At 37.0% G+C, this 72,089-nt stretch overlaps 3 protein-coding genes and 1 long non-coding RNA gene across 4 annotated transcripts; 2 read left to right on the top strand and 2 right to left on the bottom strand.

Annotated features, from left to right (window-relative positions):
- The first annotated feature begins 656 nt into the window (after nt 1-656).
- On the top strand, nt 657-5,994 carry LOC137938599 (ruBisCO large subunit-binding protein subunit alpha-like). The gene is made up of 8 exons (XM_068783559.1): nt 657-809; nt 1,830-2,007; nt 2,159-2,280; nt 2,476-2,683; nt 2,802-2,947; nt 3,052-3,358; nt 4,071-4,522; nt 5,326-5,994. Exons 1-8 carry the CDS (start codon nt 756-758, stop codon nt 5,611-5,613), a joined length of 1,755 nt encoding a protein of 584 aa, XP_068639660.1. The 5' UTR covers nt 657-755; the 3' UTR covers nt 5,614-5,994.
- Nucleotides 5,995-21,424: 15,430 nt separating this feature from the next.
- Nucleotides 21,425-25,698, bottom strand: LOC137939033 (uncharacterized Rho GTPase-activating protein At5g61530). The gene is made up of 10 exons (XM_068784196.1): nt 25,562-25,698; nt 25,091-25,189; nt 24,762-25,006; nt 24,431-24,493; nt 24,334-24,352; nt 22,772-22,870; nt 22,602-22,679; nt 22,267-22,511; nt 21,893-22,061; nt 21,425-21,815 (listed from the first exon to the last, which is right to left on the bottom strand). The coding sequence occupies exons 2-10, from the start codon at nt 25,149-25,151 to the stop codon at nt 21,670-21,672; spliced, it is 1,125 nt and encodes a 374-aa protein (XP_068640297.1). The 5' UTR covers nt 25,152-25,189; nt 25,562-25,698; the 3' UTR covers nt 21,425-21,669.
- Nucleotides 25,699-46,922: 21,224 nt separating this feature from the next.
- LOC137938630 (ABC transporter F family member 1-like) lies at nt 46,923-51,326 on the top strand. Its single transcript, XM_068783600.1, has 6 exons — nt 46,923-47,016; nt 47,142-47,367; nt 48,372-48,445; nt 48,545-48,755; nt 49,135-49,369; nt 50,008-51,326. Exons 2-6 carry the CDS (start codon nt 47,146-47,148, stop codon nt 51,063-51,065), a joined length of 1,800 nt encoding a protein of 599 aa, XP_068639701.1. The 5' UTR covers nt 46,923-47,016; nt 47,142-47,145; the 3' UTR covers nt 51,066-51,326.
- A 1,290-nt stretch (nt 51,327-52,616) lies between these two features.
- On the bottom strand, nt 52,617-54,451 carry LOC137938158 (uncharacterized). The gene is made up of 3 exons (XR_011109860.1): nt 54,237-54,451; nt 52,950-52,985; nt 52,617-52,857 (listed from the first exon to the last, which is right to left on the bottom strand). It is a non-coding gene; the product is annotated as an uncharacterized lncRNA (long non-coding RNA).
- Nucleotides 54,452-72,089: the final 17,638 nt, after the last annotated feature.

The following is a 72,089-nucleotide window of genomic DNA, read 5'->3' as shown; positions in this document are numbered from 1 at the left end:
CTTTATTTCTTTGCTTCTAGGTGTTTCTTCAAGAAGACTTGACACACAATTGAGCTCTGAGGTCATGTATTATTTTTTTGTCAATTTTTTATACGAACTTTAATCATTATGTCTCTAGTAGGAGTTGCATCTGAAATGCTCGATTACAAATATTAGTATGTATGCGATTAAATTTTGCTATCATCAAAACATAGATGGAGGTCAACTTTCTCAGTTTTTAATTAAAAATAACATATATTTAGCAACTATATGCAAGACTCAAGATAGTGTAAACATGAGTTAAGTTAAACAAGAATCCGACTAACCCCTCCCTAACCCCAACTTGATCTAATTTAGTTTTTAATTTTTAATTTTTAATTTTTTTTTTTTGGGTTTTATCAAAACTCAATCCTACCCGTGCCCACCCCTATTCGAGTCTTGGTCCAACACGAAGATCTGACCCCAAGGAACGAGACGCCGAGTCAATAATCGTTCCGAGTTAAAGCACCATAACAAACACTGGCCTCGCTGCCTTTAGAGAGATCATGTCGACTCTGCTATGGCGAGTGGACTCGGAGTCAAGAGTCGCAGAACCTGCGTTATAGTTCTGATGACGAAGGAGGAATCTTCTGGAAGCCCCAAGGCGTAAATCATGATTCATAAGCCCTAAGCTCTTATGCCTGTCTCGTCGCCTTATCCCCACAGCCGCCCACTTTAGCTCCACTGACGAAGAGTTAGCTCTGCGAATTTCTCACTTGGAAAATAATTTGCAAAATATGGCGACTGCAAATGCTATCTCAACTGCCTCGATGCTGCGTTCTCCTTCGCAGGTGGACACTAGCTCTCTCTGGCTTTCTTGATTCGCTATATTGCACTCAAACTTGTCTTTAGCTTTTGATTGTATAATAAGGTAGTGGTGGTCTTGCGAAGCTTCTTGTCATTGGATTCTGACATTATTTAGCTAAGTAATCCTCTCTTATTCAACTGAAGGAAAAGGTTTCTGTGTATTGTGATTCTGCGGTTTTTTTTTTTTGCGGTTCTTTGTGCCGTTTAGTTGTACACATTGTAGCTGTTCGGAAATCTGTTTGCCGATATGTAGAATTTTCTTTCTGCTCTCCTGAGTAGGAGTGTTCATCTAAACATATATTTTTTAAAATTTTAAATTGGAACTTTTTTTTTTTTTTTCTGAAAATGAAGTTGCAAGGTCTTATTTGCATATTTTCTCTTGGACATCTGGATTGGTTGCAAATATATCTGTTCCTTATGTTTCATTTATAAAAAAAATGGCATTGGATTTGACTCCTGGTTTGAAAATCGTTGCCCTTTGATGTCGGTATAAATATCTACTAGCTGCCGAGCCGTTTGTGTTCCGTTCTTGTGGTTAGGGAGTTATTTGTACCAACTTGTATCGTTGGACGATCACTCTCTATATCCGGTCAGCCCGATCTTGTAGCTGAGGTTGATGTGGTGGTAGCTTTAAGGGGTCAGTGGTTTACCCTGTTCATTGTGAAGACCATAGGCAAGACGTCTATTCTCATTTTATTGCAGTGCTTCTCCTCTCTTTTGACATTTACTTGATACCTGATTCTGTGTCATTTATTCTTGTAGTTTCTTTCTTCCTGATGTATCCCTTCTTCTGTGCTAGACGTTCCAGATGTGTTATATGATGGAATGCACTGTTTTTCTATTAGTGTTTTAAGTTTCTGCAATTTTTTATTTTCAGCATCACAGTGTTTTGATTTTTATACGATTCATGTATTACTGTTTTACGATTGAGGTATTGCTGATCAGTCATGTAATTAAAAATAGTTCTATATTATTAATTACCGAACTCGGCTTTTGAAGTGCAGAAAAGCCCGAGGAGGAAAGTTAGTCCTGGTCAAAAGCTAAATTACAGGCAACAAATCAGTAGATTAGTTGTGAGGGCAAAAGCAAAAGAAATTGCCTTCGACCAGAATTCAAGATCAGCACTCCAAGCTGGGATTGATAAACTTGCAGATGCTGTAGGTGTAACTTTGGGTCCCAGGGGTATGTAAATCTTTCATTTGCTAGAGTAATTTTTTCTCTTGCTGTCTTTTAGTTTTCTTGTCATGAGAAGACCTGCTGTAATACATTCTAAGCATGTTTCACTATTATTTGTTTCTCAGAATGATGATATCTTACTTTCACCTTTTTACAGGCAGGAATGTTGTACTTGATGAGTTTGGGAGTCCGAAAGTGGTTAATGATGGGGTTACAATTGCTCGAGCTATTGAGCTTCCAGATGCTATGGAGAATGCTGGTGCAGCTTTGATTAGGGAGGTATTGGCTTCCTCTCTAAAGTTATTTTCTTACTTGTGTGGGTAAATTTGTTGTCGCACTTTGCTCATAGCTCAAGTACAGCCATATGTATTGGAATTGAAGCTGTTTCTCCTGTTACATATTTGAAAGAGTTTTCCAAACTTGTAAATTTACCAACTAGTCAAGTTTTTTCAATGTATTTTTTGTGTGGTGCAGGTTGCAAGTAAAACCAATGACTCTGCTGGTGATGGGACTACAACAGCTTCAGTGCTTGCCAGGGAGATAATCAAACTTGGGTTGCTCAGTGTAACATCTGGTGCTAATCCTGTTTCTATAAAGAAAGGGATTGATAAGACTGTCCAAGGCTTGGTAGAGGAGTTGGAGAGGAAGGCCAGACCTATCAAAGGGCGTGATGATGTGAAAGGTGATAATTTTTTGTACGAATCTTGCACACTTTCTTTAGAGTCAGATATCATTATGATCTGTGTGTTCTTATTAGTTTTAGTTTATATTTGTTCTGTATTTATTGTCTATATCTTCAGCTGTTGCTACAATATCCGCTGGCAATGATGAGGTCATTGGGATCATGATAGCTGATGCCATTGACAAAGTGGGTCCTGATGGTGTACTGTCTATTGAGTCTTCGTCATCCTTTGAGACAACGGTTGACGTTGAGGAAGGAATGGAGGTTCGTTGTCATGCAAAACAAACATTGACACCTTTATCTATGCTGTGTAAGTTGTAAGTACCCGTAACAAAAACTTCACAAAAATGTTGAAATTTCTTTTGCAGATTGACAGAGGTTATATCTCCCCTCAGTTTGTTACAAACCCAGAGAAGTTAATTGCGGAATTCGAGAATGCCAGAGTTTTGGTCACTGACCAGAAGATTACAACAATTAAGGATATAATTCCTTTGCTGGAGAAAACCACCCAACTGAGGGCACCTCTACTTATTATAGCTGAAGATGTCACTGGAGAGGCTTTGGCCACACTTGTTGTTAACAAACTACGAGGTGTGTTAAATGTTGCTGCTATCAAAGCACCTGGTTTTGGAGAAAGAAGAAAAGCACTTCTTCAAGATATTGCCATTTTGACAGGTAATTAGAAAATTTAAATGCATTACTACAATTTTTTTTTTAGTTTGTGGACTACATTGCTTTTCAGTTTTGTGATAATAATTGTAAAATGTTTGAAAGTTCCAGTGCCTAAGAATGGACTGAATGGTCTGTTCCTGTTTGATCAAAGTGATGATTTAGCAAACTTGCTGATTACTAGTTCCAGCTAACAAATTTGGCATCTATTGAAAGAGAAAACCTCTCTGTAGTTTGTGCCAAGTTGGATTCTTATTTGAAGGAAGAGAATTCAATACCAATCAGATCTGAAAGGATTAAGAAATCCTAAGGTTATTTTCTTGCTGCCTTACCAGTGTAGTAAGACAAATCAATCGATAGAAAAGTAAACCTTGCTTTAAAAAAAGGATTGCTAAGGTTCATTTTTCGAAACTATCATTACTGCCTGCAATTTCTCTTTCCATTTTGGGATGCGACTGGTCAGATTTTAGGTAGTGATGATGTGAATGCTTCTGGATCTCTCTCTCTCTCTCTCTCCTTTCTCTTGCTTGTGTGCTTGGGCTTTTAGAAAGATATTGTTACACAGTGTGAGTTTGATGTGTTGGAATTTATTCTCTGTCATGGTTTTTGGTATTGAACTTTTCTCTCTTCTTCTCTAGACTGTTTCCATTGCTTGAGCTTGGCTTTTTAAAAAGGCCTTTTGTGGATACTTTCTTGATTCCTCTTTGCCCTTTTTCAGGAGCTGAGTTTCAGGCTAGTGATCTGGGATTGCTGATCAAGAATACATCTGTTGAGCAACTTGGTATTGCAAGAAAAGTTACCATTACGAAAGATTCAACAACCATTATAGCTGATGCTGCAACAAAAGATGAAATCCAGGCCAGGATTAATCAGATCAAGAAGGAGCTGGCTGAAACGGATTCTGTTTATGATACAGAAAAACTGGCGGAGAGAATTGCCAAGCTGTCTGGTGGAGTTGCTGTCATAAAGGTTGGAGCTGCAACTGAGACAGAACTCGAGGACCGAAAGCTTCGTATTGAAGATGCTAAGAATGCCACTTTTGCTGCCATCGAGGAGGGTATTGTACCTGGGGGTGGTGCTGCACTAGTCCACTTGTCTATGTATGTCCCGGCCATCAAGGACAAACTTGAAGAAGCCGATGAGCGACTAGGAGCCGACATCGTACAAAAGGTAAGAATGAGCAAGCACGTTGTTGAGGTCTAATACCTTGAAAATTTCACTTTTCCAAGTTAGTTTCAGTAAGGTATGCAACATGGTAGGTAAGAGGCATCTTCATAATAATTTTGTGATAAAACCTATACTAAGAGGAGCCAGTGGGTCTCTCTGAGCAAATTTACATCAAAAGACGTCAGAAAACAATATACTGAAAAATCAGTAGGCTTCATTTCGTCCAGGCCTAATTTGCCCTGTAGTGTAAACAGAGATAGGTGTCAGCATAAGAGTATCTTTGAGGTTGGCATAGGTTAGCTTCTGGTGGACTAATAAAGGTCATTTTTTATTTTTTTTTCTGTTACACCATACAAATGGGGTAATATAAAAATGAAAGATGATTGAAACAGCTCTTCATTGGTTGTACACGAGCATTGAGAAGGTGTTTTTTTTTGCATCATATGGGACAATAAAAATCAGTTGAAAGCTGATCAGAATATGAATTACCAACTGGTTGTGATTTATGTTTACAGATAAGAATTACTAACTTGAATCTCAAAGAGCTTCTGAAAATATCCTGACCTCCTAATTTTGAAATTAAATCTGAACTAAAAGGGTTTAGGGAAATCTGAACTAAAAGATGGCTGATTATCCTGGTTATCTAGTGTTCTACTTCCTAACGTTTGAGCTTGTGGACGTTGTTCTTTTTCCATAGTCTTCGTATTTGTGCTTTTGACATGATCTATTTCTCTTTTCCTCCTAGTCTTGTTTTTCTTGCTTGAAAATGAAAGCTAACTTGGTGGCATTGTTTGCTCGTGTGAAAGGCCTTAGTGTCACCTGCAGCGTTGATTGCACATAATGCTGGTGTGGAAGGGGAGGTAGTGGTGGAGAAGGTGAAAGCCAGTGAATGGGAAATTGGTTACAATGCCATGAATGATAGGTACGAGAACCTTGTTGGAGCTGGCGTAATTGACCCTGCAAAGGTGACAAGGTGTGCTTTGCAGAATGCAGCTTCTGTGGCCGGAATGGTCCTAACAACTCAGGCCATTGTTGTGGAGAAGGCTACGCCAAAGCCCCCTGCGGTTGCTGCACCTCAGGGCCTCACTGTGTAAGTGTTTGATGTTAAGTGTTTTTGTGGAAGGATAGTTGTGATAGAGATGAAGTGGGGGAGAAGGGGAATGGTGTAGTTGAGGAGGATGAAATGGCATTTGTCTCATCGATGTTTGGAGGGATGGTTCTCTTCCATGAAGTGCGGGATTTAAGTATGTATGACTTACCATTTGTTGCATCATAGATAAGAATAGGCAGCAGCTTAATTATCGCAGTACGTGATGTCAAAAGTTGCCAATGTCACTGAAACACTGGTACACTGCACAGTGACTGCTTCATTACCGAAGTAATGGTCGAGGCACAATGGGATTCGACATGTCTAGTCATTTATAACATGGAGCAATGCGAATTTAAGTCTAATACAAAAAACTATTTATTTCTTAGTTTGGATAATTAGAATAATCTTTAGATATATATCTATTGTCATTTAAGAGTCGAGAAAGAGTGTCTTGAAAAGAGATGATGCTGTAGGGCGTCCCATGAAATGTCTCCCCGGGCACAAAAACGATACTCAAAAGCTCTATTATGACATGTGTAACCTCAGCGCGCAGCTGCTTCTTTAGGCCCAGTGCATTGTTTGCTTATGTGCCTTATGTTTCCATATTACGATCCTATACGAAGATAAAACAAACCTAGGTACCAAATTAAGAAACCCATATAAACTGGACAAGATTTTTTATGATGGCTAGTACACAAAATACAGAAAATATCAAATCACTTTTGATTGAGGAAATTTGATGGAGAAGTCTTCAAAGAGAGCTCGATGGCAAATACGAGAGTGAGCAATCACTGCATAAAAATCGCTGAAAAAACCTTCAAAAGATTGTTAAAAGTTTTTCAAATGGAAATTACAAAAAAAAAAAAAAAAAAAAAAAAAACCACCATGTATCGTGTTGCTTGGAGATTAGTAAGTGAAAATAAATATCCCACCAAGAGTTTGAAAGCAATCTTTGGTGGAACTTCCACCTAAAATGTTTTTAATTTTTATGGAAAAAAATTATTACTAGACTCTTTCATTGAAAAATATTTTTATTAGTTTTTTATTGGATTTTACACAAAATAATATTTTTTATAAAATATATATAGGTTTAATTTTCCATCCTTTTTTCCTATTTTTAAAATATTGTATTATATTCCATTGATAATACAATTTATTTATTTTTCTTTCATTTTGGTGAAAATTTCTTATTTCCTCACCCCAACCTTATTCTCAAATTTCTAGAACCACTTATACATATGGTTTTGGTAATTTGAGAACTTGTGTCTCCTAGTGTTCATAATGCATCATTGAACCTTCACGTCACCAAAATAATTAGACTTTATATTAAATAAGATACAACAAAAACTCCATCAATTTGGAATAAATAAATCTACCAAAATATTATACATACTATTGTCAAACAAGTTGACCTTTAATTTGGGTCATCCTTGGATTCATCTTTCACTAGCTGATTTTCTTCTTGTTCATCCTTGTTTTCCTCTTCCCCATCCGCCTCTTCCTTTTCTTCATCTTCATCTTCCTTGTCTTCCTCTTCTTCTTCTTTTTAAGTCACTTAAATTATGGCCAAGTTCTACCTGATCCAAATGGGTACCAGCTCAAGCAACTTCATTATTGACTCAAGTGGAACATTAGTTTTAACCAATAGGTTGACTTCATCATTATGTTGCATATTGTGAATGATTCTAGTGGACGACTCCCACTGGTAGGCTTTTGCTTCCTTGATGATGGTATTTTGTTGCTTGAAAATATGCTACACATTTTGATTAAGCACTTTTTTAAGATGCACCACATATTACCATATTTAGGGTCATCTATGTTGAAATATTATCTAACTATAACAAAATGTTGCTACTTGAGAATTGAATTGGGGAGGGGGATATTGTCCTAGGTGGATTCTCAAGAGGGGGGCGGGGGTGAATTGAGATATTCAAATTAAAATTTACTTGTGTTTGTGATTAAATAGTCAAGTATAAAAGCAATTCAAAGTAAAGAACAACATACACATACTATAGGGATATAGTTTTTTTTTTTTTTTTTTATTATCGATGTTCCCCTAGTGGTAGTCATCGGCCAAGAACCCTTGCTTAGGAAATTTTCATTATTCAGTTCTAATAGCTAAAAAATTACAAAAGAGATTATGACTCTCTTTGGCCACGATTTTACACAATGCCAATCTCCCCAAGAGATTGTTGCTAGATTCTAGCTCTAGTTGGGCCTTTCTATCTAGATTAACAAGTTCTAGATGAACCTTTCACAATAACATAAAAAGAAAGGGAAAAAAAGTTACACCCTTGAAGAGGCGCTTCTCCTTAAGAGATTCATGTTGTCTCCTCTTTTGTAGCACATTGTGAAACAATCAAGGAGTTTGTACTATGATGAATGCAAAGATAATTGAAAGAGATTAAGGTTTTTCAAGGTGTATGACTCTTTTTTTTTTTCTCTATAACACTTTTGATGGAAATGGCCACAATAAAGGATAATGGCTTGAAAATATGCCAATAAAAACTCATTCACTCCTTTACTCATGGTTTGGTGGGGTATTTATAGCTACCCCAACTCAAACTAGTTGTTATTTACCCGTTTGAAAAAATTAGTACTTTGATTGATAAATCACTGTTATGTGATTGATGGATCAATCGATCATAATGACTACTTTTCTGTCATACAATGACTTATTGATCGATGGACTGTTCGATTAATATGTTACCGTTGGTCCAAAAAGGTCAAGTTGATCGATCAATCGAGATTCCCACTGGCTATGTGATGCAAGTATGATTGATTATTGTATTTTCCTATGATCGATCGTGCTTTATGTCCCTTACTGGCAATGTTTTGACTGATCGATCAATCAGAAGGGATGATCGATCATTCCATGAAAATTTTGCTGGCCTGGACAACAATGATCGATCAATCCAAGAGGGATTATCGATCATGTGTTATAGCATAAAATGTCCATGTCCTGGATGATCAATCAATCAACTATGGTTGATAGGTCCTGTTTTGTATTTCTAGCCTGTACAATTCTGGATAATCGATCATTACTAGTGGTTGATTGATCATTCCAATGCCACTTTAAAAGTGTAGAATTTTAAAGCATGAGATTTTTTTCTAAGTGCCCTGACATGTTTTTAAATGATGCTTATGATAATCCTAAATATGCCTATATGCAATTTATAACCTACAACTGATTTCACAAATGTACTTAAGCAATAAGAAGTTTGGAATTGCTCTCTTACAAAAGTTGGCTGAGTTTAGATATTTGTCTATAATGCTTGAACTCGAGTTTTCTCATTGTTTTCTTCCTTGTGCGTGTTTCTTCAAGAGATGTTCTTCAATTGTGCTTGAGGTCTTGAAATTGGTTTTTTGATGTTTTAGACCTGAAATGCTCTTGAAGGTGAAATATCTGAAATACTTGGATTTTTAACTTATTAGTTCAATTAAGTTTTGTTATCATCAAAACAATGTGGAAGTCAACCTACGTCATCACTCTCCCCTTTTTTATGATGACAAAACCTAACTTGGAAAAATAAAAAGTATACTTTCCGAAGCTCACAACCACCTCCCCCCCCCCCTGTAATCTTTGCATAGTGTGTTATAATCCTTTTAAGCTTAAGATTTGTAATTTTGTGAGTGCCTAGGTCTTTGATCGCATAGTGTGTTATAATCCTTTTAAGCTTAAGATTTGTAATTTTGTGAGTGCCTAGGTCTTTGATCCAAGTTCCTAATTTTCTCCCCCTTTTTGTCATACTCAAAAAGATAGTCAATTGTAATGCATTGAATATAACAAAAAAAGTGGCTCAAAGGCCATATCATAAAGATTTTCACTGTGTTTAAAAAATAGTGTGTACAAGTGTAAATGCTAATACATACAAGTGTGTAATAAAAACATGTACACCGGGAGTAAAAAAAGGATGGGTAGATCCTAGGTCAACTAAGTTGGAGATGGGAGTCACTAAGGATGGTGTCGAGAAGATGCTCGATCCTCTGCTGTTGTGCCTTCAACTCATCTAGTGTGGATAAAACTGCTACCTGGGTAGCCCAGACATAATCCATGACATCTTCTAATGTGGAGAGCTGATCGATGGATGACGACCCACCTTCTTTCGTTCTTCTCCTCTTCATGAATTCGAATTGATCCACAAGAGGCATTGAACTAAGCTCATCTCCAGAAGCGGTAGGTTGAGGGGCAAACTCGTTCAATATCTTTTCTTTTTGTATCCACTGACCTCGCTATTTGATTAAACCTGAATTTTCCAGCCTTAATTTTTCCAATGGACATCTTCTTCGTCATGTCCATGAATTCCTCATCCAAGAGCTCTACACCACTATGTATGAAGATGACAGTGATTTCTTGATCGAACGGTAGATAATCTGCCCTTGAGCTAACAACAATATCAGTCATCCTACTAGCCATGAAATATCTATAGTCCAAGGGGACTTTCTGGAAGATCACCATCATCCAAAAAAATGTCGGCTATTGTGAGCCGTGAGAAGGTTCCTTTCCTTGGATTTAGCATGTGAGTCGCTATCTCCATTGTGACTCTCTGAGGCATGGTGAGGATCCCGTATCCTCACCTCATAGGAGCTCCCAATTTTTTGTCAAAAGACAGAGAAGATAGCAACTTTTATATTTAAGGGATGTCCTCGTGGAGATCCTCCGACCAATTTTCTTTGATGTATCTCGTCATTCCCATGATGGTGGAGTCGAGGAGATCATTTAGAGTAGGAGTCTGAAAATGGACATTTTCTTCACATAGAAAGAAATCTAGAGACTATGAGGCGCAAATTCCTTTCAAAATTAGTATAAAATAATTTCACGAGAAGGGGATTCACTGGCTCCTCTCTCTCCAATAAGCTTCTATAAGGCCGGAAAATCTTTGCAAAGCCTTCGGTTTTCCTCTCACAAAAGGGAATGTCAACTTTTGTTGATTCAATGACGCTTTTGGGGGCAAAAGTTGAGAAATACCTTTCTCTTTGAGGTCTAGTATGAAAGTACTCCCTCTAGTTTTGCATTTCGTCACAAACATCAATATCTTTCCTTGCAGTTGTCTTCTTTACAATGACCTTCGTCCGAACCATTGTAGTTCTGTTCGGTTTTGAGAGAAAGTGTGAAAAAGAGGGTTTTTAGTCTTGGATTTGATGGGAAATCTCGCAAAATCGAAAGTGGAATGGAGATTTGGAGTCATTGGAGCTCTGGAAATTCGTTGACAAGGGTTTTGAAATGATTTGTGATGAAGAGATAGGTTTAAAATTTTGATTTTGACTCTTCATCTTCTTTGTTCATGTTGTGAATGATCGATCATTCTGTTTCAATTGATCAATCAATCACTTAAGTTGATTGATCAATCGATACGATTTCACTTTATTGGTACTACATTAATGAGATGTGTTCATTAAGCTAAAAAATTTCAGCCTAAATGATTCAAGGTGGGTTGCTTATGCCTAGTTCTCCTCGAAACTTAAAAGAAACGGTCAAATCCTAATTGCTTTGTAAAGATATCCACTAATTGATTTTTGGTGGGGACAAACTCAATATTAATAACCTTGCTTTGAACCAGCTCTCTGATCAAATGATGTCTAATTTCTCTGTATTTTGACTGAGAGTGGTGAATTGGGTTCTAACGTAGACTTATGGTGCTCATGTTGTCACAATGGATAGGAATTTCTTTTTGCTCTAAGCTATTGTCATCTAATTGTTGTTTCATCTAAAGAAGTTGAGCACAACAACTTCAACATGTTATGTATTTGGCTTTGGCAGTGGATAGTGAAATTGAGTATTGTTTCTTGGTAAATCATGAGACAAATATATTTTCAAATAATTGGCAACTACCATTGGTACTCTTTCTGTCAATTTTGCAACCGACAAAATTATCATCCAAGTAATCGACTAGATCAATGGTTGAAGAGTTTGAGTTCCAAATACCTAAGTTGGGTGTCCCATAAATAATGGAAAATTCTTTTTACTGCCACTAAGTAAGATATTCTAGGATCAAATTGAAATCTAGTGCATAGACATACAAAGAATATTATGTCTGGTCTACAGGTTGAAAGGTATAACAGGGATCTTATCATGCTTCTATAGATTTTTTGATCTATGGCCCTACCGGAGTTGTCCGAGTCAAGTTTCTATAAGGAATTCATGAGTGTGCTAATTGGCTTACAATTTTCGATGTTTAATCTCTTAAGCAATCCCTTAGTGTATTTGGACTGATTTAAGACTGTGCCATTTTTGGTTTGAGTTACTTGAAGTTCAAGGAAGATTGTGAGTCACCCCTTAAACTTATTTCAAATTCATTCTTCATTACTCTAGAAAATTCTTGACAGTGAGAGGGATTTGTAGAATCAAATATGAAATCATCTACATAAATTTGAATGATAATCAAGTCTTGATCATAATTTTTAGTAAATAAAGTCTTATCTATGCTTCCTCTCTTATTGCCATTCTTTTCTAAGAATTCGCTTAATCTTTCATACCTCATTCTTGGAGTTTGCTTTTACCCATACAATGTTGTATGTAATTTGTATACATGGTCAAACTTACTCTCATCTTCAAATCCTTCGAGTTATTCAATATATACCTCTTCTTGGATGTACCCATTTAAGAAAATACTCTTTTCATCTGTTTGGTACAATTTAAATTTCATGTGACAAGCCTAGGCTAGGAGAATTCGAATTGCCTCCAATTTTTCCATGGGTGCAAAGGTTTCTTTGAAATTTATACATTTTTCTTGGTTATATCCTTTGGCAACTAACCTTGGTTGTTTCACTCTACTTGATTTTCTTCATTTACTTTGTTCCTAAAGACCCATTTTGTTTCAATGACTTGTTGATTTTTAGAGTTAGGTACTAGAGTTCAAACTTTGTTTCTTTCAAATTGGTTTAAGTTTTCTTGCGTTGCTATAATCCAGAAATCATCCTTTACAGCCTCAACCAAACTTTTGGGCTCTATTTGACAAACAAAGGCATTATTTGCCATAGTCTCATGAGTTGCTCTTCTAGTTGCAATCTTGCCTTGAGGGTCACCAATAATTTGTTCTATAGGATGATTATTCATGAACTTGTAGTTCCTTTGTTCCATAGGTGGTTCTTCTTGCTTATTTGCATAATTTGGGGTTCTCTTCAAGATTTTTGTCTTGAGGTTGAGATCTCCAGGATGAATTGAAGGGGTTTGCCTTTTCACCATTAGAAATTGGAGTTGGAGTGGGATTTGGTGAATAAATTCATCAAAATCAACATGAACCGACCCCTTTACTCTCATAGATGTTTTGTTATAAACTCTATAAGCTTTGCTATGAGTAGATTTATCCAAGAAAATTCCTATATCAAATCTAGAGTCAAATTTCCTTAATTTTTCCTTTGGTTCTTTCAATATGAAAACTTTGCATCCAAAGGTTGTAAAATAGTAAGGTTGACATGGTATTGAGCATGCAATGGTTTCAGACAATAGTGTACGTTATATGGAATTTCAGTAAGATGACTATCGAGTTTATTCTCGATGTGAAAAGGTTTAAGTGGCCAACCATTTTCGATGTTGGACACTCAAATTGAGGGTAAGATATTTTGAGAAAGTGAGCTCCTTCAAATGACCTGTACCAGAAGATGAACATAATCCTTCCATTTGGTTACAAAATTTGTTCTCTACTTTCTATGACGTTTCCTTAGAACCAAAAGACTTTTTGTAAAGTGGATCCAAGACACCGAATACCCATCTATCCAGATGTGGCCCCAACTGGCTCACGACCCTATAGATACCCGCATATTCAAAAAATTGAGATTGAATGACTAGTCAAGGAGATGCTTTAACAAGAGATAATTCGGCCATGCAACAATCCCAATTCTTGTCCCGTTTTGCTTGTTAAGAAGAAAAATAGATAGATCCTGGAGATTTGATGTTGATTATAGGGCTCTTAATGACATTACCATTAAAAATAAGTACCCAATTCTTGTTATTGATGATTGATAAACTTTATGGTACTGAAATTTTTTCTAAGCTTGACCTCCTCTCAGGTTACCACCAAATCTGAGTAGCCCATGATTTATTTCTCCTTGAAGGTTTTTGTAGAACCGATATAAAACCTTGTAACCCTTCTACAATTCATTCAATATACATTCAAAATTCATCTTTGCCTTTACTCTCTCTTTCTCTCTCTTAGATTTTGGCCTTGAATGTTTTGAAGTTCTCTCATTCGTATACTCATTTACTCATTCATGGTGGCTTAAATTTTCTCATCTATGAGAAAGAAATCTTTGCATTGTTTCAAGTCGTGCAAAATTGACAACTGTACTTGGTTGGCCGCAACTTCACTATCCAAATTGAACATTGCTCAGTCAAAAATTTTCTACAAGAAAGAATTACTACTATGCAGCAATGATAGTTGATCAAATCAAAGGGAAATGACTTTGGCATCATTTACAAATGAGGGAACAAAAACAATGCCACCAGTAGTCTCTCCTGGAAGCACGATCATAATCTTCTTACTTTATATACTTCACCTTTTCCATCGCTCTTACAGGACATTAATTCTGCATACAACACTAACCCTCAGCTCAAGGACATGCTTCCCTACTCTTCCATGACAACCAGATTACGGTGCCACCACATGACAACACACTAGTGCATGTGATTTTAACAGAGATGCACAATACCCCTATAGTTGGACATGGAGGTTCTCCGAGACTTATCGCCTTGTATGAAATTTTTTTCTTGGCTAGGACTCAAAACTGATGTGAAGGACTTTGTACCAACCTATGATATGTGCCAAATAGTCAAATGCAACACCACTATTCCCATAGGCCTCATGCAATCATTGCCCACACCAGAGAACTTATAGGATGATGTTTCCGTGTGAAATGAGCTATAATTTGTTACTGTAATTGTAGGAAACGATTTGTTTCCTTGATTTGTTCCCTGATTTTAGGATCTAATTGGGACCTAAATTAGGTTGTAATTGTATTGTTAAATAGCCTATGTTTGGGAGAAGAATATATCGAAAAATCATTCATTGAAACTTGGTTGTTGTTGTTACTTTGTTTAACATCGTATCAAAGCCGGAGAAGTTTTTTGTCGTCGTAGTGAACGAAGAAGTTGTCCTATAGCCGAAGAACAGAGCAACAACTCTGTTGCCAGAAGAAGGAAAAATAGAGCAAGTATGCTCTGCCGTTACCGTGAATGAAGAAGACTGTGTGTGTTTTTTTTCTTTCTTCGGTCGTCGCATAACACCAAACCGCCGCCACCCGAACTTCGCTAGAACTCACCGAACCGCCACTGAACCACAACTAAACCACCGCTCGACCTTCTACCGCATCACCAACCTGGCGAAGAAGGAGAGTTTCCTCTACCGTCGTTGTGAATAGAACTGTTGTCAAAGAAGACGACGCTGACACTGAAAACCGATCGCAGAAAGCCAAGCCACCGCTCGGCCTCCCAGCAAACCGCACCTTCGCAGGCAAAACCAAACTGCCGTCGCCGAAGACGAAGACGATGAGAAAATGAGGTACACGAGAAAAAAAAATTCCCACTTAACTTAGGTCCCTAATTGATTATTCGGCCGACTTGAACTCTTACCGGACCACGGGATCAAACTGGTTTAAGCTAGAAAAAATTGAACCGGACCACTTCTCGGGCGAAACCACGATCAAAGGCCCAAACCGAGTCAACCTGACGAACAGAAAGCAAAATCCATTACCACCGCTGCACAATCCGTTACAACCGCCTTTACTATTGGCTCTACGAAGAATCAAAACTCTCTGTCAAATATTTTGTCCTCGATATTTCGTCACCCTCGTAAAATTGCTACCACTACAGGCTGTGAATTTGATGGCTACCACTACAGGCACATCAACCGGACTTATCCCAGCACCAATACCGCAGATTATTGTACACCAAGATAAATCTGCCTTTCCAACTGGAATCATCCTCGATGAGACAAATTACCCATTATGGTCTTAGCTCATGGAGATATGTATTGGTGCTCGCAACAAATCTGGATATCTCACCGGAGAAACAAAAAAACTAGAATCTGGAGATCCCAACCTTGGCGCATGGAATACTGAGAATCAAAAAGTGAAAAGTTGGCTTATTGACTCAATGAGTCCATCACTAATGCAACAATTTATTCACCTCTCCACTGCCAAGGAGATATGGGAAGCCGTATAAAAAACATTCTATGATTGATCAGACGAAATCGGTATCTTTGAGTTGAACCAGAGATCTTTTTCTACTAAACAAAATGGTAGACCATTATCAACGTACTATAATGAACCAGTTGCTATTTTCCAGGAGATTGATCATAGAACTATATCTTAGGAAGGAATAGTCGAAGGGATAATCCAGTTGCACTCTGCGATGGCTAGGCTTCGAGTTCATATTTTTCTCAGTGGGCTTGACTTTGAGTTTGATCAGGTTTGTGGAGAAATCTTGCGAAAAGACCCCAAACTTGATTTGGAGAGCACATATGCATATGTCAGAAGAGAATATCAACAGAGAAAGACAATGAGGAGCTATCGTCCAATATCTGAGAACTCAATTATGCTGGTCAACCAAACTCGACAAGGATCATCAAAATTTCAAAACACTCAATCCTCTAAAAAAGCTAACAATCGGGTATGCACTCACTGCGGGGAGAAATGTCATTCGCAACAGTGTTGTTACGATATTATTGGTTATCCGGAGTGGTGAGACTTTTCAAAAAAGCCATGTAAAAGATTGTTGGGAAAGCTATGATGACATCTACAGAAGAGAATCAGCAGTTGCCTACGACAAATGTTGCACATCCAGATATTATCGGTAAAACATCGGTATTCTCTATAAATTCAAATAATAGAACTTGGATTATTGATACAGGAGCATTCAATCACATGATGAGGGATTCCAGTCAGTAAAAATCTATCCTACCTTTTCCGCAATCTTTTATTTCCACCGCCAATGGTAGTACCTCTCCTATTACTAGGGAAGGATCTGTTATATTGTCTAATAATCTTACATTAGATACTATCCTTGTCGTTCCATCTCTTGAATACAATCTTTTGTCTGTTAGCCAAATTACCTCAACTCTTGCTTGTACTGTAACTTTCTGGACCTCATTCTATATCTTTCAAGACATTGTAACCCATAAGGGCAAACTCTACTATTTGGAGTTGATAGAGAATAGGGGATCGAAAATCAGTCAGGCAAATCAAACTAGCAGTGAAGACAATGCTCAAGCAACTATATGGTTATGACATCGAAGATTAGGCCATATTTCATTTGGTTATCTTAAGAAATTGCAACCACAACTTTTTTCAGGTTCGAATGATTTAGATTTTCATTGTGACACTTGTGAACTAGCTAAGAGCCATTGTATCTCTTATTTACCGAGTTTGAATAAAAGTTCAAAACCTTTTGAGGTTATTCATTTTGATGTTTGGGGTCCGGCAAAGGTTCCCACTATTTCTAGAGCTCGTTACTTTGTGATATTTATTGATGAATGCACTAGAATGACTTGGGTATCCTTGCTTATAAAAAATAGTGATGTATGTCTAGCATTTTATAAATTTCACAAAATTATACATATTCAATACCAAAAGCAGATTCGTGTTTTGCAATCTAACAATGGTACTAAGTTTGTCAATGCTTCTCTCAGAAATTTTCTAAATAATCATGGAATTCGTCATCAGACCTCATGCACCTATACTCTCCAACAAAATGAATTGGCAGAGAGAAAGAATAGATAACTTTTGGAAGTAATGCTTGTATCCCTCTTTGGCATGAATATCCCTGGTTTTATTGGGGCGAAACTGTCAAATCTATTGCCTACCTCATAAATCGAACACCTTCTCGAGTAATAGACTTTCAAACTCCTCAACGCAACCTGCAATTCCTGATTTCCATTCCTCATCTTCCGAATCTTGAACCCCGGATTTTTGGATGTACCGTATATGTTCATATCCCAAAAATCTTGTGAAATAAACTTGATTCATGTGCCAAACGGTGTGTTTTTGTTGCCTACTCTGAATTTCAAAAAGGATATCGGTACTATGATCCACACGCCCGAAAGATCCATGTGACTCTAGATGTCTCTTTCCATGAATTAGTGCCTTATTATTTAGGGGAAGTCTCTCGAATTTTCTTCAAGGGGAGAACTCAAGTGAAGAGAATATTCAACAAGAGAATAGCGGAGGTGCTAAGTTTATTGAGTTAGAAACGGTGAATAAATATTTTAAGCAACAAGACTGTGATCACAATCACAACCATGAAGTCGAGAATGAATCATTAATCTCTCCAGAAGAACCCTCAGAGTTGCCTCCGTCTACACCTTCAACTGAAGAATCAACCCAAAATGTTCCTCCTCAGGTAAATACAAATCTTGTGTTTGATGAGTCTAATGAAACAGATGTTTCTACAGAAAATATAATTCCTAAATATCCACAAAGATTGAATAGGGGAATTCCAAAAAAAAAATATGAACCTGATCTTGAAGCCAATACCAAATACTCAATCAGTAACTATGTGTCCTCCCATAGGTTGATTAAATCGTATGCATGCACTATTGATCAATTATCTAGGGTTGCTATTCCTAGTAATGTGCAAGATGTATTAGTTGATACAAAACAGAGAAAGGAGATGAACGAAGGGATGAAGACTTTACAAAAGAATGCCACTTGGGAACTTGTCCCACAACCTAAAGGAGTGAAGACAATTGGATGTTGGTGGGTGTTTACGGTGAAACTCAAATCGGATGGAAGTATAAAAACATATAAAACTTGGCTAGTTGCGAAGGGATATACGCAAAGGCTATCAGGATACTTTTGCACTAGTAGCTAAGATCAATACAATTCGCATTCTTATATCTATGTAACAAATCGAGATTGGCCTCTGAACAATTTGATGTTAAAAATGTCTTTTTCAATGGAGACTTAGAAGAAGAAGTCTATATGGAGCTACCACCCGGAGTTAAAAGTAGTTCTTTGCGTCAAAGTGAATTCTGTAAATTGAAGAAGTCATTGTACGGGCTGAAACAATCACCTAGAGCATGGTTTGGGATATTCTCGGCTACAATGAAGGAGTTTGGCTATAAGCAAAGTAACTCAGATCATACTTTGTTTATAAAACACAAAGAAGGAAAAGTAACAACTTTAATATTCTATGTTGGTGATATGGTCTTGACAGGAGATACCCAGGTGAAATGTGAGCTTTATAAGAGTATTTAACCACTAAATTTGAAATGAAAGATCTCGGACAAGTTAAATATTTTTTGGAAATTGAGGTAGCAAGATCGAAACATGGAGTCTTCTTTTCACAGTGAAAATATGTGTTAGATCTTCTAGCAGAAACCGGAATGCTTGATTGTAAACCAGTGGAGACGCCCATAGAAATGAATCATAAACTCGAAGTTCTCCCAGATCAAATTTCAGCAGACAAGGGGCGTTATCAGCGGTTAGTTGGAAGATTAATTTACCTATCACACACGAGGCTAGATTTAGCATATGCGGTGAGTGTTCTGAGTCAGTTCATGTATGCATCAAGTGAAGAACATATAGAAGCGGTCTATCAAATCTTGAGAAACTTAAAGAGTGCTCTAGGAAAAAGTTTGTTATTCTAAAAAAAAAAGTATCTCTAACATTGAAGGATACACAGATTCTGATTGGGCAAGTAATCAGATAACCAGAAGATCTACGTCTGGTTACTTTACTTTTGTGGAAGGTAATATTGTCACTTGGAAAAGAAAAAAACAAAAGGTAGTATCAAGATCAAGTAGTGAAGTTGAATTTATGGATAAGGAATATACTGAGAAACTTAGGGATTGAATATGTTGGACCTATGAATCTGTTGTTTCTCTGTTTAACAATTTCCATGGATTTTATTGAAGGTTTGCTTGTATCTAAAGGTAAGATGGTTATTCTCATGGTGGTGAACAAATTGAGCAATTATGCTCATTTTCGCATTGTACAACATCCGTACACAGTCAAAAGTATAGTGAAACTATATATTACCTATGTGGCCAAACTACATGGCACGTCGTGCTCAATAGTCTCTGCCAGGGACTCCATTTCTCTTAACTCTTTTTAGAGAGAATTTTTTTCCTTGTAAGATACCACCTTAAAGATGAACACTACTTACCACCCATAAACTGATAGTCAAATTGAAGTGGTAAATCATTGCTTAGAGACATACTTATGTGGATTCGCCAGTGCAAAACCCAACATTTGGGTACTTTACCTTCCACGGTCTATTGTACTTCTTGAAGATATCGACATTCGAAGACGTATTTGGTAGGCCACCTCCAACCATGCCTTCTTATGTTGCTAAAGTAGAAGATGTTTTGTTGCACCGAGACCAGTGCTTGGAGATTGTCAAGCACCACCTCGCTCTAGTTCAGCTCTAGCTCAGCATGACAGAAAGCACAAGTGGAGTTCAAGGTTAGCAATTTAGTTTATCTCAAACTTCAACCTCGTTGACAACAACCTCTAGCTACTTGGCAAAACCAGAAGCTTGCTCACACTATTCTTTGGACCTTACCACGTACTTCAGTGACTCGAGAAGTTAGCATATGAGTTGGAGTTACCCAAAGAGGCTGCTATTCATCTGGTCTTTCATGTTTCTCAACTTAAGAGACATGTTGGGCCGAATCTCACTACTGTCACCACGCTTTCAGCAGTCACGTCAGAGGAGATTGTCATTCCCTTGGCAGTTTTTAAAAAGCAACAAATCGTCATGGAAAGAGGCTACAGACAAAGCTACTGGTCAAGTGGAACAATGTCCCCATTGAGAAAGCCACTTGGGAGTGAGAAGATGAATGCTTGCATTTCCAAGTTTCCAACCTTGAGGACAAGGTTGGTCTTGTAGGGGGATGGAATGATAGAGTCAATTAAATTTTGTAATTAGGAAATAATTTCTTTTTTTGTAGGGTAATTATGTAATTAGGGGATAAACTCTTTCGTTAAGAACATATAGAGGTGTAAAAGGGGAAATTTGTGAGAAAAGGGATGCCAACTTTTTAGGGGCAATTTTTCCCTTTCACTTGGTTTTACTTGGTCAATGGGAATTTGTCTAGGATTTGAGTAGTTTAGGGGTTTCTGTTTGTCTAGGATTTTGGGAGTTTCCAAAATAAGTAAATCTAAATTAATTAATTAAGAGTTCTAAGTTGATTTCAATTAGAAATAAATAGTAAAGTGTTTGGCTAGAGAAAACCAGCCTAAGCTTAAATTATTTTTTCTCTTGCTTCCCAGCTCTCCTTCTTGCACATGCCCTGACCCTAAATCTCTCTTCTCCTTTGTTCCTCTTTTTACCTCTTTTCTCTCTACTTGCTCCTCGTACTCTGCCCTTCTCCCCTACCCACGAGAATCTCTCTCTCTTGGTCTTCTTCTTCCTTCCTCTCTACTTTTCTAACTTCTCAAATCTTTCTCTTGCTCGATCTCCTTTCTCTTATTTCCCCTTACAGGACTCCCCTCTCTCTCAAATCTCCGTCTTCCCTTCTCTTCCCTCTTTTTTCTCCTCTAGAATTACTTTCATCAAATTATTACAGCCACTTAACCTCTACTTTCACTCTTTTCCTACACTAGATTGAAGAAGATTCCCTGAAAGGGTTTTTATCAATTATTTCACTCCTATTTATAATTAATGAGAAGAGTTGCAGAAACCTGATTATAATATAATGGTTTTATTAATATGAAATTAGTAATTATAAAGAATACAAGTTCCCAAGAATATATAAAATAAAATAGAAACAAAAAAAAGGGATGGGTTGAGCTTTTTCAGTCTCCAGTTTTCTTATCTACGGATGGAAAAATCATAATCCTCTTGTGCACAAGCTGCTTCCTTTTGAAACATAGACTACAATCAACAAAGGCAAATTTCTCCATATAGGTCAATGATACTTACTGCCAATACTGTTCTGGTTTAGAATCACAGTCAACACCGACAAGAATTTGGGATCAGAGTGAATCTCTAACCATATTGCTAAATTTTGGTTAAGGAGAAGAAGAAACTCTTTCTACAAGAAATTTTCTTGAAATACAGTTTCTCTGATTTGTTTCTGTCTTAATAAAGCTGAGCCTGAGATTGAACATGAAACAGAATCTACTTCCATATAGTTTCATTTGCATCTGAGAAAATGGCATTATGATGTTCAATAAGACATTGGATAACTTCTATGGCACCAAAATCGGTAGGAAAACCATCGTCCAAGGGGACAGGAGAGGACGCATCATTATCATTCTCTTCATCTAAGTCAAGAAAGAAGACACTTATAGAACATGAAAGTAAAAATTTAATATAATGTACCAAACAACAACAAACTTACCAGAAAGATTATCCCATGGACTGAGAGAAATTGGATTTGCAGGTTTTGGAGGACTAGTTGATGACATGTTGGATCCTTGATAGTACCTAAAAGATAAGTCACTCCGGCGGAATCCATTCTGCCACATAACAACTGGTGCCAGTTCCACTGCAAGGCTATGGGCATCCATCTACCAATAAATTACGAATTAGAAGATATTACACAATGGAAAAATGATGTGACATTCATAAGTTGCCCAATCTGAGGTGCACGGTGCACAGAAAATGGGCCAGAATCATATGAGCTCTAAGACCTCCAAATAGGTAATAATTACTGCAAAGAAGTGGAAATAGAGGTAGCCAGAGATTTCTGGCTTCGCAGTATTATCAAGTTACCTTATTCAGAGTAGACTTCTGGCTCACATGCAGAAGCAATGCAGTAACATATTCTAGCGTCATGTAATTCACACTTGGAAGTTTCTTCAAGATGTTCCTCATTTCACGTATGCTGCTCCTCGCATCTCTTATTTCATGATAAAGTTTGAAGGTGGTAAGTGGCTCAGGAAGGCTTGCAAGATAACACTTAATTAGAGCTGCCACATCAATGGGTTTCACACCCTCTGGCAATGATGCATTTCGATCTGATACAGTTTCGCAATCAGATTAATAGAAATCCATACTATGATTAAAACAGCTGGTTGAAGAAAGCAAGCACAGTTCAAGGATGATACCTGAATTGAATAGAGAAATCAATTGCTGGAGAACTTTTCTATCCCCTTCTGATTTGAACAAGTACTCCTTATTCAGTCCTACCAGTCACAAATTCACATTGAGATTGTTGACAGTTAAACCCAAGGAATATTAAACGAAATATCTGTTTCTTTACTTGATTTCTTATCACCTGAAAATATGAGAAAATCTGCACAGTTGACCAATATCTGAGGAATGGGTCGTCTAGATACTTGTTGCTGTACTGTTATGTCAATTGGAACTCCGAAAACTGAGAATAAATGTGACATCAGAACATATAACAGTTATTCAGGGACCTGTTACTGATTCTGCATTAAAATATTCCACTCCCTCATAAAAAAACAACACAAATGACTCCAAACAATTAAGTATAAGAATGAGAAAAATGAAATGAACCATTAAAAGAAAAGACCAATAGAGTTCCTTAACACATGGAAAAATTGCATCTCCCAAATTTATATAAAATAGTTTTTCCAACTATTATTAGTTTCAGTTGTTTTTTAAGATGTACTCAGAAAGTTGTATAAACTTTAGTAACTGGTACAGAATAAATCAACTTGTTTTGGTTAAAGTTTTGGTAACCATGTCAAGAACAACAAATAGCTTTGCTTACCAACACCAATGAGGGAACATTTAACACAGGTTACCCAAACAGACGATGTTAGCCTCCTGAAAGTCAATAGTCGAGCAAGAGAATTTGTACAATGATATTCAAGATCAGCTTGAACATGGAGTCATGACTCGGACTCAGGCCCCAACTCAGCCTCAGTGAACCACAGTAAGCCAGGGGGGATTTACAGAAAATACTAAGGGTGAGTCCGACCCCTTAACCCAATCTGCGGTCTCCCAAATCCAGGTCAACCTGGCCGAGTTGTCAAACCATTGCTTGAAAAGATATAGTTGCAGATTTCTTAGTTACTTCCTAAAAGCACAAGTGCACCTCACTCACATGCCATTTTTACTATAGTAAAACTTTAATATGAAGATTGCACCCTACAGTTGGAGAGAACACTGATGGAAGTAGCTTTCCAATAATTTTGCTTAAAGATGCATAACTTGAATTACGTTCAATAACTGAAAAAGCTCTGACCAATAGGCAGGCATAATTTTGCTCTGGCCAAATTCATGTCATCAAGAATAAAACAGCTTTATGCAGAAATGATTATGTGTTTAGATGAATAAAGTTCCAAAAGAGGAAGAATTACACCAAGTTTGTCATGTCTATGTTACAGAAACCAGAAAAAAAGGATGAAATTGGAAGAATTCGCTGGCTTTGTATCTGAAAAATATTAGCTAAATATATATGTTTTCAGACACTAGGAAAATCTTCACTCTTATCTGGGTTGTGGTTTTAGAGCATGCTTTAATAGACATAATTTTGGTACAAAAAAAATCATTGTTTTATTAGTAAATTTAAATGCAACAAAGATCCGGTGCAGCCAAACTGAGCTGAATTAGTAGTAGAACCAGATAGAAGTGAGCCATCTGGTTGTTTGTAACTGGAGAATAAATTCATTGTTCACTCTTACATTACGTTTCCTACCTGGTTTCCAAAAATGCAAATGCTTTACTAAGATGGTTGAACTTTAACAATTCCAAGAGCAAGTCATGAGAGATAAAAGATACAGAAATACCCACAAGGATATTTTTCAAATATCTAGAGAACCAAAAATTTCATATATTATGAAATGAACAAATGAATACAAGACTCACCATCATCGCTTGCAACTCCCTGCAAAAATTTAGAGGAAGTAAGGAACAGCAGGCATGAAGTTGTCCAGTAAAAGACCAACTTTTTTGAATTGCATACCTTCTGCCAACGTTCAATGTTGTTCAAGATGCTCTTACTTTTAATTGCTGTCTTCTTTGCAGCCTGGATTTTTTTTTTACCATCAACAAGAGAAACCTTAATAACTTCATTAGTTAAATAAGAAAAACATGTGCAAAATTTTACACATTAAAATATTCGAGGAATATATGCATGGTGAAAAGAATGCTTAATCAATTTTATTGATGCCACAGTAGAGGATAGGACACCTAAAATTTCCTGTATCATGAAACTTGAGATGAAGCCGATTTGTGTTTTTGCCATTTAAATAAAAAGGGCTAAATGTAGAAATTCACATTCTTGCTACAATTACCTCTTCAACCTTTATCCTTCCGTCAGCAACCTTTTCCTTTGTCTCCGAAAGGCCTCTTTTTAGCAGGTTGCCTGTTGAAGCTGCAGCATTGATAATACGTTCCTGCATGGTATCTACTGATGCAGGTCTCGGTCGGGTGCCTTGCTGGATGAGGGTCCATCGCCTTTTCACTAGTGAACCAGCTCGCTCTGCCACAAGGCCTACATTTTCACTTGCAGATTGCCCAGCTTCTTTAAGCTTAGCCCCTGCATTACAAGTTATCATCTGTCATTAAGATTAGAACAAATAAGCATGACAAATTTAAGACGAAGCAGCTTGGTGAGTCTTGCCTGAAGTTGAAAAAAAGCCTCTGGCCTTCTCCTGCCACTGAGGCGAGACAGGGGTAGGCATGTGGATGATGACAAAAGAGTAACACAGATCCGCCAAACCTAGGACAAGAAAATCCATATCGACTGATCATTGCATTTAACGAGACCACCCAAACGCAAAATTCACATAAAATGACCCTGCAGTCCAAGTTTTGAAGGTCCACCAGAATCACGTAAAATCTGATAAAAAGTCGTTCGAAGAAACAACCAAATACTCGGCAATAAATAGCTGTCATACTGTTTTAAGAGATCAAAATAGAGAATAGACTTAACAAACAAGTAACTAGTACAGACAAAGAGAAGTTAGAAAAGAAAATTCTCTGAGCCAAATAAACAAAGGAAAAATCAGAAATTCGAATCTTGTCGTGCAAGGTTCGATCGCTTTCTTCCGAACAAACCAAATAATTTAAAGATCAGATAACTCGAAATTACCTGTCTACTGCTTTCAGGAATCGGGGATGGAGGCAAGAAAAAATGCCTAATAGCAGAAGAGCTTCTTCGCTCTCTATGAAATTTGAGTTCAAAGTTCAAATGAACAACGGGATTTGGAAGAAGCGTGAAGACCTTCAGCGTTCTTTGATTTCTCTTGACAGACCAATAGAATAAGGCCACGTGCACAAAGAGGTAAGAAAAAGCACTAAACACCGATCGACTGCGCTTCTACTCTAAGTTTGTCAGAGGCTGCCTCGTCGTCAATTAACGGAATTTGATTGGCAGAAGGGATCGATCAAGCCTGGAGGAATGATAGTCAATGTGATCAGACCGGGTCCGCCGTTGAGCCAATTACCTGGTCAGGTGAGTCATGTATTTTTAACGCGGGAAAGGGAGAGACCCCCCTCTCCACAAGGGGTCCTATTGTCATACGAAACTTTTCATGATGGTGAGTGGTAAGGACAGGTCTAAACATAAGAGGAGAAAGAAAGTTATTTTATGTTGTTTGGTAGCATAGCACAGAAAAGAAAATAAGATCGAAAAATTTACCTCACAAATGATGGAATTTGGAGAGAAAAGAAAAGAAATAGAAACTTGAGAGAAATTTTTAATCATAATAAATTTAAAATATTATAAATTTTCTTTTCTTTTTTCATTTTTCACTTATATCCAAACATGAAAAATTATATTTCTCTTTTATTTTTTCTCTCTGATTTTTCATAGGCATCCAAATAAGAGAAAATATTTTTTTTTCATTTCTCTTTCTCTTTCTTTTCCCTTCCTTTTCTTTTCTCTCCACTTTTTGTGTTCCAAACACAGCCTCAAGGAAAATAAGCGGCTCATGTTAAAAATCACACCATTGGAATGGCCTAGTAGCACTTTGAAACTGGACAAAAGAGCTTAGCATAACAACCAAGGCCAAGTCATCCAACTGAATGGAGTGAAGCCCACCTTCTGATTTCCCAAGAAAATGAAGAGCAAAAAAAGCAGTGTCTTTCGATCGGACAACTCTCATCTAACCAGATAGGAGAGAGAGAAGGTATTATAAATACCTTCAGCCAATCCTGAAAAAAGAAAAGAGATTTATTGAAGGTCATCAAACTAAATAAAGACCACATATGATAGGAGATGAGAGAGAAATGCTTTAGGAAGCATCTGTTTAGTGAATCATCTGAATACATAGGCCAAAGAAGTCGAGTACCAGAAGACGAAGACCAATCATCTAACGAAGACTCTTTGACTACCCATATCCATCCAAACAGTGTGTTCCAAAAAGGCTATGAAAGAAGGTTGAAGGCTTCGATTCGACCAAGACTGATTTCCAAAATTTGCAAGTGACTTATTCATGAGATTAAAAAAACATCATGAAAATTTTTAAGTATTTTATCATGATTTTAATTCAAGATTTGCAAGAGGACAAAATGTCCCTTTTTTTTAGTTCAATGACTCTATTTCTAAACATTAAGCTCATCTATTTATGTTTTTTTTTGTGCCCCAAACAACATCTTTCTTGACTCCTAAGGCTTCTATGACAAGTCCAAAGCTTTTGTACACTTCAAAATCTATTTAGAGGTTAATTTTGACTTATGAAAAATAAAATTCCTCACAAAGCTAAGTATTTTCAAGCTTATACTTTGAAATCTTTTTAGTTAATATCTCTTGTGTCATAATCATCGCTCTCATACTTTAAAACCATACTATTCATTCTATCATTTAGATTTAAAAGGGTTTGATGCATTGTATTAAAATTTTGGGGATGAATTTTTAAAGTGCTGCCTTACTTTAAAATTGAATTGCTTTGTTCAGGATATTACTTGCCGGATACTCATTTAAATTCATCATTTACATTGAACTGCTTTATGTAATCCCCCATATTTGTAAAACCAATTGGATTCTATATAAGCTATTATTTTGAAATCTGGTTAAAATAGGGACCTGATTGAGCTATTATTGCATAGTACGTACATAGGATTGATTGTACTTATCTGAGTATGCTTGTTCTTTAATATTTGCCTATTTGAAGAGACTTTTGTAATTCAATTGAATTGTTCGTAAGAAACTTTTGCAATCTTGGATCAACCTCTGGCAAAACTGACCTCATCTCATTTGAATGAGAGAAGCTACTATTAGCCCAAATGGCTTCTCAAGAGGGGGGTGAATTGAGGATTACAAATTAAGATTTTACATAAGACATGGAATTAGAAAGCATGCAAACATATAAATTTAAAAGTAAAACATTCACATACTATAAAGATAACACAAGATATTTTATTATTGATGTTCCCCAATCTTCTATTAGTATTCACCACCAAAGAACACTTGCTTAGGAAATTCCACTAATTTAGTTCTATTAGCCGGAATTTACATCAAAGATATTTCATCTCTCTTTAAGCCACTTGTAGCTCAAACATACGCTTTTATAAACAATCTCCCAAAGAGATTGGCTAGATTCTAACTCTAACTAGGCCCTATCTATCTAGTTTTCAATAGGATCTTAGATGAACCTTTTTCAAAAGAAAAGTACAAAAAAAGGATAAAACGTACACCCTTTATCACTTAGAGAAAATCTTCTCCTTAAGAAATCCAAGCTTCTAACTTTATACCACAATGGAAGTGAAGGAGCTTATCTAATGCATATGTAATGGAGAGGATTTGAAAAAAGAGTATGGTATTTTCAAGAGTGTAGGCTCACTTTTTATCAAAAAAACACTTTGGGAGAATTTTCAAAGAAATGAGAGTAAAATCTTAAAAATATGCCAATAAATGCTAATTAACTTTTCAATAAAAAGTTTGGTGTGATATTTATAAGTTTCCCAAACCAAACTAGTTATTTTTTGCCCATTTTTAAAAATCAGAGCTTACATTGATCGATCACTATAAAGTGATCGATTGATTAGTCAAGTGTAATCAATTATTTTTCTGTCAGAATGTGTCTTATTGATTGATGGTATGATCAATCAATTAGAATTCCCTCTGGCAGTGCATTGAAAGTATGATCGATCATTGAACGTCTCATGATCGATCATGCTTTATGTCACTGACTACAAAGTTCTATATGATCTATCAGTCTTATAGGTTGATCAATTAATTAACATGAAATTCCCTTACCTGGTCAATATTGATCGATCAATACAAATGGGATGATCGATCAATCAACTTAGGTTGATTGATCTATCGACTTTGGTTGATTGGTCAATCGACTTAGGTTGATTGGTCAATCGACTTAGGTTGATCGATCATGCTTTATAATTTTAGCCAATGCACTTCTGGATGATCGATCATTGGTAGATGTTGATCAATCATTCTAGTGACAAACCAACTAATTTACTTTGAAAGTATGATAATTAATGATCCTAAGTGCTTAGAACATGTTTGAAATGTGTATATGATGGTTTTAAAACATGTTTGAATGCATATTATGTCTTAAAGCTCCAAGTTTGCATTGTACCTCAAATTTGGAGTTGAAAAGTTCTTTTTTACATAGACTGAGTTTTGATATTTCTTAGTAAGTCCTAGAACTCTAGTCTTCAATTTGACTTCATCTCTCAAGGGTGCTTCTTCAAGATTTCTCAACTTTCCATGATGCTTGAGATCTTTATTCATTATGATGTTGTTGATTTCAAGACTCTATGGATTACACCATCGAAAAATAAGAAAAGGCAAATTGGGGAGAAAACAAGAGGAAGAATGAGGTTATGGATTTGTGTCCAAATCCTCCCACTAAATCCCTATTTATAAATGATTAAAAGTATAATATTACAATTATATCCTTCACCCTAGAAGAGTGAATAATAGACAAGAAACATAAACTAATTACATCAACCCCACCCCAATTACATCATATCTTCCAACATTCCCCCTCAAGCTGGGAGGTAATGGCAGCGATCCCAACTTGAACCAAATAACATAGATGTAGTAATAAGTTCCTCCAATATGGTATCCCAACACCAGTCACCGACTCTCAAAGGGTAGAAATGGGTGATAAAATATAAGTCAAAATTAACCTCAAAGAATTTTAACCAAATATAGTGATAATAATAACTAAAGTGGATAATGTCTATCATTCACAAGACGAAGATAAAAACCCAAGGGTACTAATAAAAAGTCTCAAATGACTTAAAACACCCATATAAATAAAGGGACCAACCAAAGAAATGCTCCCAAAAGGTTTCGCCAAAGGGATAAGTGAGAGTAAAATAAGGGACAATAGGAGAAAAGACCGGTAAATAACCAATGGGTAATAGGTAATGAGGAAGATAAGATGTTGAGGCCACCATTTGCTTTATTTTTCTAAGAAATTCAAATCTCCATCTTATGAGCCAATCCTAACAACAATCAGCTACTGAGGAGAGCTACTAAGGAGTCATTCTTCAATAATAATGTCTCAATCAAAGAGACACAATTGTAGTAGTGGATATGGGGCAATGCCCAAATAACACTTACCAAATAATGAAAGTCCTTAAGGTTAATAAAGACACATGAGATAATCCTCAGCGAGTCCATAAAGAAGTTGTCTACCAAATAATAACTAGAACCAAGTAATAAGCAGCCAATAATCCAAGATAATTATGAAGCCAGAGTCAAGACGGAGTCAAGACGAGTGAGGTATCAGACCAATATAGGTGAGTTCGAGGAGGAATTGGTATAGAACTCGGGACTCAGGCCCGTATAAGAGAAGTAGAGAGCAAGTGGGTCGAGTCGACTCGGTTCAAGTTGAGCTAAGTCAAGACCTTGACCCGACTCGCTAGGTTAACCCGAGCGGAACAAAATCAGTCAAGTCGACCGCTTACTGGGTTAACCCAGCAGATTAATTAGATTGACTTAGTAGAGTCTGGTGTCATCATCTTCGAAAATAGTAACGAAGCAGGCACTCGGGAAATAACCAATGAGGAAAATCATTATGTGAACTCGTCATATTAATTAGACTAACTTGGTTGAGTCTAGTGTCTTCGTCTTTGACAATAGCAACAGAGCTGGCGCTAGGGAAATAACCAGCTTGAAATGAGTAAATCACACATATCACTCGGTAGGCAACAACAACCAAATAACAATTAGCTGAGTCATATGAGATCTTTCCAAACAGAGCAATGTTGTCGAGTGATCGTAAAGCATAAATGAGAGAAAAATGACTGGCATGAAGTAATCTTTCGAATTAACAGCAATAAGACCCCAGAGAAGTAGCGGTGAAGAAAAATAACAAAGAAATTTTCTGACCAACGATAAACTTCCATCAGTGGAAGAAATTCAATGAACTAGAGATAGCCATTGATCCTCTGTAATTGGCAATGGAGCTGGGGCAAGAAGATGAGCCAACGAAGATAACCAGATTGACAATTGTTGATACGATTCTATCTTTGAAAGCTCAAGAGATAAAGCTCATAGATAAAACTGGAAGGTAGAGCAGAGTGAATAATTCGCGACAGAGTGAATATCATGAAAGACAGTTGGATCGTCTTCCACAGATAATCTTTTGTTGTATATTGGGATAACAACTGACAACAATGTATTTGGATCAAACTTCCACATATAATCTTTGGCTTGTAGCTCAGTGGATACTCGGATTTGCTCTGTGTTTCCATGTTGTGTTTATGTGATTCAGGCTGATCAATATAGCCGAAGAAAATCAACAAGAAATCAGCGTAATAACTTATGGAGATTAATTCGGAAGGACAAAACATTGAACGGGTAGGAAAGATAATCTCGCCAGATGATAACACGGATTTGCAGAGACTTCTGTTGGATGACAGCGAAGACAATTGAGTTGTTGACTGGATTAATCCAACTCAGGATAACTTAGCAAGCCATATGTTTGTAAATTGAAGGTCTATAGCTCGATCCTACATGGGGCCACCTTGAAGCAATCTTCCACCAATCATCACCTTGAATTCTAGAACACGATTGCAGTTGTTGGAAAGAAGATGAACCAGCCCATGATACCGAGAATGATTGTTAGAATTTAACTTCTTGTGAGATATGTTGTTGTTGATGCTCCCAACTCTGATCACTACCATGAATCGCCAAACACTCCCTCTTCCTTTGAGGGATCGATAAAAAATAGAGATACGAAGTCCTCTGCATGGAGTTCTCTATGTTGGCCAGAATAAGGAAAAGGAGAACCATAATTCAACTACCGCAAATACTTCTCCAAAGAGAGAAAGGTAGAAGAGAATCAAGAGATTGATGCTAACAAAAAATAAGCTTTGATCATAAACTCTACTGTAAGCAACAGATACCAGCAATGCCAGCAGAAAGAAGATAATCTCAAAGGCTCACATGCAATAATTTCAAGGGTCGAAAGAGCTATAGCACTCTCTATTGATCATAAAAAAAAAACAAATAGCTACTACAAAGTCATCTCCTTTACTTTGTTGTTGTATCTAGGCAGATAAAGAGGAACATAGAGATTTCCAAATCCAATGTTGTGTTGAACCGAGAACAACTTGATAAGGATTCTATCTAATTGTTATAACTTCCATAGAAGAAACCACACAACAAAAAAATAACCATGTTGTAGAAGAAAATATTTTTTGATCCACGACAATAAGGTTACTGGAAACAAAGATCCATAAATTAAAATGCCAGAGCAACAAAGACGGAGAAAAAGGTGATAGATTGATCATCCACTAAGCAGCAGTAAACGAACACAGAGAAGAAGATGATTCTTAGAATAAGACTCTGCTAATTTTCTTTAGAATGACAACGCCTTCATGACGCATAAACCGAGTAGGGAAAATAATTGAAATCCTAAAACACCATAGCTACAAGTCTTGAAAATCAATGTTTTAATACCATATTGGTTTTCAGGACTCCATGGATTACACCATGGAGAAAGAAGAAAAGGCACTTTGGGGAGAAAACAAAAGGAAGAATGAGGTTATGGACTTGTGTCCAAACCCTCCTCCTAAAGCTCTATTTATAAATGAATAAAAGCATAATATTTCAATTATGCCCTTCACTCTAGAAGAGAGAAGAAGAGACAAGAAACATAAACTAATCACATCAGTGCCACCCTAATTACATCATATATTTCAACATATGCTTTAGACCTTGAAATGAATATTTTTTGAAGGAAATATATTTGAAATACTAGAATCAAGTCTCTTCTCACTAAACTGGGATTTCATCAAGGAGCTTCTATGAATCTATATTGTGATAATCAAGTTGTGATCCATATCACTCAAATCCGGTCTTCCATGAAAGAACAAAACACATTTGAGGTGGACTGCCACTTTATACTAGAAAAATTCCAATCTTACATATTATCACTTAGACATATCTCTTCACAAGGACAAGTTTCAAACATCCTCACAAACCCGGTCACTCGCAAAATCCTATCCACCATTTACAACAAGTTGGGCATTTACAATGTTTTCTCACCCCTAACTTAGGGAGGAGTGTTAGAGATGGGCTCAAGCCCACACGAGTATAGAGAAGGCCCACATGTCCAAGAGGGGTGGCATGATAGTAAATAAAGTGTTATATCATAAAGATGACACATGGGGGTAATTATTCAAGGAGAACATGTCTTCTTATGTTTTTTTCTCAAGTAAAACTTGTAGACCTAAGGGAATTATTGACATTGTAACATCCTATCATAAACTATAAATAGAGGCCCTTGGCTTGGGGTAGAGCATCAAGTCTCTCTCCCCTCCTCTCAATTCGTCCAAGCTCTCTCATCCTAAAGGCTTTCTCCCTACTTTACCCGAGTTCCTTCCCTTCTTCTCTTCTTCTCTCCCTCACTTACTTTGCTCAAGGTTCTAATTATGGGGTCCTAAATTAAACATATTCAATTTTTTAAGATAATTTTAAATTACACCTACTAACTTGCTCTATGTTATCTTTGTATTTCATTTGCTAATTATGTTTTTGATGGTTGAAACAAAAGAGAGAACATGTATAGCATAGATGAAGGGCGAGTAAGTAAATTTAATGGAAATACATTGAAAAGAAATGTATGCTAAGTTTAAAGGAGGAGTAAATTAACATGCACATACAAAGTAAGGGGAGTTTTCATTTTCCATATGCTAAGTTTTGTCATCATCAAAGAGGGGGTGATTGTTGACCTAAGTTGACTCAAGTCCTTGATTTTGATGGTAACAAAATTTAAGCTAGTGAGTTGATAATTCTAAACTAAGTATTTAAGGGTGAAGAAATGCACATTCCCTTCAAGAAACACACACACACAAGGTCTATGAAGATGAACTTGCTAAACAAACATAAAATGCATCAAGCTAAAAGCAAAAATATCATCTTGAGAGAGCACCTACAAAGAAGGAAGGATAAAGACTTGAAGATCAAGAGTCTATCTCATAGAAAATCCCCAAACCTCTAGCTATGTAAGAGGATAGCCACCCAAATTCTAATTCTTAGATAAAAGTATGTTTTGGAGTATTAGGATATAATTTTTTTTCAAAATCCATGTTTTAAAATCTTATACAAATGTTTTAAAAACAATTAATCCCTTAGTTTTGGCCTAACCCATACTTAGAGCTTAATTGCATATGCTGCGAAACGATATCATTGATCATTGTTCTAAACGTGTAATCAATCATCCAAAATGTAACACACTTTCCAACATAAGGCATGATATATCATCATCCTTCATGACTCATGATCAATTATAAAAAAATGTTGTAAGGCAAGGCTTATAATACATGGTCAATCATCCTTTACATGAATGATTAAGTATCCATTATGATGCAAAGGAGTTATAAAGCACAATTGATCATCCTGGATACTGCCAAATAAGTGTGTAAAACATGATCGATCATTCAGATTTGCCAAAGGAAGTAAAACAAAAAAAAAATTTGGTGTTGAATGATCAATCAATAAAAAAGTTGTTAAGTTTGTGGAGCCTAATCAACACCTTACATTGTGTCGGTACGCAGATTTACCTTCGCAGAAAGGTCGCCATGGGGTTTGGCAAAGGGGGGGGGGGGGGGGGGGGGGGTGTTGGGTTAGGAAGACTTCTAATTGTTGTTTCATTAAGGGCAATTTAGAAATTTTACTCTTATATCGCGATTGCCCTAATTTTCTCTTTATAATTGAGGGGCGTTGTTATTAGGGTTTTATCATCACCGAGAAGGAGTTGGACTTGTAGCTCGGGAGGTTAGAGAAAACACATGTAAGTATGCGATCTCTCTTGTAAACTATTTTATCTTTATAATGGAATACGACAATGGTGGAAGATAGGACGTAGTCTCACCTTGAGGCAAACCTGTATAAATCTTGTTTGTATTCTTGTACTTGCTTTTCCTTTCTTCCGTGATTATTATTATTGCTCTTGTTAGTTTGGAATTAGGGCATCTAATTCCTAACAAAAGTATGATCTATCATCCCTCTAGAGTAGCTTTTTGTACAATAGTAAAAATGGTTAGTTTCATCATGAAACTTATAAATAAGAACCGAAACTCATCCCAAAGCATTGGATGAACATTTTCTGGAATGCCAAAGCCTTTTGCAAAGATTTTTGTGCTAAAATTTCTGATTTTATCCTTTGCATGAAAAAATCCCAAATTTGCCAAAAATTTCAAATTCTTAGTATATCTCTTGGCATTCCTTGTTCCAACAAGCTCGATATACTTCATTACATGTACTTAAAGTATTAAAAACTTTGTTCTTGTTGAATTTATGATCCCATGATTAGAACCTCAATCAAAGTAAAAGAGGAAGAGGAGAAGAGAAGAGAAGAAGGGAAGAGAAGCAAAGAGAGAACTCTGGTAGAGAAGAGAGAAAGGGAGGGAGGGAGGGAGAGAGAGAGAGAGAGAGAGAGAGAGAGAGAGAGAGAGAACTTGGATGAGTTGAGAGAAGGGGAGAGAGTTTGATGCTCTACCCGAAACCAATAGCCTCTATTTACAGTTTTTTAGAGGATGTTAAATGTCTATAATGCCCTTAGGGCTACAAGCTTTACATAAAAATAATAATATAAGTAGACATGTTCTCCTTGACTAATTATATCCTTATGCCATTTTTATGAGATGACTTCTTATTTACCATCATGCCACCTCTCTTGGACATTTGGGCCTTCTCCTTGGTCGTGTGGGCTTGAGCTCATCTTCTAACAACAATCCTCAAGTTGGGGTGGATAAGATCTTGTGAGTGACAGGCTTTGTAAGGATGTCTACAACTTGTCATTGTAATGAAATATGAATGAGGTATAATATGTCGATTTGGAATTTTCCCGTATAAAGTGACAGTCCACCTCAATATGTTTTGTTATTTCGTGGAAGGCCGGATTCGAATTGATATGGATACCCGCTTGATTATCACAATGTGGATCCATATAATCTTCTTTATAGAATCCCAATTATGTGAGAAGGGATCTAATCCATAGAAATTCACTGACTTTATGTGCCATAGTTGTGTATTTTGCTTTTACACTGGACCTTGCCACCATATTTTGCTTCTTGCTTCTCCATGTAACCAACTTTCATCACACCATTGTACAGTAACCCAGAAGTGGACTTTCAATCATCTGAGAACCCTTCTATGTTGAAGTAACCATAGTTTTTGATTGCAACAAATCATGCAATTACAAAGACCTGGAAAGGTCTGTGTGGGCATGGGAAGGCCACATATAATCCTCTTAGATGCACAAGCACATCAAACACTGTCTAAGAATCTATAAGCCATTAATGACTTGGTTATGGCATAAGAGAGGGGAGATTTTTTACTCAGAACTTCTTTTAGTAGAAAAAACAAATCTTGATCCTCCCTAGAGTTGACGCAGGTCTTGAAGAATCTTTCCTAGTTGGATTTTGTTGTTTTATACCATGTAGAATCTCATATTCAAGGAGTTTAGGAAGAGAGATAAAAAGAAAAGGTGGAAAATAGACGAGAAACTTCCATTAGAAAGAGACAGTGTCATTAGGGGGAGAACATTGGCCCTTAACCTGGGCTAGTAGCCACTTAAGTGAAAATAAGGTACAATGAGCTGAATACCCCTCTTTCCTTTCAAGCCATAGAACTAAATATTAAATAATAAATAAGAGCTAATACTGACTTTACCAACCCAAACTACAACATAGAATAAAAGGTACATATTACCTTTGAGCCACATTTCCTAACAATATGCGTTTTTTGTCATTTCCCTCTATACATTTGACTGTCCTAACTATATTTCTATAATATCTTTTATGTGATACAGTTCTATTTTGCATCTGTCACCTAATTTTGGTGTGAAATTTTTTCAGAAAATTCCATTGAAATTTGATGAAGAAAAAGGATTGTGGGATTTGGAGAGAAAATTGCCTGTAAGTGTTAAACATATTTTTAATCCCCTATTTTCATGAATGTTATCTCATTTTTATTGAGTCTTTTTAAGGTTACATTTGCATTTAACAACAATGTTGTAAAGTCAATCAGATCATTGACCCTATGAATGGACTGGGATGGGTTGAATTGTGTTCAACCACAGGTTAAACCATTGATGATGGCATATAATGTCAACCTAGATTGGGGCGGTGGGAAGGTGGAGGGAGTGGCAGCCATGAGTGAATGGATGACCCTCCCTTGCTAATAGACAAAAGGAAAGGGTAGGGCCCCTCCTTTACCGGTTGAACTAGGAAACCAGCCTAGTTAACCGAACTTTGACTCTTTTTTTAGTCTGATTGTTTTGTGACATGGAAGTGGGAATGGGTCCGGATGAACTTGGAGTAGTCGATAGGTCTGGTCTGAGTCTGATAACATTGCTTTAGAACACAATGTAGGTATTTCCAGTGCTTGTTCTCATGTCTTTTAAGTCTAAAATTGGCCAAGGTGAATAGCTCAAGCAAGTCTAGAGATTCTATATCAACTTTTGAGAACATTATATAGGTGATTCGATCTTTGGTTAAGCTTTCAGAGAAACAAACCCATGAGGCAGGACAAGAAATTTGAGTAGTAGTAACTGGTAGGAACATTGACCCAGATGTTGGATCAAATATTCAAGTCCCAGCTCACTTACAAGGACATAAAATGGAAAGGATATGAGGAAAACTATTTGTGGAGAAAATATACATTATTAGATGAATTCATCTAAAAATGAGAATAATAAAAAGCTCCAAGAAAATGCTAATATTCCCTCTATTTTCATTTATTATGTCACTTATGCTTAGTCCTAGTTACTGTGCTTCACATCTTGCCTGCTCCAATTCTTTTAAAACCTTTGATGAATTTTATTGGATACTTTTGTTATTAATGTTGATGTCAATGTTACTATCGTCATAGGACATTTGTTTGATGCTGTTATTAAGACTAAAAATCTTTTTTGTTTGCATGTTCTACTTTAACACTTCCATTGGAAGTGTTATTTTAGAAAGGACGTTATGAATACAAGTATATAGGACGTTTAACAAACAGTAGAGGAGGGTTGTGTACAAAGGTGTGTATATGTTTGAAAACAATAAAATAATAGGAACCACAATTACCTATGTGAAGTTGGGTCCAAGGCCTATCCAAAAATTACCTATGTGAAGTTGGGTCCAAGGCCTATCCCAAAAAATAACAGACACTTTTTTTGTTTTTAAGGGCTACATATGTGGTTGTTATTTTCACTTTTATTTAATGAGTTTTTAGTTAAAAAAATATTTTTGGTTATCCTCATATTTAATAGATTTTATTGGCCTTATTTGAAATCAAGTGGCATTCAGAATTAGGTCATATTTGAAATATGCATTAGTTGATTGCATTTGAAATTATAACATATCAAAAGATTACATCTCAATACGAAAATTCATTTGGTGTGAAACATGTGAAATGGCTTTCTCAGTTGTCCGATCATGATTGAACGGTTGAGATAGTCGTTGATCGAAGGGTTGAGATTGTCGTTGATCGGATGGATGAGATAGCCGTTGGTCATGATCTGACGGCTGAGATAGCCGTTTCGCATGTTTTGCACCAAATGTTTTTTCGTATTGAATCATCCCTCATGAGTGTTAATGTTTTGAAAATACACTACCATGTACAAATTATATACATATTTATTTAACAAAAAAAGTAGGGAATCGTGTAAATAATAAAATAGTAAAAATAACTTGAAATCTATAAAACCATAAAAGGTGTAAAAAAATGATGTTGTTATATAAACAAAGTTCTAGTGTTTAATAAATAACAAATAAAAAATGAATAAATTGATAAAATTGACACCCCATATTGACTCTTGTTGGATATGGTTGGGACAAGATGACTTGAGGCCTGAAGGTATGGTTCAAATTCGAGACCACATGATCCTAATTTTATCAAATCATTTTTAGCATTTTCAAGTTTGAAAGCATTGTTTCATCAAAGATAGTGAGTGTTTATGATAATTGTTGGATATTGAATTTCATTGGCTTCATTGTACCTGGGACAAAATCTGTCGTCAACATATCAACAAAGTACATACCAAGGAGACATTACCTAGTTGATGCAAAGTGAAATAATCGCAAAAGTTGATTTTTTTCTAATGTCATTAACCATTCCCCAACATAAAATTAACGATCTTAAAGAATAATTCATCATCAATATTGCTTCTTCAGAATCAAATGTGGCATCACTCAAATTCTTGAATCAAAAGTCTTGCGAAATTGGATTAATTTGATAGAACTAATAATGCAAGATGGGTTGAAAAGATAAAATTTTCTCCTTCATGTTTAAATCCTTGAACTACTTAAAGAACCTACAATAAATGATACTAAAATTTTGAAGGAAGAATGAAAGAAGCGGTAGGAAGATACTTAATTGGAGAGATGTCACATTTTAAAAGCCATTTTAGACCTGGTCATTGCTCACAAATGAAGTTAACAAAAGCAAATTGGAACTCTAAATTTGATATTCAAGTTAATTCATAGACTTTTTTGGATGGAACTTGATTTTGGTAATTGATTCAAAAATAATTTTATCAGTTAACCTCATCATCTTTGTGTAGTTTCTATAGAATTAAAATCTCTATGAAAATCAAAATCTTGTAAAAAAATCACTTAGTTGTTGGCCCAGGTAGCTTCTGAAGAGGGGGGTGAATTGAGTGTTTCAAATTATAAACTACATAAGGTGTGTAAACAAACAGATCATGCAAATTCACAAATTCAATGAAATATAAACATTCACACACCATAACACAAATAATTTTTTTTGTTATTGATGTTCCCCTAATGGTATCCATGACCCAAGAACCCTATCTTGGGAAATTCCATTATTTTTAAGCTCTAATAGCCGTAATTTACACAAAGAGATTCCAGCTATCTTTAAGCCACGTGTAGCTCAATACATGCTTTTTACAATCACATCTCCTCATGAGATTAGCTAGGTTCTAGCTCTAGCTAGCCCTTTCTATCTAGATTGAATAGGTTCTAGATAAACCTTTTACAAGATGAAATTAAAGAAAGGTAAGAACTTACACCCTTTACTTGGAGAATTCCTTCTCCTTGAGTGATTTAAGCTTCCACTTCTTTAGTAGCACAATGTGGAGTGATGGAGCTTGTCTAGAATACAATGCAAGGAAGGAATGGAAACTGTGATTGTTCAAGGCTAAGGTTCACTATTTCACTCTAAAGCACTTTTGAAAAGTTTTTCAAGTTTGAAGATAAAAGCTCTAAGCTTTTGCCAATAAATGCTCATTAACTTCTCAATGCATGGTTTGGTGAGATATTTATAAATTTTCCAAACCAAACTAGTCGATTTTTGCCCGTTTTAAAAAATAGACCCTTGATTGATCGATCAATCGTTCATAAAGGCTCTTTTTGTGTCAGGATGTGACTTATTGATCGATCAATATGTTACCATTGGTCCTGAAAAGTTAAGTTGATCGATCATTGTCAGGGGATGATCAATCTCACAAAATTTCTTACGGTTGTGCAATGCAAGTATGATCGATCATGCTTTATGTCACCGATTGGCAAGGTTTTGTCTTATTGATCAATCATGTGGTATTATCAATTATTCCTTGTGAAATTTACTTGCCTGGACAATATTGATTGATCAACCCAAATGGGATGATCAATCACTCTATATAGCATGATATGGCCATATTCTGGATGATCGATCAATCAGCTATGCTCGATCGATCATGCTTTATAGTCTTGGCCTGCACACTCTTGGATGGTTGATCTTTGGTAGAGGCTAATCGATCATTTCAATGCCAATTCAACTAAGTTGACTCTAAAAGCATGAGAATGAATTTGTCTAAGTGCTCTAATATATTCTAAGGTGTTGGAAGACACCTCAAGTGGCATTAAGGTAATAACCTTAGCCAAGTCAAGGAGGTGGCACAAAGAGTAATTAAATGCTCTTCTCATAAGGATGGCACAAGGATGTAATTAAAGAAGAATGATGTATGTCAACTTATGTCTTTTCCTTTTGAATGCTTGTACCCCCTAAGGGAGTTGTAGTCATTGTAACCTTCCTTCATAAACTATAAATAAAGTCTCAAAGCAAGGGGTAGATCATTAAGTCTTCCCTCTTTTCTCAAATTCATCCCTAACATTTCTCTCTTCTCCCAAACTCTCTTGAGCTTCATCTCTCTTTTTGCCATCTCTCTCTTTCTCTCTTTTCTTCTTTCTTCCTCTCATTTTTTCTCCTCTTCTTCTTCCTCTCCTCTCTCACCACTTTGGTCTAAGACCTTGTCTCGGGATCCTAAATCCAACATGGTATCAAAGTAGTGGTTTTTGGATCCCAACATTAAGACTGTGAGTAAGATTATCATGATTCGGTTCGAGTACTTTTGAAGAAGCAAGGATTAGGCTACTCTAAGATAAGTTCTTCATCTTTGTTATTTTTTTCTTCTCTCCAATGTCATTGGTACCGAGGCTCCAATCTCATAAAGTTGAACAAGGGATGATGATTCTGGTTTAATCTAGATAAAAATCTTGAAAGGTATTTCTTTTGCTTTGGTGGTAACTCTTTCATGGCTTTTCATAATCGATTTGCAAATTCTGGTTCAATTAATCAAGCTCGGTTATGCTGCTGCTTTTGTAAAGTTGATTTGGTAACTTGGAAAATACATGTAAACAAGCTCTTATGATTTCAAAACCAAAGGTCATTGATCTTATGTGTTTTTGGGCTGTTGATTAGGTTATATGCCACACATCCTTGATTTGGTTATGTGCTGCCAAGACCTCTTTTTTCTTTTTTTGAAGAAGAAGATGATGAATCTAGAAATAAATCAAAACTTCTGTAATTGAGTTATTTCCTGGATCATCTTGCCTAAAACTTCTCAAAGAGAAATGAAAGTTAAAGGTGGCATGCAAGTTGGCATGTTCAACATAGAAGGAAAGTTTCCTTCTTAAAAGAAATTTGATTTGGAGTTAATTTTGTTTAGAAGATTGAGTATCTTCCTACATGGAATGATAATATGTGGATTACCCAAACCTTCCATCTTTGAATGCTTGCATAAGTTAAGATGCATGAAACTTACCTTTAGTATTTCTCATTTGATACTTGAAATAAGTACTTCTTCCTTGCTCGACTAAGGGTTAATGCATGAGGATTTAAGACTTTCCATGCTTTGAAAGATATGAGATCTACCTTTCTAGATAAAAGCCAGCATGATAGTTTCTAGATAAGGATTCTTTATATTTGATGAATGATTTTTGATTAAAGTCAAGCTCAGGTTGGTTCCTCTTGCTCCTCTCGGTTGGTTCCTCTTTCCCCTCTCATTTGGATCAGTTGCTTTGAGTGGTTAGTTTGGTTTGAGTTGGTAAAATAGTGCATTGATGGGTGAAGATTATGTGAACATGAGTGGTAAAAGTGTTATTACTTAATGTCGAAAGACATAAACAAGCTTGACTGGCATTATTGTAATAATCTTAAGTTTTTGTCTCTCCTTCACTCTCTTTAGGGTGAAGGGCATACTTATAATTTATGTACCTTTTTTAATCTATAAATAAAGGTTAAGGGGAAGGGTTGAGTATCCCACTACAACCATTGTTCTCCCCTCTCTTCTTTGCATCTCTCTCTCTCTCTCTCTCTCTCTCTCTCTCTCTCTCTCTCTCTCATTCTTTCTTGTCTCTCTCTCTCTTCATTCACCTCACTTCACTACTTCTACTCTTCTCCTCACTTCGTCTCTCTTATATTCTAAGTTGTTGATCTCAATATTATGGAATCCTAAAATCAACATGGTATTAGAGCAATGATTTCAAAGATAAAGTTTAATTAAGACATACCAGTGGTCTCAATGCACTTAGTAAGAAGCAACTCATATCAACACTTTCAAATCAATATGCAATTGTTATTGGTGGTCATTCTATTTTTTTGCCTAGTTTTCTCATAAAGTGATGAGATTAACCCTTCTTTCCTATGTGCCAAAGTCTAGTGCTTAGTTAATTTCAAATTTTAGTCCAATCCATCTCTCAGATCATTGCGCTACATTTTGACCGTTGAGTTTTATAGAAATATGACCATAATCTCTAAAACTCAAGGAATACACTAGATGAACTACACAAGTAGTCACAATCAATTAAGCACAATCTGATTTAAGTGATGTGCTTTGATCTAAGTTTTCATCTTTAAGATTTTCCAATCTTAAATCTTGGACCAATATGCTACATAAAAATCCTTCATAGATTCAACTATGTTTGCTCATGGTCTTCCTCAATTCTATTGGGTGAGTGAATGTCAAACTAAGTTTTGCGTTGATAGGTAGACTTGAATTGCACAAAGTATATTCAAAGTACTCTTTATGAGAAATATCCCACTAGGCACAACTTACTTACACCTTCGTTTAAATTCTAGGATGACTATCAAAAACATAAAATTCATGTAAAGAATCAACCCATGAGATTTTTCAATAGCGCACAATTAATTCAATTTGCCATGAGATGAGATTTCAAGATCTTGAATATGGGTCAATGCACATGAGCATTTAGTTTCAAAGTATGTCTATAAAAATGTGTCTATCATGCTTATAAGCAACTTTTGACTCATTTGTTCACCCACTACTAGTTTTCACCAACAAGGTGAGGCTAAGAAACATACAAGCTTGTTTTGCTTGTTCCAAACATTTCTAAGAAATAGTAGTCCTACATTGAGGTGGGGAACACATGCATTTCTCACACCATAATAGATAATTTCACATAGTCTAATTTCACTCACATTAACATACTTAGGTACATAAGTGATACACTGGCGTGCGGACATTGTGAAGTTCAGGCCTGCAACGGATAGTGAGCGGCCTAGGAGTATGTGTGGATAGTGCATGGCCTAGGCGTGTGAGTGGACTGTGTACGGCCCATGCACACGCTTGGCCCAAGTGCCCGTGCGGCCCAGATGCACACGTACCTATCCAGATGGTTGGTTGATTGGTTCAAATTTGAAATTTGAAGCTGGGGGGCTATTCAGACGTATTTGGATAGGATTTTTGAGGGATTTTAGGCATGTGGGATAATATCGTATTTGAATTTGAAAAAAATTGAGATTTAACATGCTTAGGTGGCAATTTCTCATTGGTTAGAGTTTGAATAAGGGATAAGGGGGCTTATTTCTCTATAGGGCCTTGTAAATCACTTGTAAACATCTTCAAATTCATGCTTAGAGTTCCCCATTTTTGTTAAAGGTCATTTATCTTCATTTTTGGCTTTTTTTTTTCTTAAAAGAGAGGTTAACTAGCTTACTTTTTAACCAAAGTAAGTTAAGCCACACACTGAGAGACTAAAGCGTTTGTTTTCTTGCTCAATCTAGAGGCATGACAGTTGGTATTAGAGTAGAGACATTCCACCCATGGCTTCCTCAAAACTGACATTGGAGGTTCAACCAAACAAAGGTAAGAAGAAAGTCTCCGAAATCAAATCTCATTTAACTTCATTTGAATCTAGGCTTGAGAAGGTGGGGTGCTAATGCTCGAGTTGGGAAGAAAAGATTCAAAAAGTGGAAAACATCCAAGAACATAACCTTGAAATGGTTCAAGGACTAGAGGATGATGTGCATGCTACCATTATAGTTCTAAAGGCGGATACTCACAACGATCTTGACAAGATGCAAATGAAGTTAGAAGAGATACAGACAAGAATGGTGATTTTTGAGCGAGCTTTTTTGAATGGGGAAATGGTTCCTACACACATGAAGATTAAGGTTGCTAAGCCTAAACCATATGGGGGCGTACAATATTCAAATAGAATCAAGAACTTATGGCAAATTGAGCAGCAATTTAAAGCTTCAAATCTCACAAATGAGGAAGCAAAGGTTAGTACTACATCTATGCTTCTCATTGATGATGTTATCTTATGGTAAACAAGAAGGGTTGGTGATGTCGAGAATGGTAAAAACTCGGTTGACACTTGAGAAGCTTTCAAGCGTGAATTGAGTCACAATTTCTTTCCTGAAGATGTCAATTACCTAGCTCGAAAAAAATTATTCACATTGAAGCTAAAAAGGATGATTCGTGAGTATATTCAGTCCTTTATTTCTTTAGTGTTAAACATTTCTAACATGAATGATGAGGGTCAATTGTTTTCTTTTTTTGCGGGTCTTCATCCTTGGGCTGCACAAGAGAATGCGTGGAGAGGTGAAGACGTGTACAACCACTTTAGTCACTATAGAGAATTTTGAAGAAAATCTGATGATAATGCCACCATGTCTATGGATAAAAATAGGAACAATGAGAACCATAAGAAGAAGTCTTCTTGGAGACAGACTTCTGAGAAAGACGAAGGAACCATAAAAATGGAGAAAAGAAGAAGAACTATACGAAAAAAAAAGTAATCCTAAAAATTGAAAGATTACTTTGTGAAGGAGATCACTTGGTGAAGGATTGTCCAGGTAAAAAGAAGCTATTGAATGCCATCAAAGTGGACAATGGAGTTGGGCAAACAAGTGACGATCAACATGTTGAAGAACGTTAGGTTGGTTCATTGATGTTGCTCAACTCAATCCAAGCAATGGTTAAGAAATAAATAAGGCCTAAACTGATTTCTTGATGCATTGCTAAATGATAGCAAGGTGAAAGCTTTCATTGATTCAGGAGCAACCCACGACTTCATCTCGGAGGAGGAAACAAGGCGATTACGCTTAAGGTGGGAAGTAATAGATAATCGAAGAAAGACTGTCACTTTCGAAGCCAAAGTTGTGCTTGGGATGGCCAAGCATGTTTGTGTTGTTGTTGGGAAGTGGGTTGGCTTTTTGAATTTCGTTGTAGCTCCTTTGGACGATTTTAATGTATCTTTGGAGTGGATTTCCTTTAATAAAGTGAGGCATTTGTAATGCCCTATATGGGAAAGTCGATCCTTGTCGGTTGAAGAGAAGGTAGTCCTAAAGAACTTCATGCTAGAAGATTTTCCAAAGAATTTGCCTCAATGGAGAGAGGTTGTGAACATGATCAGGGGCGGTCAAAGTGCCAAAATATCAACTTCGACACAAATCCGCTTTGATCTGAAGGTGCCTCGAAAGCAACTCAAGGGGGAGCCAACAAACTGGTTTTTCAACTTGGGTACATTAGTGTTCATGCCAAATGGGTATGTGGCAAAAGTGTTGTTTGTGATGGGACAATAAACCTTTGTGTCACTTGATACATTTTCGAGCAAGTTTGGGAGGAGCCCAATTAACTTGGGTTTTGCCAAACAATCGTGGGAGTGCATCTATTTGGTAGTATTTCTTCTTCGCAATTAAGGAAGGTAATGCGATGAGGACATCAACGTTATTGTAGCGGGAGAATGATACAAAGGCGTGTGGCCTAGAGCACAACTCAAGCATTTGCACGACTAAGGAGTCCTATCTAGATGGCTGGTTGATGGGTTCAAAATTTTAAGTTGAATTTAGATTGGATTTTTTAGGGAATGCCTTATTTGAATTTGAATAAATTTGGAATTTGTATTGTTTAAGTGGCAATCTCTCGTTGGTCAAAGTTTAAATAAGGGATAAGGGGGTTTATACATCTTTTTGGCACATAAATAGGCTTTGTAAATCACTCGTAGACATCTTCAAATTTGTGCTTAGAGTTCCTCATTTATATAAAAGGTTATTTCTCTTATTTTTGACTTAATTTTCACCCAAAGTAAATTAGGCCACACGTTGATGGATATGAGCTTTTTCTTGCTCAATTTAGCAGCGTGACAAATTGGCTATAAAACTTCTAGATTTTAAATAGTTGACTGTTTTTGTATAGTCAAGTATTTCTTACGTATGAGTGTTTTATTGATGTGGAAATAGTTGACTGTTTTTTATGTAGTCAAATGTTTCTTATGTATGAGTGTTTTTGTTTAAAGATAAAAAATTATTATTTTAAATAAATCGAAGACATAATTTGTTCATAAGTTTAGCAATGAAATACAAATTTTCTAAGTAAACGTTGAACAGCCCAAACTTCTCAGGTCGCACATGTGTGACGACAACCGCCTCGCACAAACTTCCGACGCGTGTCCGACGTTTGGCCTATAAAATCTTCCTCCCATCCTCGCGGCATAAACCCTCGAACCCTTCCTTCGTGTTGGGTAGCTACTCTCCCGGAAACGAAACACCGAGCTCAATCCATATTGTAAACCCTAGCCTGAGCTTGGAAGCTGTCACTCTAGGTACGTACCTCGGCTCTCGGTTCTCTTCCTCCCCTCCATCGACTGCTTCTTGTTTGGGATTCGTTAATAAGCTAGGTTTAGCAGATCGGGTTTTTTGTTCTGAGAGTCTGATTTGATTGGTTCAGAAATATGGTATCTGACGCGAGTAAGAAGAAGGCCGCTCAGAAGAAGGCCGCCGCGGCCGCAAAGAGAGGAGGGAAAACAGCAGCGACAATTTCGTCAAAGTCGACATCTGCGTCAGCGGCTGATAATGGAGTTGAAAAGTTATCAAGCGGAGTTGGAGATCTGCAGATATCGGATCGGACCTGTACTGGAGTCCTCTGTTCCCATCCTCTCTCCAGAGACATTCATGTGAGTTGTCTGATTGTTTTTGGTCATAGTAATACTGTACTGGAGTCCTCCGTTTCCTTCCTCTCTCCAGAGATATACATGTGAGTTGTCTGATTGTTCTTTGTCATAGTAACAGTGACACTTGGGAATGAATTTTTCCGTTTGGGATTTTCTTTTTTCTGTTTGTCCCATGATTGATGTTCCGCTGCCCGAATCATGACCTTGTAATAGGTGTATGTTTAAGTATCTGTTTCTTTTTCTTTCTTTTTTTCTTTTTTTTTTCCTTTTGTTTTGTATTGCTTGCACGATTTTTGGTTCTAGGATTGATCTTCGTATTCAATTCATGAAATAGCGGTGCATACTTTCTGTGGTATTGTTTGGTGTAGTTATTTGAATTGGGTTCTAATTGGATTCGGGAACTGGTGTTTGCATTATTATTTTTGTCGACCGGAAAATTGCACTATAATTATTTGAAGTTCGTTGAGTTCTTTCACTGCTGCTCGCTGTGCATCTTGTTTTTCTACTTGTTACAAACTTTGTAGATCTACTTACATGAAGAGGTGGGGATCATTTAGTTTTGTTGTTATTGGTTTCTTTTTTTGGATTACTTATGTATCAAGGCTTGGTTCTTTGTTTTTTTTATTGTTATTGTAATGGACTAGTATTATCTATTTGATATTGTCTAACATCTTGTTAGGTTTCTGTTGTCTTTTAGACTGATATTCTCCTTCTGGGGGGGCATTATCAGTGGTGAGTTATCTTGCTACTAGTTTCCAGAGATATTTCTTTTCTTATCTTACATCTAGGTTTTATTTCTCTTTTTAGTCCCAGTTTGTCTTTGTTGAACGGAATTTTTATTCATCAACCGTTTTTTGTCTTTTTTATGCTTAATTTCCTTCCTGTTGAGTGCCTTTAAGTGAGTCAATGAAACATTACTCTTAGTTCAAATTCCCACATGGCTAGGTTCGATTTATTTTTTAGAAGCTGAGTCACATAGTTGCTTATTATTTTGTTTTGTTTTGCAGATTGAATCCTTAACAGTAACTTTTCATGGTCATGACTTAATAGTTGATTCTGAATTGGAGCTCAACTATGGAAGGTATATTATAACTGGAATGTGTAACTGGTTGTCTATATACCTGCTCCGTTTCTCATCTGATTCCGGTGCTTATTACATTCTCCTTTTTGGCCTTATTAGACGATATGGTTTGCTTGGACTGAATGGCTGTGGAAAGTCCACAGTCTTAACTGCTATAGGATGCAGAGAGCTTCCCATTCCTGAGCACATGGACATATACCACCTTATTCGTGAAATTGAAGCTTCTGACATGTCTGCACTTGAGGCTGTGATAAGTTGTGATGAGGAGAGGCTGAAATTGGAGAAAGAAGCTGAAGCACTGGCATCACAGGTACATTCTATGATGAGGGAATTATAAGTGTATGATGGTTGATGCTATAACAAACTGCAAAGTTTCTAGAAGACATAATTGTAGAATATGCTTCATTGTAAAGTGGTAACCTATATCATCATTAACCATCATTATCACCTCAAAGCCTCTTCCTAACTTTTCTTGAGGTGATGGACCAGATCATTTTCCTTCACTTTGCAGATATTGGGTGCAACTTCAACTTAGTTAGACTTTAAAGCTTTTTCTGCCATCTTAAAATTCCAAAAAGGGAAAAATAGTAAAACCTTTGATTCATCTACATAATTTGTCAAAGTTGGTTTGGATTTTTATCAGATTGTTTACCCGACTGAAGATTACTATTTTTTTCTTTGTTTTCTAGGATGACGGCGGTGGAGAAAGCCTAGAGCGGATTTATGAGCGGTTAGAAGCCTTGGATGCATCAACTGCTGAAAAACGTGCTGCAGAAATTTTATATGGACTTGGCTTTAACAAGAAAATGCAAGCCCAAAAAACCCGGGATTTCTCTGGAGGGTGGCGGATGCGCATTGCACTGGCTCGTGCATTGTTTATGAAACCGACCATTCTTCTACTCGATGAACCCACAAATCATCTGGGTAAGCATTAAGTTTTTATTTTATTTTAATCCAATTCTAGTTCTTAGTTTCTTTTTTTGTCCCAGAAGAATGGTTTAAAAAAATTAGAGAACGTATGCTGAGATATCAGTTATTGCATTGTAGCTGGCTTGTAATTTGTCTGCTTTTTATTTGTTTTTTTCTTTTTATTTTCCTGAAAGTGAAGAAGTCCAAATCTTACCTGGAACTGTGGTATGTAAAGCAGTAGTGTTTCTCCAATTTCTCGAAATTTCTCAAGAGTACATACAATTCTCTTCATGTCAGTTCTTGAACCAGTTTTAACTATTAAATTAATTTTATAATATTAAGGGTGTAATGTAGCAGTCCTTGCCTAGGTGAGGCGGAATAACTTTTTTATTTAGTTCTGGTTCAATGAGACGATTGGGCTTCAATGTAGCTAAGTTAGTTTTAGATTGTATATTCCTTGTGGATTATGATTCTGCTCCTTATACCCTTACCTAAATGCTTATATTACTTTTTAACTTTGCTTTAATCATCTCCAAAAACTTGAATCTGCTCCTTATACCCTACTTAAATGCATATATTGCTTTTAACTTGAGTTTAGTTATCTCCAAAAGCTTAGTCAAATTACTTTCTTACTGTATATTATATGTTAACAGACTTGGAGGCGTGTGTCTGGTTGGAGGAAACACTAAAGAAGTTTGACCGGATTCTGGTGGTGGTGTCCCACTCTCAGGATTTTCTAAACGGTGTATGCACAAACATAATACACATGCAAAGTAAGAAACTCAAGTTTTACACTGGCAATTTTGACCAGTATGTTCAAACTCGAGCAGGACTTGAGGAAAACCAAATGAAACAATATAGATGGGAGCAGGAACAAATTTCATCAATGAAGGAGTATATTGCCAGGTTTGGTCATGGGTCTGCAAAGCTTGCACGCCAGGCTCAAAGCAAAGAAAAGACACTAGCAAAGATGGAACGAGGTGGACTGACGGAGAAGGTTGTTCGAGATAAAGTGTTGGTTTTCCGTTTCACAGATGTGGGCAAACTGCCACCACCTGTACTCCAGTTTGTGGAAGTGACTTTTGGGTATACTCCTGATAATCTCATATATAGGAACCTTGATTTTGGGGTGGACTTGGATTCAAGAATTGCGCTGGTGGGGCCAAATGGGGCTGGGAAAAGCACACTGCTGAAGCTGTTGACAGGGGATCTGGTGCCACAGGATGGTATGGTTCGACGGCACAATCATTTGAGAATTGCTCAGTTTCACCAGCACTTGGCTGAGAAGCTTGAGATGGAGATGTCAGCGCTTCAGTATATGACGAGAGAATACCCTGGCAATGAAGAAGAGAAAATGAGAGCTGCAATAGGAAGGTTCGGGTTGACAGGTAAAGCACAAGTGATGCCAATGAAGAACTTATCGGATGGTCAGAGAAGCAGGGTGATCTTTGCTTGGTTGGCGTGGAGGCAGCCTCATATGTTGTTGCTTGATGAGCCCACTAACCATCTTGACATTGAGACGATTGATTCCTTGGCTGAGGCTTTGAAAGAGTGGGATGGGGGCATGGTTCTTGTTAGTCATGATTTCAGGCTGATTAATCAGGTGGCTCAAGAGATATGGGTGTGTGAAAACCAGACTGTGACTCGGTGGGAAGGAGATATCATGGAGTTCAAGGAGCACTTGAGAAGCAAGGCTGGGCTCTCAGATTGAGTAGTGTGCAAGGGAGATTTTAGCCTTATATATTGGATCTCATTACATGTTTTTTTTTTTTTTTTTATTCTACCGATAGCTAGTATTATTGTTGTTATGAGAGCGAGGTATAGGTTTAAAATAGTGTTACACCGAGGACCAGTCCCTTTTTTTTGTCTGGCCAGATTACTCTGCCACTCCTCGAGCTCCTAGTTGAGATATTAAACTGCTGTGATGCATTATTTTTGCTCAATAGAACATATTGCTTGTACGTGTTCACAATTTGCCATACGCGTGAACTTCAACTGCCTACATAGAGATTCGTCATATTCCATTATCAATCAATATCTCTATTAGTTTAGAAACCTACACTAAATGATACAAATATATTTCCCAACCCTATTGCTTCAAAATTCTTGGTCCTCTTCATGAATCTAAAAAGGGTCTGTAAATGATTCCTTGGGCATGAAAGCCAACACACGTTTCATTTATCAGCAACGTCAACTGCCTGGCTTTTGAGCTCAAGAAGATTCCCGCCTTCCCACTAGGCCCGTCTCTTCCATTTTCCATTAAATCCTTCACAGCTTCGTCTGCACCAAGCTCCTTGGCCTAATGTTCGGCATCAACTGAAACACAGAACAACTGCAGCATTCTCCCCGTTGCGTGGTGACCCAGTTCTCATCAGATCCCAATAAAACTGGTACGAGCCCTGATTGGCCAAATTCTCCATAGACTTCAATAGTTTTTCTATCACAATCTGAAGTACACCCTGTTCCTTTATTTCTATAGTTTCCTTGTTTCTTTGGCAGCTCCACACCATTGTGCAATTAAACTCTTTAGAACATAATTAGGCATGAGAGCCGTCTGAGATAGTGTCCGCTGTCTTGGGACAGGTCATGTGACCAGCATCAAGCCATTTCTGGATGCAGGATTGCTCTTTCGTCTGTGATGCGACAGAACGAGAATGATAACAGTTCAGATTCATAAAATAGTGCATTTAGCCACATACAGAATCAAACAAATAAATCTGCACATCAATATCAATGGTGAGACGGCACTAGCACGCCTGGAGGGAATTTTCCTAGAGGGCAGGGAGTTTTCCAACTGCTGCAGAGCCAAACTGATTCACATGCCACCATTGATGGGGGTGTCTTGCAGCTAGCAACTCATATATGAACAGCAGCCTCGCATTCATGTGAGCGTACTTTGCCAGGTGCTTCATGCGCAGTTACCAACTACCCTGTTCATCAGCATCATACCCTGTGTGACAGAGAAAGTGACAGAAACAGCATCTGCAAGACATGTAGGGATGCTACTCTGTGAGAATGTTTTGGAGAAGGTCATATAGTTGGACCTTCAACTGGTAATTTCAGCAAATGGACATCATCCCAAATGTACGACATGAATTCTTCGATTTCTAACCTTTTTTTTTTTTTCTGAACATCACTTGAAAGAGATCTAATTAAACGGGGGGCAAAGTTCTTTCCATCTTCAAACTGCTACTTGAGTCGCCAAACTGAAAAAACAATCAAATAATGGAATAACAAAAATACCTGCTCTGTTGGTACTGGGTCTTGGGTATTGAAAATCATCTGGAATCACAGGAGGCTTAAGTTTAACCAAGCTATGCCCAGTTTCAGAGATATCTTTGTCCAGCTCTGAAAGTAAGAAATGTTTATGCTTCTTCAACAATGCCAACATGTCCTCTATGTAATCACCTGGATCTCCACCACTGGAAATAATCATTTCATGCAGGGCAAGTGATCCTCACTTGAGATCGTTAATAGTCCTGAGCTGTAACTTCTCTGACAACCTACTTAAGGTAGCTCAGTCAGTTTCTTTCTCAACCTTTGTTGCATGAGACAAATCCATGAAAAGCTGCAAATCAGGAGTATCCATCCTCACCTTTACTCTTTTTAATTGACTGTGCACCAGTTCAACCTAATAATGGTGGAATATTGATAAGTCAAACAGAAGTCACATGTATCCCGACTATAAATTACTAGCTTTCTTATTGAAAATAAATAACATTTGAACCAGAAGAACTATAATTTTATATTGATAGAAAAAGAGATTTATACTTGATAAGGCCAGAAGAACTATAGATCACTTAATATTGAAGACTTCATAAGAATAAAATTCCGCATATTCCTGTTCTTGAACTTCCTCAGGTGTCAAGCAATAATAAGAGATGAGAATATTTTATCTCGAGTAGTGGATAAGCATCACAGTGAAAAAAATATGAACTATGATAAAGGGCTGGAAATGAGAACTTTATTAATTCATTAATAATTTCAAGAAGATATTCTGAACAAAGGGAAAATCTTACAGCCACATCCTGCACAAACATAGCAAGTGGTGGTGAACAATATGGCATGCATCCTTCAAGGAAAATTTACAATCTTGTGGCTGAGTAAATCGTCAGTCATAAAAAATGCTATGAATGTTTCATTTTGTCATTTCATACTAAAAGGGTAGGCTTCAAGCAGATAAAATAGCTCACAGAATCATATAGTCTCCCTGACAATAAATGGAACAGAGAAAATCAAACGTCGAAGATATTGATTTTCATACAATTCATCCTTTTATTCAGAAATCTTCTAAAAAAACAGTGATATCTGCCAAATCTTATGCAGGAGAATCAATACTGAAGAGAAACAAGTAAATAATATGTCACAGGGGCTTTAAAAGTTCAAATGGATGCAGAAACTCCCAAGGCAAGCTAAGACTCAATGTAGACTGACAATGACGACTATCATTGCTGAAATTTACACAACAAAGTAGTCATGTGGGCAAGAAGTTTGATTTTTAATATTTTCTGACAACAGATTTGAGTCGACTTCGTCTGTAAACCGACAGTGAAGACAACCAATGCTGAAATTTACACAAGGTACCTCTTAAAAAGTAGAAATATTTAATCGAATTCGTTGTACTTGATCTAAAAAACACATTCAAAGTAATCAGGTAATGCAATCTTCGAGCTGAAACATGTAATCTTTAACATCAATCCATAACAAAGTTGAAATAACGCCGAGAACATATCGAATGCAATAAAACTATGTAAAATGTCATTTACTTGCCGGCTAGAACCCACTTAATTCTATTGAAGAAGACAAGTACCTCTTAATTCTAAACACAGAGAATAATCTTATTTGAATAAAATAAAAGAACAAACGAAGCAAACGAATTTACCTGATAAACTTTGCTTCCTTCATTAACATCGCGAAGCAGCAATTGAACCGACTCCAACGCGGCCTTAAAAAAAAAAACATGCCCTGCAATCTCTGCTTCTCTCATCAACGGATCGCCATCCCTCAGCTCTTCAAAAAGAGGGCTTAACAGCTTCACTCGTCTGACCTAATTACCATACTGCCGCTTAGACGAAGTCTGATACCGGCCAACTCGGACATCAGTTTAATGATTCCGATAATGAAATCCAAAATCGCCCGGGATTCCTCCAGCTGCAACATCTCTCTAATTCATAAAGAAATCGAAGACCTAAAGAACAAAGAAATTACATAAATCAATAAGAATCGATGTTTAATCTTTCCTTTCTTCTCATATTAATTTTGGATTTCAATTTCCTTCATGTAATCGATTGATATGGCCCTGATCTTCTTCATTTGATAGAGTGATTTGAGAAAATTTGTCTCTTTGATTCATTTGGGTAGATTGACCATGATTCCTAAGAGATCCTTGAGTAGTAGTCGAAGGTTGTAGTTGGACCCTCATATGAGAGATTTTAGGAATGATTTGCCTAAAACCATGCATGGGTCGTCCTCCCTTTTGTGGATGATCACCCTTGCATGGGTTACATGGATGAGTGTTCCCTCTTGCTTCTTGTTCGACCTTTGTATCTGATTGGTCTTCCTTTAGGGGGTTAGTCCACGATGAACTTGAAATGAAGGGAAGAATTCAATTTTATCTTAAATGAATTGATTCAACTTCAACTTATCTTTGGGTATTGGTGTAGACGAGTTCAAGTGCAGTAGAAAACAGATTTCAGTGTCAATGCCCCTAAATGAAAAACATGATATAAACAACCTTTTAAAATATATTTAAATAGAATATATATCTAAATAGATAATATATTAAACAAATACTGGAAATTTCTTTGCAGGAAAGTATGGCATTAGCCGTGAGGAAAAGAGGAATCCATCAAATCTTAACATTAGAGCTAAAACAATCATCATAAGTTAAAAATACACATTTTTGACATGTATTTGCATTAGCAGCCGCTCTTACCAGTTCCAAGTGATTCAACGACATGGTAAGCACACCGAGGTTGATGGTGGAGGTTTTATTTTATAGCTGCTATAAAACGATGATCAATGTTCAACGATCTTCACTTAATTTTCTGATTTATACTACGCTAAATCAACAATTATGAATTTTTATAGCCATTCGAGGGAAATCTTCGCTTGCATACGAATCTTTATTAATGAAGAAACAACTAAAACAGAGAAAAAGGAGACGAACAATCAAACTGAACATAAATAGAGTTTGTAAATTTGCGTAATTTTCTGATCAATGGTAGTGATTATCGTACAACTATCTTAAATTACATCTTAACTACACACAACAGATATCCCACACCCTCCGGCTCTACTGAACCAGTGGAGCAGGAGCAGATTCGGGTGCAGCTGCTGAAGCTGTCTCAGCTGCGGCCACCTCCTCGGCCGACCACGCGATCTCTTTTACAGCGGTGAACCCAGTGGTGAACTTGAAATAACGGGACCGCCCACTTTCTGTGGCCTGCCGCGAGGTCTTTTCTCCTTCCCGTCGACTCTATCCACCTCTCTCGGTCTCCCACGGGGCCTCGGGGACGTTCTAACTGGCAACGAGATGCTCTGTCACATCGCGGCAGTGGTCCCGTTGGCCTTTCGAGCTATCGGCACCGCCGCTAATGTGGCGATCGTCATCGGGACGACGAACGAGTCATTCCTCGGCCGGCTTTTAGGCCTCCGAGGCAAAGCGGAGAGCCCCTCTGTCTTGGGCTAAGGCGTCCGGCCACGGCCACGCTTGGGGACGGAGGGGTCGACGATGGGCTTAGGCTTGGGTGGCTGGCCGCGGCGCCGGTCGAGAGAGCAGAAGGGAAATGAGGGATTTTTTTCCTCGCGGGGGAGGGCGAAATGCCGGACGTGGTATTCATTAAGACGACTCGCAAAATTGGTATGAATCTTATTTCCCCCGTTGTTTTTCCGGATTGAATTACCTGCCGTGATTCAACTGGAATTAGCAAGGCGAACGTTGTCTTTTCAAATTCCAAGGGTGTACATTTTCCTTTTTTTTGTATTCTCGTTCAAGGAGAGATTTGTATTCGTATACGTGGCTTAAAAAAGAGTTGAAATTTCTTTTATTGGAAAATTTCAGTTAATAGAGAAATTAGTGGAATTTTCGTGAGGAAAAGTTTTTGGATGGTGACTACCAATAAGAAAACATCGATAACTAAAACTTCTCGTCGTCAATTGCGGTGTATGCTTGTTAATCTTTATAATTATTTTTAATTTTTCATATAAACACTTAGTATTAGTTGTAAAAATCTCAATTCATCCCTATCTTGAGAAGTTACCTAGGCCAACACCTATTTGTTGTCCAACATTGAATTTTCTACCAAAAATGACTAAATGCACCTAGAAGGCTAACACCCCTTCTCCTCTTTGGTTGAGGAGGGTTTGTGGGTCTGGGTGGCGTAGGCAACACGGGTGGTGGGGAAGGTAAAGAAGCTATTACAATGAATGACTTGGAGGAAGCTTCTTTGACAAGAGGCTAATGAGAGAGTGAAGGAGGATTTAAAACTTTGTCTTCCATGCATGAATCCATCTATAGTGTTAGCTTTTCCACTTGGGTTGCTGAAGTAGAAATCTTTACCTCCATAGATGAGATCTGGTCTCTTCAAGTTGAGATCGTTGCAAGTCGAGATAAAAATTGAGCAAAGTTTTTGTTTCTAGGGGGATGAATAACATTATCTTCTTTAACTTTCTCCAAGTTTCTAGTATTGACTACGGTTTCAAAAGGACCCAAGGAAATATTACTCTGATACCACTTGATAGAATCCTCTTGAAAAGGTTCTATCTTTTTCCAATTTGTGCAAGGAGAGGCTTAAGATTGAGGTTTTAGAGGGTAAGAAAAGAGTTAATGGTAGATTGAGAGAAGTGAAGCATTAAAAGAGATACAAAGGCTCAAGAGGGAAGAAGAACAAGAGGACTTATGAGGGAAGAGAAGAGAGAAAAGAAAAGAAAGTAAGTAATGGAGAGGAGATAGGGATTGAGTAAAAAGAGGGAAGGGAGATAAGAGAGCAAATCCTCACCTAGCCAAGCTTCATTCTATTTTTAATTTCTCATGTACATCAATTAGGAATCTCAAACTCCTACTAGGAGAGTAAATAAAATTCCTATAGGAAACATCAACTAAGAATCACACTACAAACAAGAATTTCTAATATAAGAATTCTATTCTTTGACCAACTTTGACTTTTCAACAAAAAGTCGATAAAGTACCCTAAGGAGGTTGCATCCCCACTTTCCTTGCTTGGCGCCCAATCTGGGTCTAGGTGGCTTCTTAAGAGAGGGGTGAATCGAGATATTAAACCGCAAAACTTTAAATTTTTTATTCTCAATACTCCCATATTGGTAATCACTGCACAAGAATCATTGCTACGGAAAATTCGACTAATATGTTCTATTCACCACAATTTAAAACTCCAAAGAGATTTTGGGTCTCTTTAAGCCATGTAATACACAATTACACTATGAAAAATATTTTTTATAGAGATTATACAGCTAGATTACAGCTCTAGCAAGCTTCCCTTGCTAGATTCCAGGTTCTAGAACAACCTTGATAAGAAAAATGAAGGATATAACAACTAAAAGAAGACTTACACCTTTTTGAATGGGAGAAATAGTCATCCCTTAGTGAAATCCAATTCTCCAATTCTTTGAGCACAAGAGAATAAATTATGGATCTTGATAAAGCTAGGATGATAAATGATTTTAAGAGAGGTTGAAAAAAATGCAAGAATACAACTTTTTCCTCTCTCAAAACTTGGTTTGCATGAAAATTTCATGCTTCTTTGAATGCTTGGGATTTCAAATAAAAGCTCAGTTAATGTTGTTAAAGATGTTTGGTAGCTTATTTATAAGATTCCCAGCCAAACTAGCCATTATCTATCAATTTCTTAAAGGTTGATAGATCTGTTGATTGATCATAGGAAAGGTATGATTGATCAATCATGTGTAATGACTATATCTTTTGTTTCCTAGGCTTGTTGATCAATCATTTTACCAATCAACATATTTTCAAACTTTTAGAAAACCTAATTGATTGATCAACCCTATTCGTTTTACAGATCATGCTTTAAACCGCTAGCAATACAAAAATCTGGATGATCAATCATGCAAAATGTAAATTGGCAAGCAATATAAAATATGATTGATCATACTTTATAACCTCTCTAGTAGGATTCTATATGATCAATCATGCCTGTATAGATGATCAATCATACTTTATATTGCTTGCCAATTTACATTTTGGATGATTGATCAATATCTCTATGATGATCGACCATGTGAGTTGCCACTTTTTGAAATTGCTTTTAAGTGTTTACAAAGCATTGACTACCTTCTTGATTTTTTTGATAAAAAATTTTAATTCAGCTAACAACTACAAATCTAGTATTTTAGATATTTTTCCTTCATGAGACATCAATTTTAAGGTCTAAAGCATTGAATCAATACAAGTTTTTTAAATACCTCAAGCCTCATGAAATATAAAAAACTCTTGAAGAAGCACTCTTAGAGGATGAAGAAAAATTGAAGAACAAAGTTTTCCACTAAGAAATGTCAAAACTCAGTCTATGTAAGAGAGCAGTCCACTCCTTCCAAAACTTGAGGTACAATGTAAATTTAGAGCGTTAAGACATTTTGAATTCAAACATGGTTTTTATACATGCATACATACATTCCACACATGTTAGAATCACTTAGGATCATTAATTCTTCCGTTCTAAATGTCTATACGATGAACTAGCACTAGAATAATCAATCAATATCTACTAATGATCAATCAACCAGAAGTAAAGCATGATCAATCAACCAAGGTCAATTGATCGATCATCCAAAACATGGCCAATTTGTGCTATCAAGCATGGTCGATCAACCCATTTGGACTAATTGATCAACATTGTCTAGGCAAATTCATATTGATTGATTGATCAGCCTTTGAGACTGATTGATGATACAAATTTTTTGCCTCTCAGGGACATAAAGCATAATCGATCATAGCAAAGTCATTGATTGATCATACTTGTATTACACTGCCATTGAAAATTCTGATTGATCGATCATACCGTGTACATTGATTAATCAACTTAAAAATCCAGACCCAAAGGGAAGTTATTGATTGATCATACCATCGATCAATAAGTCACATTCTGATAGAAAAATAATTGTTACACACTATTGATCGATTATCCACTTTACACTGATCGATCAATATAAACTCAACCTTTTGCAAACAGACAAAAAAGACTAGTCTGGCTTGGGGAACTTATAAATACCCCTTCAAAACTCCCATTATGAAGAAAATGAGCTTTTATTGGTATATCTACCAACATTTATTCTCAATTTTTTGAAATTCTTCCTAAAGTGCATTTTGGAGAGTGAGCCAAAACTCTAGAAAATTTCTCTCTTTTCTCATACCATCTCCATAGCATACATAATAGTCAAGCTCCAACATTCTACATTGTGCTACAAAGGCTAGAAGCTTGGATATCTGGAGAAAAGTTTCTTTCCGATTGATAAGGATGTAAGTTTTTACTTTTTTTTTGTATTTTGTATTTGAGATAAATTCATCTAGAAATTGATTAAATCTAGATAGAAAGGGCCTTGTTAGAGCTAGAATCTTGCCAATCTCTTGGGGGGATTGAATTGTAAATCATGTATTTGAACATACACGTGGTTTGAAAGAGAGCAAAAATTTCTTTTATATAATTCCAGCTAATAGATATAGATTAGTGAAATTTCCCAAGCACATGTTCTTGGACAGTGAATACCAATAGGAGAACATTTACAACAAAATATTTGGTATCAATTTTGTGGTGTGTGAATTTCTACGCTTTTACTTTGCATGTTTACATGATTTATTATTCTACACCTTAAAGTTTTTTAAACTTGTAAAGCAAAATTCACCCCCTTCTTGAGAAGCTACATGGGTCAATAATTGGTATTAGAGCAAGCCAAAACTTGATTTGAGTTAAAATCCACTTGATTTTGAAATTTGATTAAGATGGCATCTCAAGATAAATTGCTCATTCTTGAAGAATAATCCGCCAATTGTCCCTCACTATTCAATGGTGTAATTATAGGTATTAGAAGGCAATAATGGGATTTTTCCTCCAATCCATGGTTTGGGACATTTGGCATGTGACTAAGAATGACCCCTTTGAGGCTAAAATATTAGAAAATGGCATTCTGGTCACTAAGGATTTCATTGAGCAGACTTAGGAAAACAAGGAACAACTCAAAACAAACTCCAAGGCTATCAACTTGTTGGTGTGTGCCTTAGGACCAAATGAGTTTAATTGGGTCTCCACTTGTATGACCTCAAAAGGAATATGAGACAAATTAGAGGTCACACATGAAGGGACCACTAGAGTCAAAGACTCTAGGATTTTTTTGTTGATTGCCCAATACGATGAATTCAAAATGAAACCGAATGAATCAATAGCTGAGATGAACTCTAGGGTCACTCATATTATAAACGAATTGACCATCTTAGGAGAGGAGATTTCCTTCTATAGACAAAATGATAAGCTTCTCATGACACTTCGAAAGTCATGGGACATGAGGAAGACCACCATTTGTGAGAATGCTAACTTTAGGATAGTGACCTCGGAAGAGCTTTTGAGAATTCTCCTTACTTATGAGATGGTACCTCAAGAAGTAGAGGAAGACCAACCTAAAAGAAAAACCCTTGCTCTTAAGGCCAAAGCTAGTGCGAAGAATGACTCTAGTGAAGAAAGCTCGATGAAGTGAGTTTCTTCAATAGACATCTACAAAGGATGTATACAAAGAAGAAAAAATTTAGAGAAGGCCAAATCGGAATGCAAAATGAAAAATCCTCAAAGAAAATTGATATTTGTTTTGAATGTCATAAACAAGGGCATAGAAAAAAATTGCTCAAACGTTGAAGGAAGAACCCATCCTCAAGGAAAGATGCAAAGAACAAGAAGAAGCAAGTCTTGATCTTGGCTTGGAATGCTATGGAAGATGAATCAAGCCATTGAAGAAGAAAATGATGTAGGACTCATGGCTATTGAAATTGTTGAAGAGTATACCACTTCAAAAGAGGTAAGTTAAAACTTGGACTATGAAAATGAACTAGAATTGCTTTTAGAGAAATCAATTCATAGTCTAAATAAGTATAAGAAAAAATACAATGCTCAAAGACATAAGATTTCAAAGATCAAAGAGGAGCTTATTGCCTTGAAGGAAGCAAATGAAAGACATATGGCCAATGCTTCAAGTCAAAGTGGTTTGATAGACAAGCTATAATGCAATAGACTTGATTTTGAAAAGAAGAACATTGAATTAGAACAACAAGTCAAAGCTATATCACAAAAACCCACATCTAGGAGGAAAGTTGGGAAGAACAAGAAAAGACAATTCAAGAAGTTCACTCCCATTCCTCACATTTGATGCCACTATTGCAATCAAGTGGGTCATTATGCCCACCTTTGCCAAATAAAAAATGCAAATGGCATCAAACAATGTTGGGTACCCAAAATAATAGAAATGGTTGAGGTAGCCCATAGAAACTATGGCAAACAAGTTTGGATGCCCATCTCACTTAGTGCTTATCCCAAAGGGACCCAACTTGAAATGGATCTCTAAGGGTTAAATCTCTTGTGATTTAGGTTTGTCACTAAGCCAAAGCACAAAAAAATGTTTAGATTTTGGATAGAGGTTGCTCAAGGAACATGATTGGTGAGAAGAAGAAGTTCATAGAATTCAAAATGAAAGACAGTGGTCATGTAATATTTGGAGACGATAGCAAAGGTATTATCAAAGGAGTTGGTAAACTTGGTACCTCAACCTCTTTCATATCCGATGTCTATTATATAGATGGGTTGATGCATCGTTTACTTATAATTAGTCAAATTTGTGAGAAAGGCAGCAAAATATCATTGAAAAGGACAAATGCTTAGTAAAGAACAAAAATGATGAACTAGTTCTAGATGGACATACAAACATAGACCTCTATTTTATGAACTGCTGAAGAGAAGATATGAAAGCCTCTTACATGACTCTGAAAATAAGCAATCTCACAGAGCTAGAATTAATATGATGGAGTCTTACAAGAGTCTCACAAAATGTCATCTCATAGGAGAGTTTTAGTTTAAAGATGTTTTATTTATGTTAGTCTTCTATTTATGTTGAGTTATTTAATTATGCTAGTACTTATCTTTAAGTGTTATAGTTTGGGGTGTAATTGGGACAAGGGTAGTTTAATTGTATTTGGACTCTACTACTTTCTTCTATTATAAATAAGGGTTCATATACTCTGATTACAAAAAGTCAATGACGTTTTTTTTTTACATAAATTCATCATGGTATCAGAGTTGGTCAACCCACAGAGATAATGTGATCCATTTTTTTTTATCTATTATCTCTAGTTGTTTAGGTTCGTATCCAGTTTTTTTATCTTTTAAGTCCATATACCTGTTGTTTGTTTTGCGTTTTCACCTCTACACTGAGCTTTTAATATTGCATATTATATATTGATGGAGTTTTATTCTGAGAATCAACTTCTTCTTCTGAATGGCACCATCCATCGAGATCCAAATCAACCCAAAGACTGAGATGGTCTGCAAGATTTCCATGGTTGCACTCTACATGGCATTCGTTGATGTTTAGCTATTATCCTATTGCCTGTTTCAGAATTCTGTTGCTGCGAAATTACTCTGCTCGCTACCATTACCAATGATACAGTTGTTGGTTTCTGTTGATTTTCAGGACTCCATGGAGTTAGTTCATACAGAAAAAGAGAAAGACACCCATTGGGAGAAAATAGGAGGAAGAAGAGCTTATGGACTTGATATCCTAAGCCTTTCCCTGAAGCTCAATTTATAGATTAATCAAACTATATTATTACAATAATAACCCTGGAAATTTAACCTAATTACATCAATGCCATCTCTATGAGACGACTCTTTATTTATCATCCTTCCATTATTGTATGGGCCTTTGGGCTTTCTCCTTGATCTATGGGCCTTGAGCTCATCTTCCACATCTCTTGGATGTGTGGGTCTTCCTTGGTCTTATAGGATTGGGCCCATCTTTCAACACACTGGGATATGTAGGCCTTCCTTGGTTGTGTGGGCTTGGGCTTATCTTTCAATATTTTTGTCTCCTTCGCTAGCATGAATATTTTTTACTGGAAGTCCATCGTTGCCTCTCTACTAATTAATAGCCTATTTTAGCTGTCGGCTATTTGATTTCTAAGAATTTACTATTGTTATCACAGAGAGATAATCTTGAGCCACTGGCTTCTCGGAACTCCTCGTATTTGAATATTTTTATTGCCTATCTATGTTGTCGATCTGGTTAGTTACAAATTAATCTCCTTTGCGTTATTGCCTCTGCTACTATTTATCCAGTTGTCGACACTACTGATTTTTTGGTGCTATTTCTTATTTTGAAAAAATTCTATGCTGGTTTTCGAGTTATCTGTCCGCGTTACGGACAACTTTGCTCTGTTGGAATCCAGCGTTGCACCAAATTTGTTTCCGCTTTGGGAGGATGATGGCTCTAATGAATTCGGAATTTCCTTCTCTGGCTTGCATCATTGTTAGAAGATATCTCCACCACTGATTTTTTGAAAACTCCTCCATTGCGCATCTCTGGTTTCCTGCTTGATTGTCGGTGCAGTTTCTTATTACGAGAAACTTTTTGGGCCATCTTCCTCCCCATTTTGCTGAGTTTTTTTCTTTTGTTTGCTATCCCGTGCTATTCAGGAGCCAGCGTCACGGGGAGGCAGTCAACCGCTCAGTTCGGTGCCGTCAAGAAGGTGACTTGCTGCCGCAAGGAAGAAGTAGCTATTGCCGATTTAATTTTTCCTAAGTTAGAAAAAATTAAACCAGTGGTGGTTCTGCCCGAGTCTCGAACTAGACCCACCCGAGATCACCCAGCGAACCTGCTGACCCAAGGTTGCTTCTGTTCTGTCGAGTCAACTTGGTCTGGGTCAACTCGGCCCGGAGCAATCTGTCTCAACCCACTTATTTTTTGCCTCAATTATATGTGTTGGGGCCTGAAGTTCTATACATATTTCTTTTGTAACTCAGTTATATTAGTCTATTATTTGACTCGGTTCGATTCTGTTCTCTATCTTCAGCTGAATTATTATCTTGGATTATTACTTGGTTCCAACATACTATTTTGTGCAACTTCCTTATTTACTGATGGATTCGCTACGGACTATTTCACGTGTCCTTATTACTCTTAAGGACTTTTATTATTTACCGGTTATCGATTGTTATACTACTGCAAATTGTTAGTACGTCAATGCCCACCTCTCTCAAGTTACTATTAATATAATGTATTTGCTAGCCCCCAATTATGAGGAGCACCAATGTTGATAGTGAGTAAATTAATTAGCGGTTCCTGCTTAGACACTGATGAGGTCAGATTGTGACCGCAATGGTTATTTGTGAAGAAACTATAAAATGAAGGCGGGGTTTGGGGCATCAGCCCCCATGGTATGCCCTTTGTCACGATTGGGAGACCCATGTATGAACGGAAAATTAAAATACCCAAGTGTGAATGGAAATTAATGGACGTAGCGAAAAACAGAGGCGCACTCTGTACTGACTGTCGCAACGGACAGAGGCCTCCATCGGCGCTGAAAGAGAAGGGAAGCTTCCTACCATCATTTCCATAGCTGTCTCCCAACTATCTTCCTCAATTACGTGCTGCAAAACACCTATAAATAGAGGTGTTCTTTAGCAACAAATCACATCCAGAATCATACATTTTCCTTGTTTGTTTTATTTTAGTTTCTTCTTATGTAAGTCCAGAAGCCATTGAAGCTCTTCTAAGAGCGTGTGGTGGGACGAAATCCGTTTGTATTTAAATAGAGATCAGTGTTGACTTTCTTCTTGATTGCTATTGAGACGTTCCTGGGTTCAGCTTACTCTATTTTACACAAATTTGGTACATGTTATTTGGGCATTGGCCCATTTCCGCTGCTACTATTGTGTCTCCTTCATTGAAACATTATTTCTGAAGAAGAACTCCTCAGTTGCTTGCCTTGGGTTTATTATTTGCTGACTATTATCGGCATTGGTTCGTTTGATGTGGAATTTGAATTTCTTAGAAAAATAAAGCACATGGTGACCTTAGAGTCTTATCTTCCTCTTTACCCATTACCCATTGGTTATTTGGAAGCCTTTCTCCTATCATCCTTTATTTGACTCTCACATACCCCTTTGGGCTAAACTCTTGTGTGTTGCTTCGGTTGGTTTACCTTTATATATATTAAAAAAACTTATATGTATCTGTGGGTCTTTTATCGCCGTCTTGTGAATGACAGGCATTACCCACTTATCACTGATTTCTACCTATGAGAGTCGGCACCCGGGTTGGGACATCGTGATGATGGAGCTTATTTCTACATCTTTGTTATTTTATTCAAGTTAGGATTACTACCATTAGCTCCTAGCTTGAGGGGGAGAAGTGCAAGAAGTACAAGAAAGAGGTATTTTTATTCCATATGTTGTGGTAATTTTAATGTGACAAAAATATTAAAGAAAGGGGGAGCAAAAAAGATGAAGTTTTTTCCATTTAAGAAGAAATTTTTGTAGCAAAGAAAATTGAAGACCAAGAATCTTTTTCATTGCAAACTGAAGTTATAAACTCCAGCTTGAGGGGGAGTGTTGAAGAGTAGAGATGGAAACCTCTTACATGATTTTCACAATAAGCAATTTCACAGAGCTAGAATTAATATGGTGGAGTCTTACAAGAGTCTCTCAAAAAGGTGGTCTCATAGGAGAGTCTGAGTTTAAAGGTGTTTTAGTTATTTTAGTCTTCTATTTATGTTGAGTTATTTAATTATGCTAGGATTTATCTTAAAGTGTTAGAGTTTGGGTGTAATTGGGACAAGGTTAGTTTAATTGTAATTGGACTCTACTACTTTCCTCTTTTATAAATAGGGGTTCATGTACTTTAATTAAAATAAGTCAATGAAGTTTTTCTCTTTTATATAAATTCAATATGAACAAAGTTGATTTACCCTCAACTAGTGCCATATGTTTGGGTGCAAATATTGTTGAATCATGGTTATGACATAAGAGGCTAGGACACATAGGAATAGATTCCTTGAAAAAATTACCAAAAAAAACCTAGTGAGAGGAGGACTACCAAATAAAAAAATTGTAAGAGGGAGACCTTATGATGCTTGCCAACTTGGAAAGCAACACAAACTGTTTTTCAAATCAATGAATGTAGTTTTAACCTCTCGACCTCTTCAACTAATACACATGGATTGAGTTGGACCTACTCAAACCTTAAGCCTAAATGGAAATTATCTCACCTTAGTGGTCATAGATGACTATTCTAGGTTCACATGGGTAGATTTCCTAGCTCGCAAGGTTGATACTTTTCTAGCCTTTGCAAAACTTTGTGAAAAAGTTAAAAAGGAATAAGGTTATAACAATGACAAGATTAGGAGTGACCAAGGAGGAGAATTTTAAATTTTAAATTTCGAGTAATATTGCACAAGCATGGTACAAACCATACATTTTCAGCTTCTCAAACTCAACAAAATGGTGTTGTTGAGAGAAGGAATAGAACTTAAATTGAGATAGCAAGAGCTATGCTACATGCATACAACATGTCACATAGATTTCGGGTTGAAGCCATAAATACTACTTGCTATATCATAAACCTAGTAAGCATAAGGCCCCTTCTCAAAAAAATTCCTTATGAGTTGTATATGGGCACTCTTTCCAATATGACCTATTTTTTTTAGAACCTATAGATGCAAAGTATTCATATTAAATGAACTAAAGGAAAAACCCCTTTGATTCATTCCCAGGATCACAACTTGAAGATCAAAATCTTGAAGGGAACCCAAATTATGAAAATAACCTAGAAGAATCACCTATAGAGCCAAAGAACTATAGGTTCATGGTTGATCAGCCCCTAGAAAAAATCATTGATGACCCTTAATAAAAAATTGCAACAAGAAGAGCAAATCATGAAATTTTGGCAAATAGTGTTGTTTCTCAAATAGAGCCCAAAAGCTCTCTTGAAGCTATTTTTTTATTTTTTTTTGGATCATGGCAAGGTAGGAAGAATTAAACCAATTTGAAAGGAACAAAGTTTGGACTCTAGTACCTAGACCCCAAAATCAACAAGTCACAAGAACTAAATGGATTTTTGGGAACAAAGCCAATGAGGAAAACCAAGTAGTGAGAAACAAAGCTAGGTTAGTTGCCAAAGGATATAACCAAGAAGTTGGTTTCAAAGAGACCTAGAGGCAATTAGAATCCTATTAGCCTATGCTTGTCATATGAAGATTGTTGAATTTATGGAAAAGATAAATACTTCATTGACTTCATTAACTTATTATAATTAGAGTACATGAACCTCTATTTATAATAGAGGAATGTAGTAGAGTCCAATTACAATAAAACTACCTTTGTCCCAATTACACCCAAACTCTAACACTTAAAGGTAAGTCCTAGTATAATTAAATAACTCAATATAGATAAAATACAAACATAACTCTCTTTGGACGTAACCATAAGATAAAGATGCCTTTGTGAGTCCTTCTTGATCTTCCAACTTATGTGATAAGGATGCCAGTTTGTGGTAATTATAGTGGGTCCTGCTTCTTATGTGCATGGGCCATCTTGTGGGCCTTCCTTGGTCATGTGACCCATCTTATAATACTCTTAGATATGTGGGCCTTCCTTGGTCGTGTGGGCTTGGGACTATCTTCCAACATAAAATTGTACCAAATGGATGTAAAGAGTGCATTCCTAAATGGGTAAATTTAAAAGGAAGTTTATGTTGAACAACTCGAAGGATTTGAAGACATGAGTAAGATTAATCATGTATACAAACTACATAAAGTACTATACGGGTAAAAGCAAGCTCCTAGAGTGTATGAAAGATTAAGAGAATTCTGAGAGAAAAACGGCTATAAGAGAGGTAGTGTAGGCAAGACTCTATTATTCCCTAAGTACCATGATCAAAATTTGATTATCATTTGAATTTATGTGGATGATATTGTATTTGCTTCTACAAACCCCTCTCAATATTTAGAATTTTCTTGTGTAATAAAGAATGAGTTTGAAATGAGTTTAATGGGTGAACTCACATTCTTCCTTGGACTTCAAGTAATGCAAATTGAAAATGGAACATTCATAAATCAATCCAAATACATTAAAGGATTTCTTAAGAGATTCAACATTGAAAATCTTAAGTCAATTAGCACACCGATGAGTTTGTCCTTGAAACTTGACTTGGACAACTTCGGTAGGACCATATATAAAAAACTCTATAGAAGCATCATAACATCCCTACTTTACCTTTCAGCCAATAGATCAGACATAATGTTATAGGTATGTCTATGTGCAGATTTCAATCCGACCATAGACAATCTCACTTAATCATTGTGGAAAGAATCTCCATTTATCTACTTGGAACACCAAAATTAAGTATTTGGTTCTCAAAATCATTAGTCATTGATCTAATAGGTTACTTTGATATAGATTTTGTTGGATGCAAAATTGACAAAAAGAGTATGAGTGGTAGTTGCCAATTACTTGGAAATTTGTTTGTCATTCGGTTTGCCAAGAAACAACATTCTGTTGGATTATCTTCCACCGAGGCTGAATACATAGCATGTTGAAGTTGTTGTTCTCAACTTCTTTGGATGGAACAACAACTAGATGATTATGGCTTAGAACAAAGACACATTCCAATCGATTGGGATAATATGAGTGCCATAAGCCTAAGTAAGAACCCAGTTCACCACTCTCGATCAAAACACATAGAAATAAGACATCAGATCATCAGATAGTAGGTTCAAACCAAAGTAATTAAAATTGGATTCGTTCCTACTAAAAATGAGCCGGTGGACATTTTCACAATTCCATTAGGATTTAATATGTTGTGAAGCTTTGAGGAGAACTAAACATGAGCAACTCGCCTTGATTCACATATGCTGATAAAAATGAGCTTAAAGGACACATCCCATACTAGTAGTGCCATAAGAATGAAGCTGAAATCAAAAGATTACATTTCAGTCACTCTGCAAAAGGACATTGATCAATCACAATATACTGATTGATCAATCAATTGAGATAGAATGATCGATCATTCACAAAAAAAAAATGAAAAGTTGAAAGATTTTAAATGATGTTTCACTTTATTTTTCATTCCAATTCCCTTCCAACTTCAAGCCGTGTGATTTCTCTGCATTCTAGAGTTTTTCTCTCCAATCCCATTTCGATTTTAGAGGTTTTCTACCTCTAAATCCAAAAAAGAAATCACGTTTCCTTCACTACTTTCAAAATCCAATTTTTTTCAAGATGTTGAGGACCAAATTCTTGGCTAGGAAACCTACTCTTCAAAGGAATCATAAATTTGTGAAGAAATGCCCAATTGGAGGGAGTATTTCGTGTACAAAGGGGTAAGTAATTCAAGAGCTTTGCTTATAAAAGTATCGTTGAGCATAGAAAATTTGATGTTGAGTTTTGAATAATAGAAATCAAAGAATTTGAAAGATTATTTAGGCCATACAAGGGTCTCTTAGTGAGTGAGGAAGACGTTCACTCAATTTTGGTAAAAGTCTTCTACATAAACCCTAAGGTGGAGCAAGTCATCCCATGTACATTGAGGCTCAAAAGCTATGTGAAGAAGACCACTATCTCCCTAGAGACAAGTGACCTCAATACGATACTAGGGATGACGTCTTTGGGATTTCCTAAATATGTCAAGGAGAGCTAGCCTAACGACCTCCCCAACAACTGCACTCAAAATATTCAAGACGCTATCCATCGTTTAGTCAGATTGCCGGAAGCTCCTATGAGGTGAAGGTCAAAGATCTTAGAATGGAGCACCAAGTATTCATGGAGATTATTACTCACGTCATCAATCCAAGAAAAGGTACATTCTCCCACCTCACCACTGTCGATATATTTTGGATGTGGATGTTAAGTTACCTTGCCATGGATCTTGTCACTCGACGTTCCCCTTCAAGTTCCAGTTTGTAAGATGGAGAATAGCGTGAAGAAGCCTCCTTGGCGTCACTAATTTGTTGAAGAGCTCAGAGGTAGATGGAGTGATGAGTGCGTGAGGAAAGAGGAGCTCAGTGAGAGCGTTAATCTATCTTGGCTACTGTATTCTAACTTAGGAAAATGTTTGCCTTCATTTCAATATTGTCCTCCTGATAAACCAAGGAAGGGACGCTGGCCACACTTACTCCAGATTACAAAATGACCTGCTAGATTACAAGATTACCCTTCACTAAGGGATGCTGGAAGGAGTGCTGGCCAGCACTTACGCCAGATTACAAAATGACATGCCAGATTACCAAATTACCCCTCTCTAAGGGATGAGGGCCAATAACACTTCACGCTCAGATTACAAGGGTTCCCCATGATTAATTACAACAGTACCTCTCATGACTTAACCTGAATCTAACAACAATTAAGTCCTATGCCTGGCAGAGACTCTTGACGTTATGGAGTCCATAACATCACTCCCCTCTTGGAGAAAGAGCTAGTTCCCAAGCTTAAAGGCTGGGAAGAGTTCTCTAAATTCATCCAACTACTGCCAAGAGGCCTCCACCGGATATGTCTCCACCCAATGGACAAACATTTCCCAATGATCATCAACTCTACGAGCTTGGTAGACGTGGGCTGGAGTGGGAAGGATGCGGCCATCGCGAAGTGGAGGGAGCGAGGTGTGCAACAGTGGCGAATCACCCTTGAAGGGCTTCAGCAGAGACACGTGGAAGACGTCATGAATATGGGCATCGGCCAACAACTGGAGACGGTAGGAGACACTGCCGATGCGCTCCAAGATCTGAAAGGGCCCAAAGTACTTAGGGGAGAGCTTGTGACGCTTTGCTGCAGTGAGGGACAACATGCGGCACTTGTGCAGACGGAGCCACACATAATCGCCTGGTGCATAAGACTGGTCGCGGTGGGTCCTATCATAAGAGTTCTTCAATCGCGACTGAGCTCGCAGTAAGTTGTCGCGGATATGTGCCAGCATGTTGTCCCATTCCATCAAAGCTTGGTCGATGGCAGCCACACGTGAAGAGCCAGCAAGGTAGGAGACCAGGCGAGGGGGAGGGTGACCATAAACCACCTGAAAGGGGGTCATCTTGAGCGCTGAATGGTAGGACGTGTTGTAGCAAAATTCGGCCCACGCGAGCCAGCGGACTTCGGATTATCGCCCATAAAGCAGCATAGATACACCTCCAGTGTGTGATTGACAACCTCCATTTGCCCATCAGTTTGGGGGTGGTAAGCGGAAGAGAAAGCCAGCTTGGTGCCCTGTAGTCGAAAAAGCTCCTTCCAGAAGGTGCTAGTAAAAAGAGCATCATGGTCGCCCGTGATGGTCTCCGGTAAGCCATGAAGGCACACAATGCTGTCCATGAAAACCTGAGCTAAATGCACTGCTGTATTTGAATGTGATAAAGGAATGAAGTGGCCACAATTGGAGAAATGCTCCACCACGACCAGGATGGTAGACTTACCGGATGACTTCGGAAGACCCTCAATGAAGTCCATAGAGATCTCTGTCCAAACTTGAGTAGGCAAGTGAAGGGGCTGCCGCAAACCCGCTGGTTGGAGAGTCTCAGTTTTGTTGCGCTGACAAACTTGGCATGCTGAGATGTAGTCAGCCACCATGCTCTTCATACCCTTCCAGTAAAAGTCACGGCTCAAGCGGAAATAAGTGCGTTGCTGACCTTCGTGAGTACCGTCGTGATAGGTGGACAATAAGGGCGAGGTGGCAGCCAGATAAA

Source organism: Aristolochia californica, unplaced genomic scaffold, assembly GCF_029961685.1.
Source record: "Aristolochia californica isolate CCGP_79_NKW_82.1479 unplaced genomic scaffold, dmAriCali1.0.hap1 SCAF_8, whole genome shotgun sequence".
NCBI classification, from domain to species: domain Eukaryota; kingdom Viridiplantae; phylum Streptophyta; class Magnoliopsida; order Piperales; family Aristolochiaceae; genus Aristolochia; species Aristolochia californica.
This window is presented reverse-complemented; position numbering and strand designations above follow the sequence as displayed.

What these genes read in the sequence shown, in the direction of transcription:
- LOC137938630 (XM_068783600.1), top strand. Translation starts at nt 47,146, where the DNA reads ATGGTATCTGACGCGAGTAAGAAGAAGGCCGCTCAGAAGAAGGCCGCC. An exon ending in CTCTCTCCAGAGACATTCAT is followed by an intron (nt 47,368 to 48,371) that starts GTGAGTTGTCTG and finishes TTTGTTTTGCAG; the next exon opens with ATTGAATCCTTAACAGTAAC. An exon ending in TGAACCCACAAATCATCTGG is followed by an intron (nt 49,370 to 50,007) that starts GTAAGCATTAAG and finishes ATATGTTAACAG; the next exon opens with ACTTGGAGGCGTGTGTCTGG.
- LOC137938599 (XM_068783559.1), top strand. Translation starts at nt 756, where the DNA reads ATGGCGACTGCAAATGCTATCTCAACTGCCTCGATGCTGCGTTCTCCT. An exon ending in ACGTTGAGGAAGGAATGGAG is followed by an intron (nt 2,948 to 3,051) that starts GTTCGTTGTCAT and finishes TTTCTTTTGCAG; the next exon opens with ATTGACAGAGGTTATATCTC. An exon ending in GAGCCGACATCGTACAAAAG is followed by an intron (nt 4,523 to 5,325) that starts GTAAGAATGAGC and finishes CTCGTGTGAAAG; the next exon opens with GCCTTAGTGTCACCTGCAGC.
- LOC137939033 (XM_068784196.1), bottom strand. Translation starts at nt 25,151, where the DNA reads ATGCCTACCCCTGTCTCGCCTCAGTGGCAGGAGAAGGCCAGAGGCTTT. An exon ending in AGATTTTCTCATATTTTCAG is followed by an intron (nt 22,680 to 22,771) that starts GTGATAAGAAAT and finishes TGTGACTGGTAG; the next exon opens with GACTGAATAAGGAGTACTTG. An exon ending in TCCATGGGATAATCTTTCTG is followed by an intron (nt 21,816 to 21,892) that starts GTAAGTTTGTTG and finishes TTCTTGACTTAG; the next exon opens with ATGAAGAGAATGATAATGAT.